Raw genomic sequence first — 72,089 nt, forward strand, 5'->3', positions numbered from 1 at the left:
GCGCTACCCGTGAATTGGGGCTCCGGTCACGACTTTGCAGAGGGCACAGAGGACATGAGAGGCTGTATTCCTGATCTAGCCAGCAAAGAAGGCGCCGGGAGCTCCACTGTCACACTGACCCCGTCCCATGTAGCCTGTATGCTCAGACCAGAGCAGCTGTAGTTAGAGCAGTGATCATAGTGGGCACGTCAGTGGAGCTCCCAGCCCTGCCCCTCTATTCTGGCTGGGGAATACAGAGGTACGGGGTGGAGACAGGGCCAGGAGCTCCACTGACGTGCCCACTCCGATCACTGGCTCCCACTACAGCTGCTTTGTTCTGAGCATACAGGCTACATGGGGTGGGGTCAGGGCATCAGTGGTGCTCCCAGCCCCGCCCCCTCTCTGCTGGCTGGTGGGTGAATACAGCCTCCTGTGTCCTCTGTGCACTCTGCAAAGCTGTCATCGGGGTCCCAATTCATGGGTAATCTCACGCAGTATGTCCGCAGTCTCTGGTAATCTCATGCAGTATGTCCGCATTCTCTGGTAATCTCATGCAGTATGTTTGCAGTCTAGTAATGGTGTGCAGTATGTCCGCAGTCTCTGGTAATCTCGTGCAGTATGTCTGCAGTCTCTGGTAATCTCGTGCAGTATGTCTGCAGTCTCTGGTAATCTTGTGCAGTATGTCCACAGTCTGGTAATCTCATGCAGTATGTCCGCAGTCTCTGGCAATCTCATGCAGTATGTCCGCAGTCTCTGGTAATCTCATGCAGTATGTTTGCAGTCTGATAATGGCGTGCAGTATGTCCGCAGTCTCTGGTAATCTCGTACAGTATGTCTGCAGTCTCTGGTAATCTCGTGCAGTATGTCTGCAGTCTTTGGTAATCTTGTGCAGTATGTCCACAGTCTGGTAATCTCATGCAGTATGTCCGCAGTCTGGTAATCTTGTGCAGTATGTCCGCATTCTCTGGTAATCTCGTGCAGTATGTCCGCAGTCTGAATGAGACTGACTGTTTCATGGTTTGGCCGATCAGCCCTAATCAAAATGATCATTCTCCCACGCATTCTCTATTTAATTCAATCTGTACTGATACATCTACCACTGAGTTTTTTTGTGATCTATCAGAAAGCCTGCTCCACTTTTATATGGAAGAGTTCCCCACCGTGTATTAAATACTCCTGCCTCACATTACACAGAACAAAAGGAGGTATTGGGCTACCAGATTTATGCAGGTATTACACAGCGTGCCATCTTGCCAGAATCACAGATTGGAATATCTACACTCTAAAAAAACAAATTGGGTACACCTTGAAAACTTCTTTATGCCCAAACCCTTACACCTACTTCCATGGCTACCTCACAAGCATTGACCACCAACCATCTCATCCCATCTGCTCATTTACCCCTCTCTCCTGGCATTCAAGAAAGCTTAACATTCTGGGTCACTTGCACCTATTGTGGGCCCCTTAACCACACTGAGAGGAAACCCTGCATTCCCTCTGGGTCAATCCCAGCACTTTCTACATCGGGAATGGCCTTTTGAAGATGTACTAGCCCTCCAGTTTTTCTTTGGTGGGACCCTTATCCCTCTAGAGAAAGTAAACACCATCACTAGGACCGCCTCTTTTCCATTTTGGATCTATAGACAAATTCGACACATTCTCACGATCCATACTCACCAAACCAAGTAGAAGAGACAACTCACACCCTTCGAATCCCTCTGCCACCGCAAAACACCACAAAGGGATCTTATATCCCTCTTATACACCCTCCTCTCGGAAGAGGACAACCATGATCAAGACCTCTCACACCTCTAACCGAACAGGAATGGAATACCGTATACGAATATGGTCACAAGTGCTCACTGAATGTTGCCATTCAAGAGAATTGCTACAAAGTAATAACTAGATGCTATAGGACTCCATCCCGCCTTCACAAATTCTCCACTACCATCTCTAATATGTGCTGGAGATGCGAGAAGATGGAGGCTACTATGCTCCACATTTGGTGGGACTGTGAAAAAATTCATCCCTTCTGGAAAGAGGTTCATAGCCTCATTACCCATGTCACTACATTCACCCTAGACTATACTCCTGCCCAGTTCCTCCTACACCACACATCATTAGCAAAAAATAATTACTACAAATCTCTAGCCATGCGCATGGTAAATGAGGCTAAACTCTGCATACCTAATCATTGGCTATCTAAAAACGCTCCGACGATCAGGGAACGGCTGGGGAGAGTCTCAAAAATAAAAAAATTGTAAGAATTGATACTTGTAATCGGAGTCTTCAAGTTGGAAATGTGATATTATATAAGAAACAAGGCCTGAGGTGTGCCATGGCCTGGCTGGTCAGTATGCCTGAAAAGAGGGCATACCCTGAATGTAAGAATGAGAAAAAGTACCATGAGTATGAGTGACAAAGCTGGGGGAACCGGGTGGGTGGGCACCTAAAACACACCAACCCTGGCCCTGATAGAGGAGGAGGGTTAAATAGTCCCTCAGACTCCTCCCACAAATACAGGCTGGCCTGCGGCCAGCCTTCCCACTTGTAATCGGAGTCTTCAAGTGGGAAATGTGATATTATATAAGAAACAAGGCCTGAGGTGTGCCATGGCCTGGCTGGTCAGTATGCCTGAAAAGAGGGCAAAAAGACACAAGTTTAGGTGGAAAAGGAAAGGTAAAATCCCATCCATAAAATGACGTATGCCCAAACACCAACTGTAAGCAACCGGTACGTATCCGCTGTAAGAGTAGAACCCACCGACTCCTGACCTGGAAATGAGAAGGAACCCCCCTTGGAGCCTGCAAGCTAAGCAAACCCCAAATGAATGTCCTGTGAAGGATAGGATGAGCCTGATGACCAAGGTAACCCAGACATGAGAAAGAACTGCTTGTGAATGAGAGGATACATGGGGAAAAGGGAACAAGGGCTGACCCGAGGATCCCCTGCAAGAAGATGGCAAAGCAGACTGAAAAATCCACAACGGACACCAGAAGAAGCACCGTGGAACACCCATACCTGGCAAGTGGAAGTGAGAGGGTAAGTGCCAAAAATACCAGAGATAGGAGAGGAAAAGCTGGCTGCCCGATTGATGTGATGGAGTAGGTGCCATGGCAATGAGCATCATCAACATGGAGACACCAAGACAGATTGGTCCCACCGAATGCGAACAGGTCATGCTACTGCCTGAGACCGAATCCTGCACCGAAGAAGGAGAAACAGACTCCAACCCAGGGAAATGAGTCCCATGGCATGATCCAGCCATGCCCAAAGTGACTAAAGCCCCCCCCCCCCTTCCCCCCTTGACCAGACCGGGAATCAGCAAAGATGACTGGACTGATGTCCCTGAGCAGTACTCAAAGAACCTCCTAGACAAAAGAACGGAGCTGAGAGTGGAATCCATAATCATGACGATGTCCCCCAACCTACCACCTAAGGACCGTGGCTTAGGACACACCCTGAGAGAGTATAAATCCCAGGGTGGTAACCAGGGCCTCAATGCAACAGGATGTCAACTGAAGAAAATTGACGTCTGCTTCCGACCCGAGGGTGAGCCCCGTGGCGAAACGACATCTGTGGGTGAGTGCAGGCATGATTGATATCGGTATGGGTGCCAAGACGGCCCAACCTGAGAACGAAACTAGAAGGAAAGACAGACAACCAGACATGAGAACAACAACGCCCCTCTGCCTACCTAAGAATGAGAACATATCAGAAAATCAAGACCACAGCGCATATGTGAGTAGTGAATTAGCCCGAGTAACCTGCAGCGCAGAGACAGGTAATTAACAGAAACTCAGGCCTAGAGTACCCACGGACCGTGGTGGGTAGACGTACAGGTGTGGTGAATGAAACATGCATAGTATGACGTATGGTATACGGGCGAGAAGATTGTGGTCAACAATCATTAATAACGAAACCTCAGCCCGTATGGATCTGTAGACGTGACAGATCCTGACGTGTGAGCCCTAGCTAACTGCCCTAGGTACAAACATGAACACAGGCACAATGACACATGCCAACCAACAAATATGAAAACAGGTACCGTAGTATGCCATGAGTGACAGAAACGCTGAGCCAGAAATGCAAGGACAGCAACCCTATGACAGAATGTTGCGACAGAAATGCTGAACTGAATGCTGAGGCAGGAATGAACAGAAACCCAGGAGCAGAGTGCAATGACAGAATGCTGAGGCAGCAATGACATGATAGAAAAACCTGGGGCAGAAAAACGCTGAGGCAGCAATGACATGACAGAAAATCCTGGGGCAGAAACGCTGAGGCAGCAATGACATGACAGAAAATCCTGGGGCAGAAACGCTGAGGCAGCAATGACATGACAGAAAATCCTGGGGCCGAAACGCTGAGCCAGAAATGCTAGACAGAACACTGACAGAAATACTGGGGCAGGAAATGCTAAGACAGAAATGCAGAAAACTGTACGTCGAGACAAAATCCAGAGGCAGGAACACTATGACAGAAATCCAGGGGCAGAACACTACGACATAAATCCAGGGGCAGAACACCACAAGCAAAATCCAGGGGCAGAACACCATGAGCAAAATCCAGGGGCAGAACACCATGAGCAAAATCCAGGGGCAGAACACCACGAGCAAAATCCAGGGGCAGAACACCTCGAGCAAAATCCAGGGGCAGAACACCACGAGCAAAATCCAGGGGCAGAACACTACGAGCAAAATCCAGGGGCAGAACACCACGAGCAAAATCCAGGGGCAGAACACCACGACCAAAATCCAGGGGCAGAACACCACGACTAAATCCAGGGGCAGAACCCCCACGACGAAATCCAGGGGCAGAAACCCAACGACCATAATCCAGGGACAGAAACGCTACGACAGAAATCCAAGGGAAAAACGCCAAGACAGAAATCCAGGGGCGGAAATGCCAAGACAGACATCCAGGGGCGGAAATGCCAAGACAGACATCCAGGGGCGGAAATGCCAAGACAGACATCCAGGGGCGGAAATGCCAAGACAGACATCCAGGGGGCGGAAATGCCAAGACAGACATCCAGGGGCGGAGATGACAAGACAGACATCCAAGGGCAGAAACGCTAAGAAAGAACTGCTGGACCGACCGCTGTGACTGAAATGCTGGACCGAACGCTATGACAGAAAAATGCTGGCCGAACACTGTGCCAGAAATGCTGGACTGAAGCTGTGACAGAAAAGCTGGACTGAGCGCAGTGACAGAAATGCTGGACTGAACGCAGTGACAGAAATGCTGGACTGAACGCCGTGACAGAAATGCTGGACTGAACGCCGTGACAGAAATGCTGGACTGAACGCTGTGACAGAAATGCTGGACTGAGCGCTGTGACAGAAATGCTGGACTGAACGATGTGACAGAAATGCTGAACTGAACGGTGTGACAGAAATGCTGGACTGAACGCTGTGACAGAAATGCTGGGCAGAACGCTGTGACAGAAATGCTGAGCAGAACGCTGCGACAGAAATGCTGGCCAGAACGCTGCGACAGAAATGCTGGCCAGAACGCTGCGACAGAAATGCTGGCCAGAACGCTGCGACAGACATGCTGGCCAGAACGCTGCGACAGACATGCTGGCCAGAACGGTGCGACAGACATGCTGGGCAGAACGGTGCGACAGACATGCTGGGCAGAACGGTGCGACAGACATGCTGGGCAGAACGGTGCGACAGAAATGCTGGACTGAACGCTGTGACAGAAATGCTGGACTGAACGCTGTGACAGAAATGCTGGGCAGAACGCTGTGACAGAAATGCTGGACTGAACGGTGCAACAGGAATGCTGGACTGAACGGTGCGACAGAAATGCCGGACTGAACGCTGTGACAGAAATGCCGGACTGAACGGTGCGACAGAAATGCCGGACTGAACGGTGCGACAGAAATGCTGGACTGAACGCTGTGACAGAAATGCCAGGCAGAAACGCTGAGACAGAAATGCCGGGTAGAACGCTGTGACAGAAATGCCGGGCAGAAACGCTGTGACAGAAATGCCGGGCAGAAACGCTGTGACAGACATGCCGGACTGAGCAGTGTGACAGAAATGCTGGACTGAACGATGCAACAGAAATGCTGGAAAGAACGGTGCGACAGAAATGCTGGACTGAACGGTGAGACAGAAATGCTGGACTGAACGGTGCGACAGAAATGCCGAGCAGAACGATGCGACAGAAATGCCGAGCAGAACGATGCGACAGAAATGCCGAGCAGAACGGTGCGACAGAAATGCAGAGCAGAACGGTGCGACAGAAATGCCGAGCAGAACGATGCGACAGAAATGCCGAGCAGACCAGTGCGACAGAAATGGCGAGCAGAACGGTGCGACAGAAATGCCGAGCAGAACGGTGCAACAGAAATGCCGAGCAGAACGGTGCGACAGAAATGCAGAGCAGAACGGTGCGACAGAAATGCAGAGCAGAACGCTATGACGGAAATGCTGGACTGAATGCTGAGACGGAAATGCTGGGCAGAACGCTATGACGGAAATACTGGGCAGAACGCTATGACGGAAATACTGGGCAGAACGCTATGACGGAAATGCTGGACAGAACGCTATGACGGAAATGCTGGACAGAACGCTATGACGGAAATGCTGGACCGAACGACAGAACGCCATAATGGAAATGCTGGACAAACGCTGCAACAGAAATGCTGCTATGACAGAAAAACACTGGACAGACCGCAAGCTGCGATAAAAACACTAATCAAAGAAAGTGAACAAGTGAAAGCAGCAACCCTGGCCTCAGGTCTGGCCGCTGCCATGGCTGCAGTGGGTGGTCTGATCCCCACTGACATTTTATTTTATTTGTTTATTTATTTATTTTTTTCTCTTGAAGGGAAGAAAGGAGTGACTGGCGGAAGACTGCCCATCCCCCCGGGAGCACCAGGAGTAACCCGACAGCCTGCCCCCCTCGTGTCCAAACATACATGAGGAGAGGAGCAGGCGGCCGATCACAACCCCCCCCCCCTCCCCGCGCGCTCTCACGGCGTGCACGCTGGCCAGGTGGAGCTGGGAACCGACTGGGGAGATAACAAGGCGGATGGATGGCCGAAGGTCCCCCCCCCCTCCCCTGGCATGAGCGCCGGGAAGAGCGGGCGGGCCGCACGCCAGCACCACGGAACTATTAGAAAGGCGGATGGATGGGCGGATGAAACCCCCCCCCCCCCGCACCCCCGGCATGAGCGCCGGGAACAACGGGCGGGCTGCGCGCCAGCCCCACGGAGCTGTGGGGAGATGGAAAGGAGGACGGATGGCCAGATGAACGCCCCCCCACCCCCCGCCGGCATGAGAGCCGGGAAAAGCGGGCAGGGAGCACGCTGGCCGCACGGCGCCTTCGGGGGGACTGAGAAGCAGGCAGGCGGGCGGGCGGACGCCCCCCCCTCTCTAGTATGAGTGCCACGGGAACCAGGAGGGCTGCACACGAAGTGGGAGAAGGGAGGAGGACTAAGCAGGCCCTGACACACCCCCCACCACCCAGCAATGGCCACCTAAAACACAACAACCCTGGCCCTGATAGAGGAGGAGGGTTAAATAGTCCCTCAGACTCCTCCCACAAATACAGGCTGGCCTGCGGCCAGCCTTCCCACATATCTCTCAAGAAAGGATGCATAAAGTCCCACTCACTTGGGCATGTTGGATTCATTTTACAACAACCAACCATTACCGTCAATACGCTCCATAGGGCTAACCTGCAAAAACGGCTTTTCGCCCCACATCCCCTCCCCTCACCCCATCAAATCCTGCTTCTACCCATCTAGACCAAGCTCATCTCTTCCCCCTCCCCCCACTACTTCCCTTATCTTCTCTCTCCTCCTTCTCATCTCTTTTTCTACTTGTTCCCTATCTTGTCCTCCTTCCCATATTATTTCAACCTATTCCCCTCCCCCTCTAGTGGTCGAAAACATTGCCTTTGACTTGAACTTCTACTGTAGCCCCCACCCTTTTCCCTCTTGTGTTTTTTTTTTGTTTTGTTTTCTGTTGTCACTAACTACACCACTTCAGGATACACTCGTAATTCTGACCAGGAGCAAATTTCTAAGCTATCTCCTATCCTTGGTTGTGTCAGAGAGGGAGGGAGGGGGAGGTGAAAATGAAAAAGAGATCCTCCACCTAATAATGCTTTGTCCTACTCACAAATGTTGTTCCTGGTCTATTCATCCCAGGCTGTTTTCATAGGTTGTATCCGATTAATGTAGACTCCATTTGAAGTTAGTAATGTGACTTCATTGAATTTGTGTACTGTTTTGTTTGTATACATTTTCTATATTGGATAAAAAAATGTTATGTGAAAAAAATAAACCATTTCCTGATTTAAAGGTAAGCTCACCTGCATCAGTAAAAATTTGGGGATGCAATAGGGTTGATTTACTAAAATAAAAGTGGAGTGTGAAAAATCTTGTGAAGCTCTGCAAATAAACCAATCAGCTTCCAGGTTTTCTGGTCAAATCTTAAAGCGGAAGTAAACCCATTGATTTAATAGTTTAAAAAAAACAGTTACAATCCCGGCATGCCGGAAATGCTAACTGTCACATTGATTGTGCTCTAGACCAAACTGTCAAACCATCCAATGGCTGATGTCATAACTGATCACATATGCAGCATCATGACAGTTGAAGATTAAACAGAGGCCAAGGTGGCAGCTTCCTTTCCTTCCATTTTAATTAAACAAACTGAAGTTAGAAGCTGATTAGTTAGCTGCACCAGATTTTGCTCTCTCCAGTTTTAGTAAATCAACCCCAATGGCTTTTGTAAATGATTCTAAAATAGACTAGATGATTTTACCATAATAGCCATAGAATAGTCCAAGTGTGGAAGACTTTTGTAGGTAGAAATAGCAAAAATATCGATAGCACCCTTGAGTGTGTGCTAGAAGTGAGAGTAGGAAAATTATAGTTTAGCTCAGGGCTAAGCCTGAGCTATGGAATCTGAGTCAGGGTTTACTAAAGTTCAGTACTTGGTGACTCAGCCTGACAACTCTCTGGTGCCTCCCTCTGGTCTAGAAGGTTGTAGAATCTTCCAGAATTAGTGGGTGGAGGTTAGGAGGAGCTGCCTTGAATATTTATGGAGCCTCAACCAATCCTCAGAGGTATTTGAAAAATGGAAAAAGGAATGGACTTTAAAGGCACATGTATAAAATGATATCAAAATTTTAATAATTCTCAATTCATAAATACACATCAAACAGTACACATTAATTAGACAATACAAAGAAAAAAAGAAAAAAAAAAGAAAAATGAAAAGAACCCATTGATCAACCCCAAAGGATTAGAACCACTTGTGTACTTCCTGTGGGGTATTAATAACCGAATCAAAGAAACCTCCACTAGGACGTGGCATATGTTGATGGGGTGTTCATAGGTCCTGAAGATTTAAAAACAACTGGGTGCTCAACATGTTTCACGATTTTCATATTATCGCTTCCTAAGGAGCTTCTGTTTAATTGAAGGAGACATTTTTGAATAGTAAAAACCAACAGTATATGTAAATATGAAATATACAATATAAATGCGTACTTTATATGCATCTAGTATCAACTCACCATACTTAGTATTTAAAAGGCTCAGACCTGCCGAGCCAACAAAGTATCACTGCTACCACACCACAAAACGCCCTCCTGATGGATAGGAGGGGACAACCTCAGGGATCTGTGGGGCCCCACAAAAAAACAACAATGAAGAATCGCAGATTGTAAAATGGGGGTGCATCGGGTACCTATAATATAAATGTAAAAAAAATACTTTAAAAAAAACGGGAAAATGGTGTATGTTGCTGAATAGAACGCTATCATATAAAGTCAATTTTTATTACTAACAGTGTGTTACTGCAGGCCACTTTTCCAGGCTATTATCATGCATTGAAGGAGAATAATTTATACTGATTATATTTGATTTCTGAATGAGCAAAAAAAGATGAGATTGAATTATAATCCCATATAATCCCAAGTATAGATTGAATTTAATAACATAATCATTATCAAATTAATGAATAATGAAACCATATTGACTCTGAAAACAGGTATAATTATTGAGGCAGGGACAAATATACCTTCATCAAGGGGGAGGTCTGCCACAAACGTGACAATTTAAAACGTTTTCCATATATGCTCAATTTACTCTCTAAAACTCTGCATATAGCCTTTTTATGTATAAGGCGCTTATAAAAAAATATATAAACATGGATAGAATGCATTGTTTTTGCACCAGTAGTCTACGCCACTGGTTGATATTAGGGATGAGCCGAACACTCCCCGGTTCGGTTGGCACCAGAACTTTCGAACGGACCCCAAATTCGTACGAATGTTAGAACCCCATTGAAGTCTATGGAACTTGAACGTTCGAAATTAAAAGTGTTAATTTTAACTGCTAATATGCAAGATACTGTCCTAAAAAGGGTTTGGGGACCTGGCTCCTGCCCCAGGGGACATGGGTCAATGCCTAAAATGTTTTTAAAAATGGCCGTTTTGGCGGGAGCACTGATTTTAATGACGATTAAAGTGAAAAAAAAGTGAAATATTCCTTTAAATATCGTGCCTGGGGGGTATCTATAGTATGCCTGTGAAGTGCCACATGTTTCCCGTGTTTAGAACAGTCCCTGCACAAAATGACATTTAACGGAAATAACGTAATTTAAAACTGCTTGCGGTTTTAATGTTATATCTGGTTCCTGCAATATGGTTGAAAATCATTGAGAAAAATGGCATGGGTAGCCCTCACTGCCTATTACCAGCCCCTTTGGGTCTTGTTACGGATATTAAGGGGAACCCTGTACACATATTAAAAAAAGGAAATGCGTGTGGCCCCCAGGCCCTATATACTCAGAACAGCAGTATACAGGTGGTGCAAACAAGACAGGGACTGTGTAGGTTTGTTGTGTTAAGTAGAATCTGTTTGTAATTGAGATATAGCTTGCTGGAAATGAAGGAGCTAAAGGTAATCTTGCAGCCTAAAATTGAACACTAAAAAACTTGGCAGGTGACTATGAAGACATTATAGTCCAATCAAAAATTGCTGACTCTTGAACATGTAACATACCTCAAAGATCTTTTATGTATTGAAAAGCACTGATCCCGAAAATCCTTATATAGTCAGAAAACGTGTGCTGGACATCGCCACACTGCAGGAAGCCTGTGGACTGTGGATTTCAGCATGCTGTATTTATGCGCCCCGTCCGAGTGATGTCAGCGCACGTCTGACGTCAACTTGGACCAGACAGAAAAATACTGCGCATGCGTCGGAAGAAGCGTGCGCATCAGACAGGATAGACGTCTGCAGCGCCCATCCCCCTATTCTACGCATGCACAACGAGGAACGCTGCATCACAGCGTTACCATAGTAGCCATGAGCTACACACCATCCACTCCACCCCCCCACAGAGAAAAACAGAGGGGGAAGACAGATGCGCAGCTGGCAGCTTGGGTGGCCGTATATTACATCTGCATAGATTCCCGTTTAATGGAAGGGCCCCCCTAGTGGTCAAGTGTGTGGCTACAGCGATACTACATGTAAGTAGCAGGGCAAGTAATGAGAAATGCATAATATAAATAAACATGAAACACATGCTTATACACAATGCATAGCTGCTAAGAGAAACTTAGCTGGGATGCTAGTTACCTCAGAGGTAGGCTGGCAGAGGGCTGGGACCACTCCATAAATAAACATAGGCCAGGCCAGCAGGGGCAGTCTGGTGGAAGATGGAGATACAGTGTTGTGGAGTTTGTTGGTGGCCATGAGGGGTGCCCGCTAGTCTGGGGGGGGGATTCCCTCCCTTGACCAGGGCTCAGGTATTGGAAGAATCCTACTAAATCACACAGGAGGAGGCTTCCCTGGAGGCACCGGAGCAAGAGAGGACAGAGTGAGTAGTCATCACTGTTGGGGACTAACAAGGGAGGAGACTACCATGTGTAGCCAGTCTCCCTGAAGACAGTGGTGCGCTTAAGTCTTCATCCTTCCCTGAGAGATCTCCTGAGAGTCAGCCGGGTGGGCTGGTAAAGAGTCAGTCAGGTGGACTGGTGTGGAGTGTAAACCAGGTCGGTTGGCAGTGCCTGAAGAGGTGGTGCTGGGATCAGTGACCACAGAGGAAGAGTTACAAGCTGTTTCACTACACTGTGCTGCGCAAAAAGGGACTACGAGTTCCTGCCTGTAAAGGGTTATTGCTAATCTGACTAAGCCTGTCAAAAAAAGTGATTCAACAGACAGAGCACTGGAAGAGGCCATGGAGGAAGAAGAAGAGGAGGGGGTGGAGGAGAGAGGTGTGTCACAACCAATAGTAGCATTTTGGAGGCGTGGTGGCGGAACAACCTCCAACACTACTACACCTTGTCCTGCATCCTTCCCAGCACAATCTTCTACAACTGACTGCAAGCTCTATTTAAAACGAGCAAGATAGCTAGCTATATAGATGGATATAGCGGTGTATACTGGGTTCAGAGCAGCAGACAGTGCGCACAATCTCCTACAACTGACTGCAAGCTCTATTTAAAATGAGCAAGATAGCTAGCTATATAGGTGGATACAGCGGTGTATACTGGGTTCAGAGCACGCAGACAGCACGCACAATCTCCTACAACTGACTGTAAGCTCTATTAAAAACTAGCAAGATAGCTAGCTATATAGGTGGATATAGCGGTGTATACTGGGTTCAGAGCACGCAGACAGCACGCACAATCTCCTACAACTGACTGCAAGCTCTATTTAAAAAGAGCAAGATAGTTAGCTATATAGGTGGATATACCAGTGTATACTGGGTTCAGAGCACGCAGACAACACGCACAATCTCCTACAACTGAATGCAAGCTCTATTAAAAAAGAGAAATATAGCTAGCTATATAGGTAGATATAGCGGTGTATACTGCGGTCAGGGCACGCAGACAACAACCACTACAGAAGAGCAAGAACGAAAAATCGTCCGATAACGATCGGTGTATACTGTGCTGAAGGTACACAGAACACCCACTAACTCCTACAGACGCCAACACACTACACAAGGCCGCCGCGCTGGCGGCCTTATATAGTGTGGGGCGTGTACTACACAGCCTGAGCTATGATTGGCCACAGGCATCCTGCCTGTGGCCAATCATGGCTCTCCTCGCTGCCGGTGCTGTGATTGGCCAAGCATGCTGGGTCACAGTGCATGCTTGGCAAATGATGAGCCAGCAATGCACTGCGATGGCGCAGTGCATTGTGGGCCGTGAGCGCCACACGAATTTGGCACGAACGGCCCACAACGTTTGGAATTCGCTGAACGGGCGAACAGCCGATGTTCGAGTCGAATGTATGTTCGACTCAAACACGAAGCTCATCCCTAGTTGATATACTTCAGCTGAATCAAACTGATATAGCTTGCTGGAAATTAAGGAGCTAAAGGTAATCTTGCAGCCTAAAACTGAACACTAAAAAACTTGGCAGGTGATTATGAAGACATTATAGTCCAATCAAAAATTGCTGACTCTTGAACATGTAACATACCTCAAAGATCTTTTATGTATTGAAAAGCACTGATCCCGAAAATCCTTATATAGTCAGAAAACGTGTGCTGGACATCGCCACACCGCAGGAAGCCTGTGGACTGTGGATTCCAGCACGCTGTATTTATGCGCCCCGTCCGAGTGATGTCAGCGCACGTCTGACGTCAACTTGGACCAGCCAGAAAAATACTGCGCATGTGTCGGAAGATGCGTGCGCATCAGACAGGATAGACGTCCGCAGCGCTCATCCCCCTATTCTACGCATGCACAATGAGGAACGCTGCATCACAGCGTTACCATAGTAGCCATGAGCTACACACCGTCCACTCCACCCCCCCACAGAGAAAAACAGAGGGGGAAGACAGATGCGCAGCTGGCAGCTTGGGTGGCCATATATTACATCTGCATAGATTCCCGTTTAATGGAAGGGCCCCCCTAGTGGTCAAGTGTGTAGCTACAGCGATACTGCATGTAAGCAGCAGGGCAAGTAATGAGACAATGCATAATATAAATAAACATGAAACACATGCTTATACACAATGCATAGCTTCTAAGAAAAACTTAGCTGGGATGCTAGTTACCTCAGAGGTAGGCTGGCAGAGGGCTGGGACCACTCCATAAATAAACATGGGCCAGGCCAGCAGGGGCATTCTGGTGGAAGATGGAGATACAGTGTTGTGGAGTTTGTTGATGGCCATGAGGGGTGCCCCCTAGTCTGGGGGGGGGGGGTTCCCTCCCTTGACCAGGGCTCGGTATTGGAAGAATCCTACTAAATCACACAGGAGGAGGCTTCCCTGGAGGCACCGGAGCAAGAGAGGACAGAGTGAGTAGTCATCACTGTTGGGGACTAACAAGGGGGGAGACTGCCATGTGTAGCCAGTCTCCCTGAAGACAGTGGTGCGCTTAAGTCTTCATCCTTCCCTGAGAGATCTCCTGAGAGTCAGTCGGATGGGCTGGTAAAGAGTCAGTCAGGTGGACTGATGTGGAGTGTAAACCAGGTGGGTTGGCAGTGCCTGAAGAGGTGGTGCTGGGATCAGTGACCACAGAGGAAGAGTTACAAGCTGTTTCACTACACTGTGCTGCGCAAAAAGGGACTACGAGTTCCTGCCTGTAAAGGGTTATTGCTAATCTGACTAAGCCTATCAGAAAAAGTGATTCAACTGGAGCAAGCAAGAGTTATGCAGGACAAAAGTAAAGGAGACTGTATATATACTGTATATAGGAAGATGTCCCTGAAGTTTTGCTGAAAGTTTTCTGAAGTCAAGTGGACATCCCATAACCTCCCATCCCTATCCAAGTTTTTAACCCCCAAATAAATAATAAAAACAAAGTCACAGACTCTTCTCTGTTTTTGGGTGCTTTTGAAAGAGTGGAGGATCCAACCCAGATAGTAAGTAATTGGGCTGCAAGTTTGAAAATTACTTGCTATGCTATTGCTAGACTTGCCAGGCTTCACAAGCTTGTTGCAAAGCAGGAAGTCTGCGTTGCATGACTCCACGTCAACTTTCTTTGCAAACATTCTGCAAGTCTACTGCAGGTTCTGTTTCAGTTATGTAGCGTAACGTTCTTTGGAAGTGTTGTAGAGAGAGGTGAGTGGTATCCATGAGATCTGATATGGAGTTCAGAGAGGTAGAAATCAAGCAGTGACTAATCCTAATATCACATTGATGTAGCAAAATTTGGAATGTCAATTTTGCTTGTTTATATGATGAGATTTTGCAGAAGCTTTGTGTATATGTGAACTTTGTTGTAGAGAGAGCCATTCACTATACTGTATACAGAGATTCATGCATAAAGTTGACATCTCACCCCTTTAAACCTGAGCATATATTAATTACACAGGTTCTGTTCTGAGGCTATTTTAAAGCAGATATTATCAATTACCATCTTAATCAGCCACAGAACCTGTGTAATTAATGTCTTTGGTTTTAAAGGGATGAAGTGGCAACCCTATTCATGCACTGTATCTTATATAGAGAAATTCTTAAACGATACTTTATACAGAGATCCATGTATTGTGTTGTATATAGAAAGCTTCATGCATTTTACTGTAATATGCAGATCAATGCATTGTATTGTACATAAAGAATCATGCATAGTGCTGTGTATATAGAGAGAACTATACATTGTACTGTATATAGTGATCTATGCATTGTGCTGTATATACAGATCAATGAATTGCACTGTATACACTGAGATCCATGCATTGTACTGTATATAGAGAGCCATGCATTGTACTGTATATTGAAAGGTTCATACATTTTACTGTAATATGCAGATCAATGCATTGTATTGAATATAGAGATCCAGACATAGTGCTGTATATAGACAGATCCATACATTGTGCTGTATACAAAGAGATCTCTTTCATGGGAAATAGGAAAAGGTGAATACTTTTGTCATCATCTTTACCGGGCTCACCTCACTCTACAGATATCTCAGGTTACTTGTTACCTTTCTGGTCTAGGCATGCCTTCTATCCCTGACAGAGTTTCACATTGGAGTGATTTGGCATTCGATTTGACATGTCAAATCGCATGCCAAATCAGAGGCAATTGCTGGCAATGGCACCATCTGAATCGGCGTTGCACCACATTTGCGGTGCCGCACTGATTTCCAAATGTAGTTTGTGTACTACTTTTTGCGACTTCGGGGTGCGATTTCCATTGACATCTGTGCATCAACCCACACAGATGTATCTGAAATTGCCCCCTGAAGGCAGGACTGACATGTGGGAATGAAATTGTGTGACTTCAGGTGAACTCGCACAAATTCATTCCCTCTGTGAGTGTGAACCTAGTCTGAAGCAGAGAGATGAGCGGAGTGTTCCCCCAGTACTGGTTCCTCTATTGTGCTTGGTCTATAAATGGCTAGATTTGCCTCCTACATTGCGTGTAAAGTCTACCATTTAATTCTTACATTCTGTTGACTTCTTCTGTATAATTCCTGGCTGAATATTATCTGCAATCTCTGTATTTATGCACCTGCTGTCCCTCAATTTGAAAACAGTGAGGCCAATCATATGTATGTAGCACAACCCCCGCAGGGTCTGCAAGTGAAAGGACTCTTCACTGCTGTACAACCAGTCACCCCGCATTTGCTTCTTTCACCCGGACACAGAAAATCAGTCTTTGGCTTGTTGTTGTTGTTTTATTATGGGATGATAACTTGGATACTTCCTCCCTATTTACAGATTCCTCTTCTCACTTCCTCCTGTACACACTTGGTTCATCTATGTACAGCTTCTGCTGGCTCATTCCTGAGTGAACTAACAGTATATCATTAGTTCAGCAAAGGCCAATTACAGGCAGGAGCTCTCAGTCTCTTTGTGAAATTAGCACAAATGAAATGAACAGCACACCACATCTCCTTCTGCTTCCCTGGGTCCACTGATCCCAGTTCCACTTGCTTGTAGAATGCTAGCCCACCTGGCTGCCACTAGCCTCCTCCTCCTGACTGACTCTCTGCTCCAGTTCTGCCTGCCTGACACACACACACAAGGATACTTCTCAGGACAAGGTTGGATGAAGACTTGGCACACCGCTGTCTTCAAGAGAGCACTGTTACAGCTGGCAGTCTCTCCCCTTCACTGTCCTTGCACTCCCTCCTTGCTCTCTCTGCTGCCTCTCCAGCTGGAATCCCTCCAACTGCCTCCTGTGGTTGGATCCTTCCAGACCAGCCTTGCAAGCTCCAGCCCGAGGTAAATTCCCCCCTACCTCCAATCCCCAGTAGGGGTTCCTCAAGAGCCACAGACAGCTTCTGCTTCTCCATATTCTACCCAACTTCCCTGCTGGCATGGCCCATGTTTCCCAGTCCCCTGTCAGGCTTACTCCCAGTGATTGGCTGAGGCCCCATAAATATTTAAGACAGCTCCTCCTAACCTACTAGTTCCAGAACATTCTCCAATATTCTAGAAACAGGGGGAGGCACCAGAGAGATTCCAGGAGGAGTCATCCAGCCCTGGCCTCTTATAACCCTGACCCAGATTTAGTGACTCAGGTTTTTCCCAGAACCAGACAAATGCTTTTACCTGCACTACACTTATAGTAGCACACACTAGAGGGTGCTGCATGTGTTTGTGTCATCTGTGGATCAGTGTGATCACATTACTCACCCCCCCCCCCCCCCACTCTTCTTTTTCTCTCTAATACCTATAGCCATCATTGTCCAAGCTGTGTCTTTCACTCCTAGATACCCTCTTTGGACCTGAGCATGGAGAGGGCCACAGTACTGTGAAAGCTTCAGAATGAGCGATCCTGCAGCACATAACTCTCTTAGAAGTCAGAAAAGCAAAGAAAACCGACTTCCAAACACAAAATGCTAAATTCGCCTTGAATCTCTAAGTGGAGAGCAGAGCATGAACCAACTGAGTTTTGCGACTTCATATTGGATATTATGAGGATCCCAACCCCTCTTACCTTGTTTAATGCTTGCTAACCATATACTGTACATATACGACAGCTCTCCTGTGCAGTATCACGTACCTGTATGTGATCTTGCACTTCCGGGTCTGGGGGGGCATGCCAGCCACTGATGACCCGATCCCACTGTGATTGGACTCAGCAGGTCTGGCATACTCTGTCCACTGGGACCCGCCGATCGTTTTGGACAGAAGCAGGTAGTCTGCCGTTCTGCCAGTATAGAAGGTAGTGATCCTGTGTTTCTGCATGCAGGGACATGGATCTCTGACTTCCGATAGTACAAGCACCTCCCCCAGTGAGTAAGCACATTTAAACACACATTTAACCCTTTGCTTACTCCTGAGGTAAACCTCTTCCCAGCCAGTGTCAATGGTACAGTGACAGTCCATATGTTTAGCACTGATCATGGTATTAGTGTCACTGGTCCCCAAAAAAGTGCCAAAAGTGTCACTTAGTGTCCAATTTGTCTGCCAAAATCGTCGGAGATTGCCGCCATTACTAGTAAAAAATAAATAAATACATAAAAATTCCATGAATACCCAAAAATATGTAGCAGAATACATATTGGGCTAAATTAATGAAGAAATTTGATTTTTTTATTTTTTTTATTGGGTATGTGTTATAGCAGAAAGTAACAAATATTGTTTTTTTTTTTATTCAAAATTTCCGGGATTTTTTCATTTATAGCGCAATAAATAAAAATCACAGAGATAATAAAATACCAAAAGAAAGCTCTATTTGTGGGAAAGGAAAAAGGACATAAATTTTATTTAGGTACAGCATCACATGACCATGCGATTAAGAAGTACCATGTCCCAATTACCAGTAACCAGCTGCAGTTAAAGTGGATGTAAACCCTCACATATACCCAGTGAAGTGAATAACCTTTAGATGATATACAGAAATGAAACAAATCTCCCTACATACGTTTTACATGTACAGTGGTGTGAAAAAGTGTTTGCCCCCTTCCTCATTTCCTGTTCCTTTGCATGTTTGTCACACTTAAGTGTTTCGGAACATAAAACCAATTTAAACAATAGTCAAGGACAACACAAGTAAACACAAAATGCAATTTGTAAATGAAGGTGTTTATTATTAAAGGTGAAAAAAAATCCAAACCATCATGGCCCTGTGTGAAAAAGTGATTGCCCCCTAAACCTAATAACTGGTTGGGCCACCCTTAGCAGCAACAACTGCAACCAAGCGTTTGCGATAACGTGCAATGAGGCTTTTACAGCGTCCTGGAGGAATTTTGGCCCACTCATCTTTGCAGAATTGTCCTAATTCAGTTACATTAGAGGGTTTTCGAGCATGAACGGCCTTTTTAAGGTCATACCACAACATCTCAATAGGATTCAGGTCAGGACTTTGGCTAGGCCACTCCAAAGTCTTCATTTTGTTTTTCTTCAGCCATTCGGTGGTGGACTTGCTGGTGTGTTTAGGATCATTGTCCTGCTGCAGAACCCAAGTTCGTTTCAGCTTGAGTACACGAACAGATGGTCGGACATTCTCCTTCAGGATCTCTTGGTAGACAGCAGAATTCATAGTTCCTTTTATCACGGCAAGTCTTCCAGGTCCTGAAGCAGCAAAACAGCCCCAGACCATCACACTACCACCACCATATTTTACTGTTGGTATAATGTTCTTTTTTATGAAATGCAGTGTTCCTTCTACGCCAGATATACTTGGACACACACCTTCCAAAGAGTTCCACTTTTGTCTCATCGGTCCACAGAATGTTGTCCCAAAAGTCTTGGGGATCATCAAGATGTGTTGTGGAGAAATTGAGACGAGCTTTGATGTTCTTTTTGCTCAGCAGTGGTTTTCTCCTTGGAACTCTGCCATGCAGGCCATTTTTGCCCAGTCTTTTCCTGATGGTGGAGGCATGAACGCTGACCTTAACTGAGGCAAGTGAGGCCTGCAGTTCCTTGGACGTTGTTGTGGGGTCTTTTGTGACCTCTTGGATGAGTCGTCGCTGCGCTCTTGGGGTAATTTTGGGCGGCCGGCCACTCCTGGGAAGGTTCACCACTGTTCCATGTCTTCGCCATTTGTGGATAATGGCTCTCACTGTGGTTCGCTGGATTCCCAAAGCTTTGGAAATGGCTTTATAACCCTTTCCAGACTGATAGATCTCAATTACTTTCTTTCTCAATTGTTCCTGAATTTCTTTGGGTCTCGGCATGATGTGTAGCTTTTAAGGATTTTCTGGTGGACCTTACTGTGTCAAGCAGCTCCTATTTAAGTGATGCCTTGATTGTGAACAGGTGTGGCAATAATCAGGCCTGGGTGTGGCTAGAGAAATTGAACTCAGGTGTGGACAACCACAGTTATAGTATGTTTTAACAAGGGGGCAATCACTTTTTCACACAGGGCCATGATGGTTTGGATTTTTTTTTCACCTTTAATAATAAACACCTTCATTTACAAATTGCATTTTGTGTTTACTTGTGTTGTCCTTGACTATTGTTTAAATTGGTTTGATGTTCCGAAACACTTAAGTGTGACAAACATGCAAAGGAACAGGAAATGAGGAAGGGGGCAAACACTTTTTCACACCACTGTATATCTGCTGTCTCCAGCTTGCTTTATTCTTTAGAATATTCACATTGTGTTGGGAGATTTTCTCTTCCTGTTCAGCACTGCAGTGAAGTCTGGCCATATAGCCAAGATAGCTGATTGGACACACCCCCCCTCCACAAAGGTAGAGACTTTCAGAGTTGATCGTTGAATAGTTCAGCTTTCTTCTAATCTATTTATAGCATCCTCCACAACACAAAAGTTCGGTTGGTTTTATCTTGTCGGAGAACTTGTCAGAAGTGATCATGCTGAAAAAATAAGAATGGAGCAGGAGAAAGCTACAGGACATAGTGCTTTGAATAGAGATAAGAAAACACTAGATATGTGCCCAGCTCAAATTTTATGAATAGAGTTTACATCCACTTTGAGTTGTCTATAGAATAAAATCCTTTATTTTGGTGCTACTATATATAATAATTGATTTTGCTCTTATTTTTAACAGGCCAGTTCCTGATCCAATCCCATAGGAAAGATAAAAATTCATATTTTTATTGTACCATTTTAGTATTGTTTTTTGTCTACTTGTACTAGAGCTGCACGATTCCGGCTAAAATGAGAATCACAATTTTTTTTCTTAGAAGATAGATCACAATTTTCTCACAATTGTCACAAATCTGTGGCAAGTTATCCTTGCTATCTGGGAAGTTCATCAGTAGTCCCTACAGGGTGCGTCACATAATCTTCTTTCAAAAAATTTTATTAGCATAAGATACATACAACGCATAGAAATCTGCAGTTCGTCTTGTACAACATCAAGAAAAATAACAACAGATGGTACCTAAGTCCGCATCAAATTGCAATAGGAGCAACATAAAAGCAATGTAATAAATAACTTCTTGGGATCGAACATTTACACGATTTGGCCATTAGAGTATATAGAAAACGTATACATCTCATGCACAGGCCAGGATGTTGACGGAAAAAAGAGTGCAAAACATCTACGTCCGTGTTAGCAAGTAAATACAAAACATTCAAACCATAACTAGTTATACCCAAGGTCACCACTAGGGTGAACTTTTATCACAATTGGGTACATCAATAGAACGGAAATTAAGGTACAAGGCAAAAAGAGTAGAAGAAGGAAAGAAGAAAGAGGAAAAAAGAGAGAAAAGAAGGGGGGGGAAATGAGAAAAGTAAAGTGAGAAAGGGGAAGAGAGATGGTGGGATGGGATTGTATAGGGAATAAGGAGAGAGAGGTCAGAAAGGTGGGTCGGTTGGCCGGCCGGTTCCCATACGACTACCAAAGGTCAGGAACAAGTTGTTGATCGGGGGGGGCTGGGTCTTATGGTACTAGTAGCCGATGGTCAAAATGTGGGGGTAAGTAATGGTCAACCCATGGTTGCCAAATTTTAGTATGTCTAGGGACAGTATCTTGAACAGTGGCTTCAATTTTGCTATGTATCATTGCCTGCGTAACTCTATTCTTAACTTCAGGCAGACGCAGGGTGGAGGTCTTCCAAGCTTTAGCTATTGTTTGTTTAGCTGCGGTGGTGATCTGCAGAGCAAGGCGCATCTGGGCCCTGGTGAAAGAATCGGGGTAAAAATTGAGTAGGGCCAATGCTGGGTCAGGATCTAGCGGTCTGGCGAACAGAGTGGATAAAATCAGAAATATTTCAGTCCAGAAGCATTGGGCCACTGGACAAGTCCACCAAATATGCAAGTGCGTGCCCCTCTCGTCACAGCCACGGAAACAGTTTGGAGAATATGAGGGTAAAAACTTTGCAATTCTATCCGGCACTAAGTACCAACGCATGAGAACTTTGTAGCTCGCCTCTAGGGCCACAATATTTAGTGAGGAAAGTCTAGTGTGTAGCCATATATCAGACCAGTCGTTTTCATCCAGATTTAAGTTCAAATCCCTGGACCAACACTGCGCATATGTCGGGAGAGTTGACGGCTGGGAGGTGAAGTGTGTGTACAGTTGTGATATCTGTCCCGGGGCATGTGGATCAGTATTGCATAATTTTTCAAATAACGTGTATGTGTTCGTATCCCTGGTCAAGCGAATAGTCTGCTGTACAAAGTGCGAAATTTGGAGATAGCGAAAGTATTCATTATTTGATAGTTGTGATTGGGCTTGCAGGGAGGAGAACGATTTGACTGTATCACTAGCGCGTCACATAATCTTAACATGAATTCAGTGAAATCCCTGAAATTCAATATCTTGATTATCTTTTTAAATATTGGGCCATTCCAAGTAGAACCAACTTGTAAGGCATTACTGAAACATATACAAGATATGGTAATTGTTTCTTGTAATAACATCAGCTCATATTGCTTATACTAATATAACATTGTTTTATTATATTATTAGCCACTAGTAAAAGTGTCACAGCTTTGAAAATATAGGTGGGTTACTGTTTTATTTTCTGTGACAAACGGATAAACTATTATCATCAAGCTAAAATCATAGGAAGTCATAACAATGTCAATATTATTAACTACACCCAGTTTAGTATAAATGGAGCCTAGAAAGTGTCAGAACATTGAACATTGCTCTGGAGAGTAGACAGCACCTTGGATTCTCTGTATATCATCTCTAAGAGGAGATCCATCATGTCTCACCACTCCATCCTGGCCTCATCTGGACACAAGCACTTCAGTTCCGGTTCTGTTTGTTTGCCCAAACCTTCCAGGTCACACAGCTTCTTATCACACTCTTCTAAAAATGTTCACCAGACCCAGCATTGTTTCAGCAGCAAGAGTGACCATTCTGTTGGGTTAAAGGGACATAAGATTTCAGTGGGAAGTTTCCATGTAGGAAAAAGTGGACAGGCACATGGATCCGGATTTGGTATTATTGGACATGGTCATGGATTTAAAGGAATGTCTGGTTCTGGAGGGATCACATCAGTTACTGTAAACCAGGGTCTTCTGGCTCCTCTTAATCTGGAAATTGACACAAACATCCAAAGAGTTAGAACAGAAGAAAAGAACCAAATTAAGGGCCTGAATAATCAATTTGCCTCCTTTATTGACAAGGTGAGAATTGTCAAGTTCATTTATAATGAAAGGAAAAGATACATACAAAGTAAATATGATTAAGTGGCCGACAATATTTATAAGGTAAAAAATAAAGGCACATCAAGGTGGAGGTGTTATGTTGTGTTTGATTAACCACCTCGCGCCCGCCCTATAGCCGAATGACGGCCATAGAGCAGGCGCGTTCGTCCGGGAGGCCGTCCCTGGACGTCCTAATGTTTACTTCCGCAATGCGCGCCGCCACGGGCGCGCATTGCATAAGTTCTGTGTTCTGTGTTCGTGGTGTCCCCCGGGGACAGGCAAACACAGGTCGCTGTAAACGCCCAATCACAGCGGCCGTTTACAGCGCGATCGGGGTGTCCAATGGGAGATGATCTCATATGTAAACATATGAGATCATCTCTCAGCGCCGCTCTCCCTCCTCACACAGACAGAGTGTGAGAGGGGACAGATGAACGGCTGCAGCTTTGTTTTAATAAAAATAAAAAAAAGTTAAAAAAAAAGTGCCATCCTCCCCCAGCAGTGCCATCCATCCTCCCCCAGCAGTGCCATCCATCCTCCCCCAGCAGTGCCATCCTGCCCCAGTGCCATCCGCCCCAGTGCCATCCACCCCAGTGCTACCTGCCCCCAGTGCCATTCACCCCAGTGCTACCTGCCCCCAGTGCCACCTGTTGTCAGTGCCACCTGTTGTCAGTGCCATTTGTCCCCAGTGCCATCTGTCATCAGTGCCATGTATAAGTGCCATCTGTCATCAGTGCCATGTGTCATCAGTGCCACATAGTGCCATCTGTCATCAGTGCCACGTATTAGTGCCAACTGTCATCAGTGCCATGTATCAGTGCCATTTGTCATCAGTGCCACCTGTCAGTGTCACGTGCCATCTGTTGTCAGTGTCACGTGTCATCAAAGCCACTTATCAGTGCCATCTGTCATCAGTGTCACGCGTCATCAGTGCCATGTATTAGTGCCATCTGTCATCGGTGGCACATATTAGTGCCACGTATTAGTGCCATTTGTCATCAGTGCCACGTATTAGTGCCACGTGTCTTCAGTGCCACGTATTAGTGCCACGTGTCATAAGTGCCACGTGTCATCAGTGCCACATATTAGTGCCATCTGTCATCAGTGCCACATATTAGTGCCATCTGTCATCAGTGCCACGTGTCATCAATGCCACGTATAAGTGTCATCATTGCCACGTATCAGTGCCATCTGTCATCAGTGTCATTGTCCTGGTGCTTCAAAAGTGTAATAAATAGTCAACAAGTTAGATGTGTAATTTATGTTCCTAGAACACATGATGGCACTACCTGCATGTTGGGCCTCTCTATGTGGCCAGGCTGTGAAAAAGTCCCACACATGTGGTATTGTAATACTCAGGAGGAGTAGCAAAAAATTTTGGGGGTGTCATTTGTCGTATACACATGCCATGTGAGAGAAATAACCTATTACAATGACAATTTTGTGGAGAAAAAAAAATGAAAAATCTTAATTTTGCAAAGAATTGTGGGAAAAAAATGACAACATCAAAAAGCTCACTATGCCTCTTACTAAATACCTTGGAATGTCTACTTTCCAAAAAGGGGTCATTTGGGGGGTATTTGTACTTTCCTGACTTGTTCGGGTCACAAGAAGCGAGATCGGCCACCAGTACATCAGATGTGATCGATTTTGTGCGATTCGCACCACAGCTTGTAGACTCTCTAACTTTCACAAAGACCAAATAATATCCACTAATTTGGGTTATTTTTACCAAAGATATGTAGCAGTATAAATTGTGGCCAAAATTTATGAAGAAAAATTAATAATTTGCATAATTCTGTCACAGAAACAAAGAAATATGTGTTTTTTTTCAAAATTTTCGGTCTTTTTTCATTTATAGCGCAAACAATAAAAACCTCAGAGGTGATAAAATACCACCAAAAGAAATCTCTATTTGTGGGAAAAAAGGACAAAAAATTCATTTGGGTACAGTGTTGCATGACTGAGTAATTGTCATTCAAAGTGTGAGAGCACCGAAAGCTGAAAATTGGTCTGGGCAGGAAGGGTGTTTAAGTGCCCAGTAATCAAGTGGTTAAAGTCCTAAAGTTGTGTCCCTAAATGTGCAATTTATTTAGCATGTACAACCAGTGCCGTTTGATGTTATCATGTATGATTGTCCCCACAATGATCTGAAAATTACTTAACATTATTTCCCAGTATATACTTTACTTAAAATGCCATACACAGGATGTCCATGGAAATATACTGCCCTTAATATAGTGAATATACATTCAATAGGGCTGATTTACTAAAGGTTTAGAGAACTGTAATAGAAAAGTTGTGATTAGCCGCTTGCCAATCAGCCGCCGTCATTATAATGCGGCAGGCTGGCACAGCTGCACGAATCACTGTAGGTGTGCATCGGCCACTGTAAGAGCGATATAGGGGGCGTACGCGCAATGACAGAGCCAGAGTTGTGATTTTCCGTGATCTGTGTATGTAAAACAGATCCCCATTCTGACAGGGGAGTAGGGAGAGATCTGCTGTTCCTAGTGATCAGGAACAGCAATCTCTCTCCTCCTTCAGTCAGTACACTTCCCCCCACAGTTATATACACCTCCCTAGGGAGAACTTAACCCTTGATCGCGCCCTAGTGTTAACCCCATTCCCTACCAATGACATTTTTACAGTAATCAGTGGCTATTTTTAGCTCTGATCGCTGTATAAATGTCACTGGTCCCAAAAACGTGTCTGATTTGTCTGCCGTAATGTCGCAGCTCCGGTAAAAATTGCAGATCACTACCACTACTAGTAAAAAATATATAAGTAATTAAAATGCCATAAATCTATCCACTATATTGTACATGTGATAACTTTTATGCAAACCAATTAATGTAAGCTTATTGAATTTTTTTTACCAACAATATGAAGAAGAATACATATTGACCTAAACTGATGAAGACTTTTTTTTTGGGATATTAATTATAGCAAAAAGTAAAAAATATTGTTATTTTTTCAAAATTGTCACTCTTTTTTTGTTTATAGCGCAAAAAATAAAAACCGCAGAGGTGATCAGTAGTGATGAGCCGAACACCCTCCTGTTCAGTTTGCAGCAGAATATGCGAACAGGCAAAAAATTTGGCAGAGCACATGAACACCATTAAAGTCTATGGGACATGAACATTAATAATCAAAAGTGCTCATTTTAAAAGCTTATATGCAAGTTATTGTCATAAAATGTGTTTGGGGGCCTCCTTCCTGCCCCAGGGGACATGTATCAATGCATTATTTTTTTTTAAACAACAGTTTTTTGGGAGCTTTGATTTTTTTAAATAAAGCAAACAAAAAATGTAATATTCCTTTAAATATAATGCATGGGGGTGTCTATTGTATGCCTGTAAAGTGGCACATTTTTCCCGTGTTTAGAACAGTACCACAGCAAAATGAAATTTCTAAAGGAAAAATTGTCATTTAAATCTGATTGCGGCTGTAATGAATTGTCGGGTCTCGGCAATATGGATAAAACTCATTGAAAAAAAGAGTATGGGATCCCCCCAGTCCATTACCAGGCCTTTTGGGTCTGGTATGAATATTAAGGGGAACCCCGTACCTAGTTTTTATTTTTTTATTTATTGCGTCAGGGTCCCCCTAAAATCCATACCAAAACACAGCTTGGGACAAGTCCTTTATTAGAAAATTATTATTATTTATATTTTTTTTTTTTATATTATCATTTATATTATTATTATTATGATTATTTTTAAAGATAAAAATGTCCCACGATGTCCATTCATCTTCTTCTATCATGCCGCCCAGACCAAAAAAGAAAAAGAAAATCCGTGACTGACCTGCCTCCAGGGGAGGCTCCCACCGTCTGACGCGTCTTCAATTGTGACAGCTTTTATATAACTGAGGGCGGGGCCACCCGGTGTCAGAGGAGGGTGGGGTCACCCATTTATGTAACCGGTTTGCCCCGCCCCCTCTGACGCCATGGGGAAGCCAGGGGCAAGTCCCCGTGGCATCAGAGAGGGGACGGGGTTACCCGTTTACATCACCGGGTGGCCCCTCCCTCAGTTATATAAGAGCTGTCACAAGCGAAGATGCATCAGATGGCGTGAGCCTCCCATGGAGGCAGGTCGGTCGTGGATTTTTTTCTGTCCGGGAGGCATGATAGAAGAAGATGAATGGTTATCGTGGGACGTTTTTATTTTTTTATTTATTTAATAAGCCCAAGATTTTTGTTGTTTTAAAAATGTTGACACTTCTTTTGTTAGATGGTAGGGATAGTTGTACCCGTTACCATTTCACACCGGGAGGAAGCCGGGATCTGGGGGTCCCCTTGTTAAAGGGGGCTTCCAGATTCTGATAAGCCCCCCTCCCGCGGACCCCCGCGACCATCGGGCAAGCATTGTGGGCATGAGGCCCTTGTCCCCATCAACATGGGGACAAGGTGCTTTGGGGGGCTACCCCAAAGAACCCACCCCATGTTGAGCGCATGTGGCCTGGTACAGTTCAGGAGGGGGGAGCTCTCTCGTCCCCCTCTTTTCCTGCAGCCTGCCAGGTTGTGTGCTCAGATAAGGGTCTGGTATGGATTTTGGGGGACCCTTATGTCATTTTTTTACATTTGGTGCAGGGTTTCCCTAAATTTCCATATCAAACCCGAAAGGCCTGGTATGGATTTTAGGGGGACCCCCACACTTTTTTTTAAAATTTTGGTTCGGGTTTCGCTTAATATTCATTCCAGACACAAAGGGCCTGGTAATGGACTGGGAGGGGGGGATCCCATGCTCTTTTTTCAGTGAGTTTTATCTTTATTGCCGAGACCTGACAATTCATTACTGCCATGATCAGTTTTAAATGACAAATTTTCATTTAGAAATGTCATTTTGCTGTGGTACTGCTATAAACATGAGAAAAATGTGCCACTTTACAGGAATACATATAAGTCCTTAAAATTAGCACTTTTGATTTTTCATGTTAGTGTCTCCTAGACTTTAACAGTGTTCCGGCGGCTTTTGAATTTGCCCTGAACACGCATATTGTTTGGTTTTCGCAGAACATCTGAATAGCCAAAGTTTGGCCTAAACTTATGCTCGGGCCATACCGTTCGCCCATCTCTAGTGATCAGATACCACCAAAAGATAGCTCTATTTGTGGGAAAAAAAGGACACAAATTTTGTTTGGGTACAACGTTGCATGATTGTCAGTTAAAGCAACACAGTGCCATATTGCAAAAAATGGCCTGGTCATTAAGGGGGCAAATCCCTCCAGGTCCTTAAGTTGTTAATATTCACCTCAATTATCCAAATACATTTAAAGCACCTGCACATGATTGTATATTTATAAATAACAGGAATTTGCTTTTCACGTTATTGAATAATTGAAGGAAATATCCACACAATTTTTTTAGTGAAGATGTTTAACTCCTTTAGTAAATCAGCCTCATTGACTTTAAATGAAAGTATGAAAAGATACTCTTCAGCCTCCTAAATGAACCAATTTCCATATGAGTGATATGCAGGTAATTCTAGTGAACTTGTAAAAAAAAAGTTAAAACTACACTAAATAATATCTATCCCTACAAACAAAAATAAGCAGCAATTTTATGTGCAACACAATCGCAAACTAAAAAGTATAAAAATAAATAAAATCAAGCTGTTTAAATAAAGTCCATGTAAACAACCAAATAGAATCATATGAATGTGAAAATAGAAAGTCCACACTTAATATGATGAAGTGAATGTTTCCATATCAGTGTCCATCATCCATCACCAAAAGCATCCAAGTGAATCCACCACCAGCTTTAGAAACTGCTTACCAGCTCCAGTGGACCATTTGTCACAGGGGGTCAAAAAATGCCTATGGTTTATAACCCAGCCGAAGCCTTTCTCCGCGTCTTCAGGTCACTCCACTAACTCAATGATGTTCAATAGATATGGTAGAGGTTGGACCCCGGAAAGAAACCAAAGGCTGCAAAACAAACAACCCATCCATAGGGACACAAAAGAGGTTGTTTGGTTGTGTGCCGGCTGACACACCAAACTTCAGGCTATTTTATCCATTCATTGTTGTGAATGAGAACTTTTACAATAAACCCAGAGATGTTTTACTCTATGTGGAGCTTTTGGTTTGTTTCTGGTGTCCAACCTCTTCCATATCTATTGAACATCATCAGGAGAGTGGAGTGACCTGGAGACGTGGAGAAAAGCCCCGGCTGGGTTATAAGCCATAGGCCTTTTCTGACCCTCTGTAACAAGGGGTCCACTGAAGCTGGAAAGCTGATTCTACAGCTGGTGGTAGATTTACATGGATGCTTTTGGTGATGGATGATGGACACTTATATGGAAACTTTCACTTTATCATATTAAGTGTGAACTTTCTATTTTCACATTCATATGATTCTATTTGGTTGTGTATATGGACTTTATTTAATTTTCGCAATTTATTTATTTTTTATAATTCGAATGAACTGTTTTATTAATGGAAAAATAGATGTACATACTCTTTACAAAATTATACTGTCCCAGTCAAAGAACATGGGAAATATTATAATAAAATGCTTTTGCCAATCTGGCTTAGGTTCAAGTGAAAGCATGTACAGTATATTATTGCATGTTATCCCATTTCTATACCCATAAGCAATTATTTTATACTCCTAATACAGGTAAGATTTTTGGAACAGCAGAACAAGATGCTGGAGACCAAATGGTCTTTTCTACAAGAGCAGAAGACAGCCAGATTTCAGATTGAACCTCTGTTTGAGGCTTTTATTGGCAACCTCAGGAGACAACTGGAGAATCTAGAATGTGAGAGAGCTCCCCTGGATGCAGAGAGGAACAGCATGGAGGGCACTGTAGTAGAACTAAGGAGAAGGTACCAATACTATTACACATTAATGCATAAATGTACGGGGTACCCTGCATGTAGTGGTTAAACTTTACCCTCTCCATGTTTTTGGGCCAGGCTCAGACTGCCAATATGGAAACTCTAGTATTAGTCCTTAAGTCCTAGCATCTAGTTCTTAAAGCAGAGCTAAGCTCACAATTAAACTGCTTCTCAAAATAAAGCTTGTTCTTTAACAATGTTCTTTATGTTATTAAATCCTTAATAAAAAATTCTTAAATAAAACACATCCAGTGTATGCTACATTTAAGGCATGCCTCTGGTGGTAACTGTCACAGGTGCCAGTGTGTTTTATATATATATATATATATATAATTTTTCTTTCTTGGAAATGTATTGATAATAAATAGTAAAAAAAAATGAGAAAAATGCATTTCCTATAATTTTTCCTAACACAACATCTACAGAATCTGAGAAACCCCAGATATTTACCACAAACTATACTAATTCAAGTCTGCTGAGTGCAACTTTCAGGTTATGTAGCAATATTGTAAAACTCAAAGTGAACATATACAATTTAGGAAATCTTTATTCTTTTTCAATGCTACAATGCATGCAGGGGAAAAAAACGTTTTTTGGAAATAATTTGCGCAATGTTACAGTAAGATTAAATCTTGCTGACGTGGGCACAAATGATTACAATGGTGACTTTTTCATATTTTCCACCATATTATAAATTAAGATGACATTGTATTCACTTACATTAGCAATGATGATCATCCCAATCATCCAATCAACATTACACTTCCGATATAAATACTAAACAATACTAAACATACGAAACTTCCGATATAAATACTAAACAGAAGCATAGGAGTTGATTTACTAAATTCAAATGGACAGTTGCCCCAGTGCTTAGTAAATGAGGTAAGGATTCACTATACAAAGGGCACCCAATGATTTGTAGAGCTTCCGTTCTTTTACTAAACTCCAGAGCAATTGCACTTGCAGAGTAAATCTGCACTTTGCAAAGTACACAGTCTTTTTGCCTTTAGCATATCTCCCAACTTTTGAAGTTGAGAATGAGGGACATTTAGGAGGAGATTGACCTGTAGCAAGCGTAGTGTGCCATGGTAAAATGTGGGTGTGCTTAAATTATGCGGGCTGGGAAGGTATAATCTGGCATCCCCTGTGTGCCTCTACTACTATCCCCTTTCGCTACAGAGGCAGCACCTGCGAGTGTATATATACTGTATCCACAATGTTTTGCTTCACAGTTGTGGCATTAATTATACCCTCTGTTGAACGTCACCAGTTCAAGTGAATGCCACTGTTCTGCAAGTACCCCACAACTACACGGTTGCAGCATGCTAATGTGGGGTTGAAGGGGTTAAATCAAGTGGTGAAGAGTCGATACAACACCTCTTTATCACCTGTCAAATGCTCTCTGAAAAGAAATCCGAATATTTTTGCCCCCATATAGCAGACGCTGGGCAGGCTGGTTTCGGGCTGGCAGTGCATGGTCAAGGTGTGCACCCCAAGCGGTTTCTTGAAATTATGCTGTTGGTGCTGGCACGCTGATCTGTGCACCAAGAGATGTGTTAGGGGTTACTACACATTACAGCTCACCATTTTGATTGCTAGAGGTCACTGCTCACTGATTGCTGCTCATTGATTGGTTGCTAGAGGTTATTACACATTACTAGAGGTTACTACAGATTACCGATCAGTGATTGTGTGCTACAGGTTACTACACATTACCACTCACCATTTGGTTACTAGAGGTTACTGCACATTACCGCTCACCATTCAATTACTAGAGGTCATTGCATATTACCACTCACTATTCAGTTACTAGAGATTACTGGCACATTACCACTCACCATTCGGTTGCTAGAGGTTACTGCACACTGATTGCCTGCAAATCAGTGTCCCCCTCTACAAATTGTTCGGTCCTGCAGCTTCTTTATTAATCTCCACCCCCGATGCTGATAGAAGGCTGCTGAAGAAGAATGCACATACAGCCCGCTCTGTGTCTCTTTGATCTCGGTGAGTGTTGACCGGAGAAGTTGAGAGGGTGGCATCACAGAGAGCTCACTCTGCCTCACTCCCCATAATATACTCACAGCCTCCCCAGTCCTGACAGAGGGAGAAGCAGGCTCTGTAGAACATGCAGCCCACAGCTGTGCCCCTGTCACAGTGTGGCCGCAATAGAACAAGTCGGAGTGATCGGCTGCACCCGCTACAGCAATACCACTGCCTCCAGGGAAACTGTCTACCATTTGTCCCGACCCCGCTCTTACCTTACTTACAGGAAAAACTTTAAGCCAGGAGTTGGGGGGGGGGGGGATCTGGGAGGGAGAGCTTCTCTGCACAAAGGTACTTTTCTCCACAGTGCGCACCCACTGCTGTAATTGGTTACCAGGACACTGGGGAAGGGGCTGGCTGCAGTGAGGACACTCCCACTGAGTGGAGCCCAGTGTCAGAACTTGATCCGGCACTGGGAGCCGGGACTCCAGCCCAGATACGTGGGACCCCGGGACTTACCGCAAATCACTGGAAAATTCAGCAGAATCCGGGACGATTGGGAGGTATGCCTTTAGTAAAACAACCCCATAATGTTTGCATTCGTTTCTGCAGTGCACCGTGACCCTTATGCTGTTTTGAAATGGAAATCAGTAGCTCCTGTGTGCCCCAGCAGGGGTTTCCGTCAAAACCCCTGCTGGGGCGCATAGGAGCTACGGATTCCCATTTCAATTGTCCCATTTCAAAATAGCACTGGGACAAATAGTCACTCTACTCACACCATTTTAAATTGGTACTGAATGAATGAATGAATGAAATACTTACATAGCGCACAATGCGAACTGAATCGCCTCTAGGCGCTGTGGCGAGCTTTGATCATCTGCTAAACTGGTACTGGTGAATAAAATGGTTTAGAATGTTAAAAACAACTAAACATGGGTTTAAGGCATAAAGATTAGCAATACAAATATTACAAAAAATGGATAAAACAGTTAATAATATACAGATTGTTTAGCATGTAATGAACATATGAGGGAAAAAAAACTTGTCTTTTTACAGATATGAAGATGAAGTCAACAGAAGAACAGGCGCCGAGAATGAATTTGTTTCTCTGAAGAGGGTACACATTTTAAAATTAGTCACAACTTTCTGTATTGTCTGTTAAAGCAACACTAATAACATGAATAACTCTGTATTTCTAACTTTAGGATGTTGATGCTGCTTTCATGAACAAAGCTGAGCTTCAGGCCAGGGCCGACTCCCTGAGCAATGAGATCAGCTTCCTTAGGACCCTGTATGATGCGGTAAATAATGCTTCTTTTGGGTCAAAAGTGCATTTCTAAATTTAATTTATACTGCTATACTGTAGTTGCTGTACATATTTTCTACATTTTCAGGAAATCAATCAACTCCAAGCTCAGATTTCCGACACTTCAGTTCTTGTGTCCATGGACAACAGCCGAGACCTAGACATCAATGGTATCATCGCCGATGTCAGAGCTCAATATGAAGAGATTGCTAACAGAAGCAGAGCAGAGGCTGAAGCCATGTACCAATCCAGGGTGAGTGTGTTATAATTGGAGCTACAAGGCAACGGATGTCATCATGCATTGTAATTCAGAATAGATATAAGCAGCTATGAATAGCTAAATAGTTTGAATAAGTGATTGAGAGGAAAGCAATATATGTTCACCACAGCTGATATTCTGCCATGATTTATTTTAAAACAATATATTAATTTAGTGAGGCTAATGCTGCCAGTACGGGTACCCAGTGTTAAAACACCATTAGTGTGCTGTCAACTGGTTAGCTTGAGGCCATCTATATAATAGATCATAATTTTACATTTTGATTTCAGCCAACCCTTTTCCTTAGAAATTACATAATATGCTATGCATAGTTCTGCCCAAAGTTAAAATGCATTTAAGAGCATCTCTTCCCTACCAAAAAAAAAAAATGCATTATAATGCATTTTATAGCTCCTTCAATGTGGTACCTGCATTTGTTTTCATTTTGGCCTTTTTTCCTTTTTTTTTTCACTTGGAAATACTACAAAAACACAATTCTTTCCCCTCACTCTACTGTATCTATGGAGGGAGCCATGCTATGACTTCAAATATGTTTTCCTCTCCATCTATTTACATGACATGTTAGTGGATGGGATTCGTAGTTTACAGAAGGAAGACAACATTGTTTGAGTCCTCAGTTCAACTCACTAGAAGTAACCAAGACACTGCATTTCTGGCAAGATCAGCACATATATTCTTTATTTGCTGAAAATGTTTTTAGCATAAAAAGGAAATTGAATGCAGCCACCACATCAAAGTCCTGGTAATCTAAAATATATTATTTTCTTTTGGGAGGTGGGAGCTAGATATCATTTAAACATATGTGTTAGTTATTTTTCTGGCAATATCTTTTACTTATGATAATTAATTTTAAAATAGTAGTTTTATATCTTAATATATTAAACATATTCAATTTTTCTATGAGATATGAGCCTTCAAATAAAATAATGCATGGAATAACAAATGGATGTAAAACATTTGGTAAATCATAAAGTGGGGGAGTTTGGGACTTTAAATGAGGCACATTATATGTACCTCCATCCCGAGTACGAATATGTAACCAAAAAGGGGTATGTGGGACTTTAAATGAGGCAATTGACTTGTGGAGGTAGAATGGTTGGTAAACATTATTTATTTGTAACAAAAATATAAAACAAATAAAAAAAGTATTTTCATATATCTTCACACGTAATAGATGCATATGTCAACTTGCCAGCACATAAGAGATAGTAGGTAATGATAGAGTATATTACAAGTTATTTCCTATTAACAGGCATTGGTAACTAGACATGTGCATTCGGATGAATTTCGTCTGAATTTACGGTATTTTCGCTATCATTTTAACAAACGATAACGAAAGTGCAGAGTCCAAAAAACAAAAGATCCAACATAAACAAATGCTTTATTTTCATTTTCATTGTGACAACAGTTCGATATAGATAGGAGATTCGACATGACGCTGACAACAACAATCTGGGTCTATCAAACCTGTGGTCGAATCTGCCTAACCTTAACTCTATTAGTCCAGGATTATTCTACATAGAGAGAAAAGATTCCACATAGAGAGAAACGATCACTGCTGGAATTGGGTGGGGGAAGTAAAATAAAAAATAATGATGATGATGAATGTTATTGGCTGATTGTAACCAAAGAGGAGGAGCAGCAAAATAGCTAGAACTAAGTACACACGTACAGCCAACTTACTTTCACTTACGATTGCTAGCAGAGAGAAACACACACTGAATAATTTCAGAAGACAGTCAATCTTAGCTGGTCCGTTTGTCAGAAAACCTGAATTATTTAGCAATTCAGCATAAGCACAGCAGCAGAACAATAGTGAAGCAAGCTATAGTTCAACTTAACTTTTTCATAATAATCTGCTGCTATTGTGTTAGTGTTGTGAACTTGATAGTGATACTAGTGTTGGTAGTGTTGTGATAGCCTCAGAGGCTGCCCGTGTTGTGGGGGGGGATTTATTATTATAGATTCTATATTATAGATTGAGATTCTATATATAGATTTTATATACCCTATCTTGTTACCTGTCTGATCAGTGATCACTATCACCAGTCCATTTTCTGTTTGAACTATATACATTCAACATGAACGACAAAGATTCAACAAAGCAGTGGAAAACATACAAACGTTGAATCTTTGGCTTATGGTGTCTGTCAAAAGTTCTAAGAAGATTCAACGGAGCAGCTAAACTATACGGAGTCATAGAGTTTAGCTGCTCCTTCGAATCTTCTTTGAACATTCGACAGACACCATAAGCCTTCAATGACAGATTCAATCTTAATTAATTTGGATTTTCTGACGAATGAAATTTTTAACGAAAAATGAAATAAATAAAAATGAATTTTGGGAGTAACTAAATAAATGTATTTTTCGGATGAAAACGAAATTCTGAAACAAAATATTTCAGTGTGCACATGTCTATTGGTAACCCATATGCAACAGAGCTGCTATAAGATAGATGCACATACACATGAGTTGTTACAAACTACTCAATGAATTTTAAATCTATAAAAGATATATATGGGCCAGTGAATAGATAGTAAACCAGGCTTGACTGAGCACCCCATGAAAACTCAACGCTATTTGCCATTCATCAGGAGTTGGGTACAGGAGTAAACTGTAATTACAAATGGATATGTAATATTAATTAATATGTCCTACCCCATGGGGAGAAAGAAATATATACTCACAGTTCAGCTATAACACTGTACTTGGCTGGCAGCGAGGAAGATGGAACCCCAAATGGTTGTCTGTTCCGGAGCTGAGGCAAGGGACCACATCCCAGCCAGGAAAATACCTACATGGCATGCTTGACTGACACAACACATTCCACATGTGTGGGAAGGATTGCAAGTATGGTGTTCTAGAAAAAAATGTATGTAACAAAATGTGAAAAACATATGTGAGAAAAATATAAAAGGTGGAGAAAATGTGAAAAGTGAAAAAACATAAGTATAAGTGAAAATAAATAAATAAATAAATAAATAAATATATATATATATATATATATATATATATATATATATATATATATATATATATATATATATATAATGATATGTGTATGTTCTAATAAATGTTATGTGTATATAAATATACATACACAATGGTACATGGGTGTATTAAATGTGTTCAAAAAAGGGAAGAAAAAAGGTCTGAAAAAAGAAAAAGAAAAAATTGTGCCTACCTTACGTGTATGTGTATCCAGTGAATGGGCTGTGTGTGTGTTGCCTCCATCGTGTCACACACATAGGTAAGGCAATCAAGCTCACCTGCTAATGTAATCCAGGTATGGGGCTGATCCCCGACCAACGTCATGCACAACGTCGAATGAGAATCAGGGTTAGCAGTGAAATCCACCACTGGCGCAAGCGCTAAAGTGGAGCCCCGCCAACCCCGTCTCCGGTGTGAGACAGACCAAGGATGTCCCTGTATTGCGGCGTCAAAGGACGTTTTTTGGCATGTGTATGTGCAGATATATGAAAATACTTTTTTTATCTGTTTTATATTATTGTTACAAATAAATAATGTTTACCAACCACTCTACCTCCACAAGTCAATTGCCTCATTTAAAGTCCCACATCCCACCTTAAAACATTTGGTTTCCACAAATATTCAGAATTTTCAATTTTTTTATTATCTACAGTTTGAAGACCTGCGAATGGCAGCTGGAAGAAATGGAAACGATCTGCAGAACAGCCAAAATGAGATTGCGGATCTCAATCGAACAATTCAGAAGCTTAAAGGTGAAATTGAATGTGCCAAATCCCAGGTATGAATCCATAGTCTTTTTTATTATTTTATGTCCAACTTTACAATATTGTTAGCACCTCTGATTTAGGGTTTTTAACAGTTTCATAGCGCTTGTTTAGATGAATGTTTAATGTTATCTTTTTCCAGATTTCCATTTAGACTTACCAGAAATATTTTTTACTTCCCATTTTACATTTTTATATTGAATATATGAAAAAAAAAATTCTTTGTAATATGTAATTTATAGATTTTTTTGTTGCTATAAATAGAACATTTTCAGCACTTGTTTCATTGAGATCCTTTTTGCTCATGTATATTTTGTCAAGCTTATTGAACTCAAATAAAACAAAGCAGGTGATACTCAATTTACCAGATTAATAAAAGAATGCATGTTATTTAATACTTTCTAGCGTGCTGCACTTGAAGCTGCCATCAGGGAAGCTGAGGAAAGTGGTGAAGCTGCTGTCAGGGATGCCAAGCAAAAATTGTCTGAATTGGAGGCTGCCCTACAGAATGCCAAACAGGACATGGCTCACCAACTAAGAGAATACCAGGAACTGATGAATGTTAAACTGGCTCTGGATATTGAAATTGCCACTTATAAGAAAATGCTGGAAGGAGAAGAGCACAGGTATATATTTCACATGTCAGGCAAGGAACGTGCTAACTGGAAGATAAAACAAAGATATTACTTCATCAGTCTTCTGCTGCTCTTTTAATATCCATTGCCAGGCTTGGGGTAGGGAGGTGGCCTAGCTGTGTTATTTAGCTGCATCAGAAAAAAGTCAGGTCACCAGGATGACTGTGCTGTGTGGCAGAGCCAGAGTGTAAATTTCAGTATGGACATCAAGAGTATTATTAGACTGGGGGTCTGCAATAGTTGTAGATTCCTACAGACAGAAATATTTTTACTAATCTGTCACAATTGAGCAGCAATATTCAAATGGACAGGTACTGTATGTAAAGGTCAGAACCAAGGAATCTGCATTTTCTTTATATGTAAGAAATACATTTTTGTTCTCAACCCAGATAGCAAATATAACTTGCCACAAATTTGTGGCAGTGTTGATTTGTAAATCTGTTAACTTGCTGCACATTTTTCGTTGGCGAGTTGTACACTTGCAGAGCAAGTCTCTAGCAAGAGTGAAGTTGCAGTGGTGAGTCTATAGCAAGAACTCTGCAAGTCTACAGCATGAAAATTCACCCACAGTGACCCCTGTGGTGGGATGACTATTGCACAACATAACTGAACCAGAACTTGCAGCAGACTTGCAGAATGTTTGCAAAGAAAGTTGATCTGAAGTCATGCAATGCAGACTTGCTGCAATTGTGCAGCAAACTTGTAAAGCCTGGTAAGTCTAGCAATAACTTAGCAAGTCATTGTCAAACTTGGAGCCCAATCGCTTGTTATCTGAGTTTCTGCCTGATAACCTGTTCATTTGTTATTTACCAGTTAATGTTGATAGCTGTAAGAAAAAAAAACTTACAAAATGGAATTCATGATAAAGTTCTGTTAATTTTTCTCTTTTTTAGGATAGGTGCAGAGGGACATGTAAACATTTGTAAGTAAAACAATGTGTTCCATATATAATAAAAACCTATGTGTAAATTCACATACAGTATTAATTTAGTGTGGAAATATTTTGAATATAGTTTATTTACATAATGAATAATTTATCATTTCTATTAGTTATTCTTACCACAGATACTATACTCTAAACTATTATGTGTTAATGTTTTGGGGAGTAATAATACTGTGCACAGATCATGATGTGCAGTTTCTAATTTCAGGCAAATATAATCCAAACTAACTACACCTATCTTTATATTCTAAAATATAGAGACAAGAGGACTAGGGAGGGTGGGTTAATTTATCTTTGATTAAAGTATACTTGCCCTTGAAGAAAATTTTAGTAGACTTGCTGGATTCATAATAGTGCACTTCATTACTTCTCTTCACTACTACTGAACTACTTTGACTGAACATGTATTTACATATTGCCTGGAATGGCAAAGCTTAGCATATTGACATAACCTATCCATTTGTTACAGCTGTCCTGCACTCCAGCACTGGAGGAAAACACCATTCATCAGGAAAGTCTCATGAATCTAGTGGCCACCACCACCAACACCACCATCATCATCATAAGGGAGGGTTCAGCTCCAGAAGCCATGTCCCCATAAGCAAGCATCACTCCAGCCATGGACATCACTGCTAAAGTGAAGACCTATATACAGAGATATGATGAAGATGCTCAATCGATGCATGGCATAAAAGCCTACATAGAAATGTAGAAATCTCCTTTTCATATTATGTCTATATATGAATTAGGGGTGCTGGCTTGCTTATTAGTGTAGTATAAATATAATGCTTGTTGTATATATTTGTGACATTGTATGCTTTAAAATGCTTCAATAAACAGTTATGTTCTGACATCTGCTGTAATTATAAAGACTAACACTAGCTGAAATTACATTTCCCACAGAACATTTACAGTAGTTGTTGATTTACTATTCTAATTTTGAGCACTGGGAGTATAAAAATGGACGAATAGACAAGCTCAGCTAATTTCCTCTTTATATCACCCTAATTTAGACAGAAAACACATATTATGCATGTCTGCTAAGCCGATTTTTACCATTGTCCCATTAAAATCTATTGAAAAAAACTTCCACTGACACACTTTAGTGCATTCCCTGGTAGATGCAGTTTAACCTACCAGCTGCACCAAATTGGACTAACGATCAGCTCTAGAACAACCTAGTTGCTAGGGGTTCAAAAAGCTTTCAGCAATTTGGAATTGATTTCCCATTTATACTGACCACCATTGTAAAAAGGATAATTTTACATTGACCATCAATGAAAGGACGCACTTTTTTCACCAACTACTGTTAGGGAACACCACATTTGTTACTGTTTGTAGTTTTTTTCTGTTACTATTATTCATTTCATTTTAAGATTTTTACTGAAAATAATGTTGAGTTATAAAACAAAGGGTATATAAAAATGATTTTCCATTGTCAAATATGATAGTTAAATTACATTGTTTAATCTTTTTTTTTTTTTGTTCTCCTTTTTGACCATAGTAATGTGCAATAGCCTACAGGTATAATTATTGTTATCAGGGGTTCCCCAGGACATAGACAATATTTGAAGGATTCCCCCAGGTCAAAAAAGTTGAAAAAGACTGCCCCAGAATAAAACAGTGATAGCAATTGGGATTCAGTTCAGTATCATTATTTTATATTAAAGAGGAGCTCCAGGCTCCTGTGTGAGAATTAAAAGTCAGCAGCTACAAAAATTGTAGCTGCTGACTTTTAATAAACAGCCACTTACCTATCCCATGATCTAACAGTATGCGCAGCCCAAGCTTTTTTATCTTGTATCCGCTGTTCCCGGGGCTGGCATTTTAACTATGGGCACCCGGCTGTGACAGCTTGCAGCTTCACAACTGGGTGCCCAATGCACAAGCATGAGCGATGCTGCGCATTGTGAATGGTACCACAGTCTTCTGGGACCTGTCATGTGTCCCAGATGACTGCAAGAGGGACTAGGTAGTCAGAGCGGAAGAGGGAATGAGTACCTGTCAAAATTAGGTACCCGCTCCCCCTACCCCCCTCTTCCCCAAGAGCTCCACTTTAAGCGGGAAACACATAGATGTACAGTGTGTCATTTATTCTGTTATTTTAGGGGTTTTTGCATGTATAGAATCTTGGGTCTGACCAGCCCAGGAATTCTTAAACATTTAAGAATTGTCAGAATGCTGATTCATGCCTGCCAGTATGTTTTTTTTTGTTTTTGTTTTTTTTTACTGTGAAAAGAAACCTGAGGAAGCCTGAAGATAATATATAAAATGACATACTGACAGAGAAAAAGTTACAAGTGAACCCAAGACTCCAAAGATGCAATATTGTAATGCATCACTGTAGTGGTGAGCAACTGCTTCTGATATGAACTGAAATGCTGAAGGGAAGTATCAATTCACCTCCCTCCAATTTCTAAATACATAAAGATTATTTCAGGAAAATAATTTTCTCTTGGTAAATGAGGTGCAGCTGTGGTCACTTCAGTCATACAATCTTGTACAAGTAAAAAAATATTTTGTTTTATTTCCTTACACACAATTAGGCCGCGTACACACGCGGGGACTGTTCGCTCAACTTTGTCCGTCAAACAGTTTCAGCAAACAGTCCGCTCAAAATTAGCATGGACGGACTTGCCCACACACGACGAACGAACAGTTTGCTGAAACCGTGCGCGATGACGTGAACGGCACGTACGACGGGACGGAAAATACAACGTCCTATACACTGCATTACAACTTTCGGCGTGTAAATCCTTTCTGAGCATGCGCGGAACTTAGTTTGACGAACAAGCCTACACACGAGGGGACTGTTCGCTGAAACTTGGTTTCAGCGGACAGTTTTTCGGAAATTCCGAAAAACCTTGTTCAGCAAACTGTTCGCTGAAACTGTCCGCTGAAAGCCCACACATGGGCGGACTGTCCGCCGAAACACTGTTCAGCGGACAAAGTTGGGCGAACAGTCCCCGCGTGTGTACGCGGCCTTAGATTCAAATTCAAATTCAAAGTGTACATAACCTTACATTTCTCACTTACCTAGGTGGATAGTTTACATTGTGGTTTACATTAAACCTCCATACCAATCCTGGACAAAGGTATATTAGATAATGGCCACCTTATAAGACTGTATAATTTTGAACTTAACTTCATGATATTCAGTTTTGTTGAAGGACTGCGTATCATAAATATTTGCTTTTTCTCTTTGGTAAATACTGTTTTCAGTTTTATCGTCTTTTACATGGTGACAATCATAATGATAATGACCATAGTCTCCACTGAAAGCTAATGACAGCTGATCACGTGATGAAGACAGAAGATCAGCAATCGATTTTTTCTCCTCACGCTGACAGCCTGGCCTGTGAAAGAGACATCAGTCCTGAAGAGGAAGGGTAACAGCCACCTCATCTGTGTCCACCAGTGCCACCTGCCAGTGCCATCTGCCAGTTCCCACAGTGTATATCAGTGCCACCGATCAGTACCCAACAGTGTATATCAGTGCCAATAAATCAGTGACATCAATGCCCATGAGTGCCACATATAAATACCTACCAGTGATGCCAATCAATGCCTCATCAGTGTCACCTACCAGTTTCCATCACTGCCACCCATCAGTGTCCATCACTGCCACCTATAAGTGCCCATCAGTGTCAGTTATCAGTGCCACCTATCAGTGCCACCTATTAGCGCCCTTCAGTGCCACCTGTCAATGCCCTTCAGTGCCACCCTTCAGTGCCGCCTGTCAGTGCCCATCTGTGCCACCCATCAGTGCATATTAGATGGGCTCCCGCGCTTTATATGGAACTGGGGGCAATACTGAGATTAGCTGGATGCCGCAAACACTTTCATGAGACACCTGCTCATGTATTTAGACAGTAGAGAAAAGAAGGGGAGTAGTGTTGCGCTTCCAAGGGAGATGGAGCACTCAGTCAGAACTCAAGGAGACTTATTTCGTCTAAGGGGAGTGTAACTAAATTGGACAGCTTAGAACCACCCCAGAAAAAGAGTGCCAGAACATATTTGAGATCTAGTTCTGTAGTTGATACCCTGTCTAGTGTATTTCCTGTTTTATCTTAAAATATTAATGTACAACTTGTCACCCTTTGGGTATATATGAAAATGAATATGGATATCGTCTAGATTGTACTAACATAGACAGGATACAAAGCAGTTCTTGATAGGTTTTTATATTTCCCCCTTTTCCTTTTTTTAAAAAAATGTTTAGTTTTTGTTTTATAAATAAATATTTTTGAATATATCTTTTTTCTTATTTTTAATTTTGCCTAAAAAGTCCAATAGAACCTACACTTTTCCTTGAGGTCTTTTGTGTGAAGGTTTTTTTGTCTCCTCCCCCTTCCCCTTTTTCCCTGCAATTTCTAATCGTTTCACAATTAGATTATTGCGTGTGTTGAAATTTTGTTTTATATATGCACTCAGCACTTTTTGATATTAAATGTGTTCTATAGGCACAAGATGCACTTAGCACTTTGATATCCAATCTTATGTTTATTGTTTATACACAGCTTGATGCTTATGAGCACTTTAATTAGAGGTTATACCATTTCCCACGCTGTGTTTGGGTATTTCCATTTTTTTATTAGTTTTATTTTTCTGGGGTGGTTCTAAGCTGTCCAAGTTAGTTACACTCCCCTTAGAAGAAATAAGTCTCCTTGAGTTCTGACTGAGTGCTCCATCTCGCTTGGAAGCGCAACACTACTCCCCTTCTTTTCTCTACCCATCAGTGCAACCTTTTAGTGCCCACCAGTGCCACCTATCAGTGCCCACCAGTGCCCCCTGTTAGTGCCCACCAGTGCCGCCTATCATTACTACCTTATCATTGAACATCAATGCAGCCTATCAGTGCCCATCAGTGCACCATATCTGTGCCCATCAGTGCAGCCTCATCAGCATACATCAAAGAAGGAGAAAAATTACCTGTTTGCAAAATATTATAACAAAATATAAAACGGTTTTGTATTTTTTTTTGTCTTTTTTCATTTTTTTTACCGAAAATTAAAAAACCCAGGAACTGGCTAGGGAATACAGAGGTCCGGGGGTGGGGACAGGGCCAGGAGCTCCACTGACGCGCCCACTCCGATCAATGGCTCTCACTACAGCTGCTTTGTTCTGAGCATATAGGCTACATGGGGTGGGGTCAGCGAGTCAGTGGTGCTCCCAGCCCTGCCCCTCTCTGATGGCTAGCGGGCGAATACAGCCTCCTGTGTCCTCTGTGCACTCTGCAAAGCTGTCATCGGGGCCCCAATTCACAGGTAATCTCATGCAATATGTCCGCAGTCTCTGGTAATCTCATGCAGTATGTCCGCATTCTCTGCTAATCTCATGCAGTATGTCCGCAGTCTCTAGTAATCTCATGCAGTATGTTTGCAGTCTGGTAATGGCGTGCAGTATGTCCTCAGGGTCTGGTAATCTCGTGCAGTATGTCTGCAGTCTCTGGTAATCTTGTGCAGTATGTCCACAGTAGGGATGAGCTTCGAGTTCGAGTCGAACTCATGTTTGACTCAAACATTACCTGTTGAGCGAACAGTGAACAATTTGGGGTGTTCGCGGCAAATTCAAAAAGCCGGAACACCCTGTACAAGTCTATGGGAGAAATCGAAAGTCCTAATTTTAAAGGCTAATATGCAAGTTACTGTCCTAAAAAGTGTTTGGGGACCTGGGTCCTGCCCCAGGGGACATGGATCAATGCAAAAAAAAAAGTTTTAAAAATGGCCGTTTTTTCAGGAGCAGTGATTTTAATAATGATTAAAGTGAAACAATAAAAGTGTAATATTCCTTTAAATTTCGTACCTGGGGGGTGTCTATAGTATGCCTGTGAAGGGGTGCATGTTTCCCGTGCTTAGAACTGTCCCTGCACAAAGTATCATTTCGCAAAGGAAAAAAAGTCTTTTAAAATCACTTTCCATTGTCGGCTCCCGTAATACAGAGAACACTCAACGAGTGTTCTCTGTATTAGCCGACAATTCATTCATTGATAAAAAAAAATAAAAAAAAGTGTGGGGGTACCCCTAAATTCATTTACCAGGCCCTTCAGGTCTGGTATGGATATTAAGGGGAACCCTGTGTCAAATTTAAAAAAAAAATTGACGTGGGGGTCCCCCTAAATATCCATACCAGACCCTTCAGGTTGACGTGGGGGTTCCCCTTAATATCCATACCAGACCTGAAGGGCCTGGTAATGGAATTTAGGGGAACATCCACGCTTTTTTTTTAATTTTTTATCAATGAATGAATTGTCAGCTAATACAGCGAACACTCATTGAGTGTCCTCTGTATTACGGGAGCCGACAATGGAAAGTGATTTTAAAAGACCTTTTTTCCTTGCGAAATGACACTTTGTGCAGGGACAGTTCTAAGCACGGGAAACATGCGCCCCTTCACAGGCATACTATAGACACCCCCCAGGTACGAAATTTAAAGGAATATTACACTTTTATTGTTTCACTTTTATCATTATTAAAATCACTGCTCCTGAAAAAACAGCCGTTTTTAAAACATTTCTTTGCATTGATTCATGTCCCCTGGGGCAGGACCCAGGTCCCCAAACACTTTTTAGGACAGTAACTTGCATATTAGCCTTTAAAATTAGCACTTTAGATTGTGAACGTTCGAGTCCCATAGACTTTAATAGGGTTCTAAAGTTCACACAAAGTTCAGGTCTGTTCACAGGTCCTGGTGCAAACCGAACAGGGGGGTGTTCGGCTCATCCTTAGTCCACAGTCTGGCAATCTCATGCAGTATGTCCGCAGTCTGGTAATCTTGTGCAGTATGTCCACATTCTATGGTAATCTCATGCAGTATGTCCGCAGTTTGAATGAGACTGAATGTTTCATGGTTTGGCCGATCAGCCCTAATCAAAATGATCATTCTCCCACGCATCCTTCATTTAATTCAATCTGTGCTGATACATCTGGCACTGAGTTTTTTTGTGATCTATCAGAAAGCCTGCTCCACTTTTATATGGAAGAGTTCCCCACCATGTATTAAATACTCCCGCCTCACATTGCACAGAACAAAAGGGGGTATTGGGCTACCAGATTTATGCAGGTATTACACAGCGTGCCTTCTTGCCAGAATCGCAGATTGCAATATCCACACTCTAAAAAAGAAATGGGTACACCTTGAAAACTCCTTTACGCCCAAACCCTTACACCTACTTCCATGGCTACCTCACAAGCACTGGCCACCAACCATCTCATCCTATCTGCTCATTTACCCCTTTCTCCTGGCATTCAAGAAAGCTTAACATTCTGGGTCACTTGCTCCTATTTCGGGCCCCTTAACCACACTGAGAGGAAACCCTGCATTCCCTCTGGGCTAATCCCAGCACTTTCTACACCAGGAATGGCCTTTTGAAGATGTACTAGCCCTCCAGTTTTTCTTTGGTGGGACCCTTATCCCTCTAGAGAAAGTAAACACCATCACTAGGGCCGCCTCTTTCCCCTTTTGGATCTATAGACAAATTCGGCACATTCTCACGACCCATACTCACCAAACCAAGTGGACCAGACAACTCACACCCTTCGAATCCCTCTGCCACCGCAAAACGCCACAAAGGCATCTTATATCCCTTTTATACACCCTCCTCTCGGAAGAGAACAACCATGATCAAGACCTCTCCCAGGTATCATGGAATAGGGACCTGCAAACACCTCTAACCAAACAGGAATGGAATACCATAGACGAATATGGTCACAAGTGCTCACTGAATGTTTCCACTCAAGAGAATTGCTACAAAGTAATAACTAGATGGTATAGGACTCCATCCCACCTTCACAAATTCTCCACTACCATCTCTAATACCTGCTGGAGATGCGAGAAGATGGAGGGTACTATGCTCCACATTTGGTGGGACAGTGAAAAAATTCATCCCTTCTGGAAAGAGGTTCATAGCCTCATTACCCATGTCACTACATTCACCCTAGACTATACTCCTGCCCAGTTCCTCCTACACCACACATCATTAGCAAAAAAGAATTACTACAAATCTCTAGCCATGCACATGGTAAACAAGGCTAAACTCTGCACACCTAAGCATTGGTGATCTAAAAACGCTCCGACGACCAGGGAATGGCTTGAAGTAGAGTCTCAAAAAAAAAAATTGAAAGAATTGATACATATCTCTCAAGAAAGGATGCATAAAGTCCCACTCACTTGGGCATGTTGGATTCATTTTACAACAACCGACCATTACCGTCAATATGCTCCATAGGGCTAACCTGCAAAAACGGCTTCAGGCCCTTTAGTAATTTAGAGTGGATGGGAGGAATTGGGGAACAGATCCACACGAGGCTGACCTGCAAACACCCCCTCTCGCCCCACATCCCCTCCCCTCGCCCCATCAAATCCTGCTTCTACCCATTGTAAGGGATCTTCCCGGGGTAGGGTGTGTTTGGACACAGTTCACAGCAGACTTGGAATATATGAAGCAGATCTTGGCGTTTATTCGTGGTACAAACAGTCCAGCAAACAAAACATACAGCAACACCGTGCTTTCTAAGTACAACAAAATAAACAAAAGACCTAGCCCGGCTGGGCGCTTACTAACAGGTTCTTCTCACCTATCTGACATTTATAAAGACAGCGTCTTTTCGTCTGGATATCGCAGGGTGGGTTTTAGCTCCAGCAGTGTCTGTGCTTGCAGCTTCCTTCAACATACAGGCTGTTCATTCCCTGGCTGGGAGCAATCACCTGCAGACCCTACAGAGCCTTTAGCTTCCCAGGCTAATTAGGATCCAAGCTCACCTGATCCCAAACCCAGAACTGGATCGGGGGATGTGGAATGACAGGTCCCTCTACCAAACCTACCTGCCATTCCATATAAACCCAGGCCCGGCAAAATTAAATAACAATTCAGCAGCATATCACTGCTGAGAAACTGAACCATCCTGGATTTACCATCTCACACTGTGTAGCAACCTAGGTGAGATGTACACCCCCTCGATCACTTCTCCAGTGACATGTCTACATATCCCCCCTCTCTTTTTCAGACCGGAGGGCTGAGCCTTTTGTCCCCACAGACAACTTACCCTCGACAATGCGTCAGCATTTGCCTGTAATTTCCCTGGCCTGTGTTCCACAGTGAAATTAAAGTTTTGTAGGGAGAGAAACCATCTAGTCACTCTTGCATTTCTCTCCTTGTTTAACTTCACCCATGTTAGGGGGGCATGGTCTGTCACCAACTTGAATTTCCTGCCTAGCAAGTAATACTTTAACGATTCTAGGGCCCACTTTACTGCCAAACACTCTCGCTCCACAATGGCATAATTTTTCTCGGCCGGGGTTAATTTTCTACTCAAGTACGTCACCGGATGCTCCTCACCATTCACTACTTGTGAGAGTACTGCACCTAAGCCTGTGTAATGCCCCGTACACACGAGCGGACTTTTCGACATCCAAACTCCGACGGACTGAGTCCGGCGGACTATCCGATCGTGTGTGGGCTGCAACGGACTTTAGCGAAGCTAAAGTCTGACGGACTTTAGAAATGAAGCATGCTTTAAATTTTCCCGACGGAACTCCGCCGGACCCGGTCCCCTTTGAAAAATCCGCTCGTGTGTGTGCTACTCCGACGGACTAAAACCGACGCTAGGGCAGCTATTGGCTACTGTCTAGGAACTTCCTACGTCGAATCCAGTCGTACGTCATCACGTTCGACTCCGTCGGAGTTTGGTGTGATGGTGTGTGGTCAAGTCCGTTCGGTCGAAAAGTCCGCCAGAACTCCGTCGGAACTCCGTCGGAACTCCGGCGGAACTCCTTTGGAGGTCTGTCAGACTTAATCCCTCTCGTGTGTACGGGGCATTAGAGGCATCTGTCTGGACCAGAAACTCTCGTTTGAAATCGGGGGTAACTAAGACAGGTGGTTGGCACAAGGCAGACTTAAGGCTTTGGAAAGCCTTCTCGGCCTCTGGGGTCCACGTGACCATTGCTGTCTTTCCGCCCTTTGTCAAGTCAGTTAGTGGAGCAGCAACTGAGGCAAAGTTCGGCACAAACCTACGGTAATACCCCGTAATACCCAGGAAAGCTCTAACCTGTTTCCTTGTCAGGGGTCTAGGCCAATTCTGTATTGCCTCAATTTTATTTAGCTGTGGCTTAATCAACCCTCTCCCAATAATGTAGCCTAGATATTTGGCCTCTTCTAGGGCTAGAGCACACTTCTCGGCATTTATGGTCAACCCCGCATCACTTATGGCATCCAACACGGCCTGTACCTTACAGAGGTGACTTTCCCAATCAGGGCTAAAAATGACCACATCATCGAGGTAGGCAGCTGAGTAATCACGATGTGGTCGCAGAATCAAGTCCATCAACCTCTGGAAAGTTGCAGGCGCTCCATGTAACCCGAATGGCATCACTACATACTGGAATAGCCCATCAGGGGTGGAGAATGCAGTTTTCTCTTTAGCCTCACCAGAAAGTGGAATCTGCCAGTAGCCCTTTGTGAGATCGAGAGTGGTTATGTACCTGGCGTTACCCAACTTCTCAATCAACTCATCTACCCTGGGCATAGGATACGCATCGAACTTGGAGATCTCATTCAACTTTCTGAAATCGTTACAGAACCTCCAAGTTCCATTGGGCTTTGGGATTAGCACAATTGGGCTGGACCATTCACTCTGTGACACCTCAATTACCCCCAGAGCAAGCATACGTTTTACCTCGGCAGATACGGCTTCCCTACGTGCCTCCGGTATCCTATAGGGCTTAAGGTTTACTCTGCTTCTAGGCTCAGTTTCAATGTGATGATGGATGAGGTGTGTACGCCCTGGGAGGTCAGAGAACTTTTTTTTGTTTTTCTGTAAAAATTCCTGAGCCTCCTGTTTCTGTGACACTGATAGAGTATCACCTACCTTGACTGGAGGGATTGGTTGTGACAAATCATTAACAGTATTTGTCGCCACCAAGGATTCCCTGTCTTTCCAGGGCTTGATCAAGTTTATGTGATAAACTTGGAAAGGCTTCCTTCTACCTGGTTGGTGCACCTTGTAGTTCACCTCACTGATCTTTTCAACAATTTCATAAGGACCTTGCCACTTCGCCAAGAATTTACTCTCAACAGTGGGGACTAGTATAAGGACCCTATCGCCTGGGTTGAATGTCCTGATTCTTGCGGACCGGTTGTAAATTCTACTTTGGGCCTCTTGAGCCCTCTGGAGGTGTTCCCTTACCAGGGGCATTACAGTGGCTATACGGTCCTGCATTTGTGCTACATGCTCAATAACACTCTTGTATGGGGTGGACTCATTCTCCCATGTCTCTTTTGCAATGTCCAGTAGACCCCTAGGGTGATGACCATAGACCAACTCGAATGGTGAGAACCCTGTGGACGCTTGGGGCACCTCCCTAATAGCAAACATGAGGTAGGGTAATAAATGATCCCAGTCACGACCATCTTTTGCCACCACTTTCTTCAACATATGTTTCAAAGTCTTATTAAATCTCTCCACCAATCCGTCCGTCTGGGGGTGGTACACAGAGGTACGGATGTGTGAGATTTTAAATAGTTTGCATAATTCCTTCATTACTTTCGACATAAATGGCGTACCTTGGTCAGTTAGGATTTCTTTGGGGATCCCAGTCCTAGAGAACATATAAAACAACTCACGTGCAATTGTTTTAGATGCAGTGTTTCTTAAGGGTACAGCCTCAGGATAGCGGGTCGCATAATCCAGGACTACCAAAATATACTGGTGTCCTCTAGCTGACTTTACAATGGGACCCACTAAATCCATGGCAATACGCTCAAAAGGCACCTCTATAATAGGGAGCGAAACCAAAGGACTGCGAAAATGTGACACTGGGGCACTAACCTGACATGTGGGGCACGACTCACAGTATTTTTTAATGTCATCATATATGGCCGGCCAAAAAAACCTCTGGAGAACCCTCTCTCGCGTTTTGTCAGTCCCCAAGTGTCCCCCAAGAACATGGTTATGTGCCATGTCAAGCACCTGACGCCGGTACGGCTTAGGTACCAGAAGCTGTTCCACAATCTCATCTTTAACCTTATTGACTCTATAGAAAAGATCATTAGTCACCGAAAAATGTGGAAATCTTTTTTCAGCATCTGGTTCCTGAGGTACCCCGTTCATAACAGCAACCTGCTCTCTCGCATTTTTGAGAGTGGGGTCCTGTAATTGTGCAGTCCCAAAATTATCGCTAGACACCTCTAAGTCTAGTATATTTTGCTCAGTGGGAGGATCCTCCTCCCCAACCAGGACCTGCAAAGGAAAACAATCATTTTCATCCTGCATACTTTTATCATTCACAGCGGACAAGGCAACCTCCTTAGAGGTATCCTCACTCCTTTTGGGGATTTCTCTTTTTTCCCAGAGAGAAATCGCGGCCCAATATTACATCATGCATGAGGTTTTTAACCACACCCACTTCATATTGTACGGTGCCTTGTTTAGTCCCGACTTTAGCCCGCACTATAGGGTACACTTTTGTATCACCATGTATGCACACAACACTCATATGCTTGTTAGGCTCTAAGTCCCCAGCCACCAGACTAGCATGCACCAAGGTTACGAGGCTTCCTGAGTCCATTAACGCTTTAACAGGAAAGTCATTGATTGTGATGTTGCAGATTTGCGGTTCAGTCTCTAGTCCAGGAACTGCAGCACAAGATGGTTCCGCAAATAGCGACTGACGCCGGCTAGCGTCACATTCCATGGGTTCAGAGGTAAGAGGGCAATGGGCAGACACGTGTCCCGCCTCATGGCATCTCCAACACTGGATAGGGCCTGGTCTCTTTGGCAAGGAGTCCTTTTCAGAGCCCCTTAGCCACCCGGGACCATCACCAGTCTTTTGTCCCTGAGACACCACTTGAGCCCTTTTCCCCCCATCAGCACCCCTCCACACTCCCCCAACAGATGGAAGTCTCTTACCAGCTGACGGCACAGATCTGGCGCTCCGGGGAGGTGAAGATGCTGCAGGAACATCGCGGAGGTAGTCCTCAGTCGCCTGGAACCTCTCCACAAGGTTGACAAGTTCGTTTGCGTCCCTAGGATCACCTTGTCCCACCCAGCGTTGCAGGTCAGTAGGAAGCGCTCGGAGGTAGCGATCCATCACGACCTTCTCTAGGATTTGTGCAGGAGTAGAAGTGTCTGGCTCCAACCACTTTCTTGCCAAATGGATTAGGTCATACATCTGGGACCTCGCTGATTTGTCCAGACTGTAGCTCCAGTTGCGTACCCTCCGGGCACGGACTGCAGTAGTAACTCCTAGTCGGGCAAGTATCTCCTCTTTTAGCCGAGTATAGTCCTTAACCTCTTGCTCACTGAGGTCATAGTAGGCCTTTTGGGGTTCACCTGTTAAATAGGGTGCAATTACCTCTGCCCACTCAGCAGCTGGTAACTTCTCTCGCTCAGCCACGCGCTCAAATACTGTTAGAAAGGCCTCAACATCGTCCTCAGCAGTCATCTTTTGCAGCGCTTTCTGCACAGTCCTTCTCCCAAAAAAAATCTCTGGAGCGGCTCCCTCCATTGTGGGTGGATTAGTAACCACAGGCGCCTCTCGATTTACTATCAGGTGCTCGATAAGTTGTTGTTGGCTTTGGCGCAAAGCTTGCAACTCTTCCTTATGCATCCGCTGTTGTGCAGCCATCATCTGCTGTTGTGCAGCCATGGACTGTTGTTGTGCAGCCATGGACTGTTCATGTCGTCTATTGGCCTCTGTCTGAGCCTGCTGTTGTGCAGCCATCATCTGCTGTTGTTCAGCCATGGACTGTTCATGTCGTCTATTGGCCTCTGTCTGAGCCTGCTGTTGTTGCAAACTCACTTGCATAAACTGCTTCAGCATCTCCTCCATGTTGCTGGACTGTTTTTGGAGTGTAGTTGCAGCTTTCACCCAGGACATCAGCAGCTGTAGCCAAGTCTGTCCACACCGTTGCCCCTAGCAACCGCGTTGCCCGCTACCTCCACCAATTGTAAGGGATCTTCCCGGGGTAGGGTGTGTTTGGACACAGTTCACAGCAGACTTGGAATATATGAAGCAGATCTTGGCGTTTATTCGTGGTACAAACAGTCCAGCAAACAAAACATACAGCAACACCGTGCTTTCTAAGTACAACAAAATAAACAAAAGACCTAGCCCGGCTGGGCGCTTACTAACAGGTTCTTCTCACCTATCTGACATTTATAAAGACAGCGTCTTTTCGTCTGGATATCGCAGGGTGGGTTTTAGCTCCAGCAGTGTCTGTGCTTGCAGCTTCCTTCAACATACAGGCTGTTCATTCCCTGGCTGGGAGCAATCACCTGCAGACCCTACAGAGCCTTTAGCTTCCCAGGCTAATTAGGATCCAAGCTCACCTGATCCCAAACCCAGAACTGGATCGGGGGATGTGGAATGACAGGTCCCTCTACCAAACCTACCTGCCATTCCATATAAACCCAGGCCCGGCAAAATTAAATAACAATTCAGCAGCATATCACTGCTGAGAAACTGAACCATCCTGGATTTACCATCTCACACTGTGTAGCAACCTAGGTGAGATGTACACCCCCTCGATCACTTCTCCAGTGACATGTCTACACCATCTAGACTAAGCTCATCTCTCCCCCCTTCCCCCCACTACTTCCCTTATCGTCTCTCTCCTCCTTCTCATCTCTTTTTCTCCTTGTTCCCTATCTTGTCCTCCTTCCCATATTATCTCAACCTATTCCCCTCCCCCTCTAGTGGTCGAAAACATTGCCTTTGACTTGAACTTCTACTGTACACCCCACCCTTTTCCCTCTTGTGTTTTTTTTTGTTTTGTTTTCTTTTGTCACTAACTACACCACTTCAGGATACACTCGTAATTCTGACCGGGAGCAAATTTCTAAGCTATCTCTTATCCTTGGTTGTATCAGAGAGGGAGGGAGGGGGAGGTGAAAATGAAAAAGAGATTCTCCACCTAATAACACTTCGTCCTACTCACAAGTTTTGTTCCTGATCTATTCATCCCAGGCTGATGTCATAACTGATCACATATGCAGCATCATGGCAGTTGAAGATTAAACAGAGGCCAAGATGGCAGTTTCCTTGGCTGAAAACGATAGGAGGATTTACTTCCACTTTAATTAAACAAACTGAAGTTAGAAGTTGATTAGTTAGCTGCACCAGATTTTGCTCTCTCCAATTTTAGTAAATCAATCTCAATGGCTTTTGTAAATGATTCTAAAACGATTATAGACGATTTTACCATAATAGCCATAGAATAGTCCAGGTGTGGAAGACTTTTGTAGGTAGAAATAGCAAAAATAACCATAGCACCCTTGAGTGTGTGCTAGAAGTGAGAGTAGGAAAATTATAGTATAGCTCAATAGCCTGAGCTATTGAATCTAAGTCAGGGTTTACTAATGTTTAGTTCTTGGTGACTCGGCCTGACAACTCTCTGGTGCCTCCCTCTGGTCTAGAAGGTTGTAGAATTTTCCAGAATTAGTGGGTGGAGGCTAGCAGGAGTTGCCTTGAATATGTATGGAGCCTCAACCAATCCTCAGAGGTATTTGAAAAATGGAAAAAGGAGTGGACTTTAAAGGCACACGTAAAAAATAATATCAAAATTTTAATAATTCTCAATTTATAAATAGACATCAAACAATACAAATTAATTAGACAATATAAAGAAAAAATAAAAATGAAAAGGACCCATTGATCGACCCCAAAGCATTAGAACCACTTATGTACTTCCTGTGGGATATTAATAACCGAATCAAAGAAACCTCCACTAGGACGTGGCATATGTTGATGGGGTGTTCATAGGTCCTGAAGATTTAAAAACAACTGGGTGCTCAACATTAGGGATGAGCCGAACACCCCCCTGTTCGGTTCGCACCAGAACCTGCGAACAGACCTAAACTTCGTGTGAACTTTAGAACCCTATTAAAGTCTATGGGACTCGAACGTTTACAATCTAAAGTGCTCATTTTAAAGGGTAATATGCAGGTTACTGTCCTAAAAAGTGTTTGGGGACCTGGGTCCTGCCCCAGGGGACATGGATCAATGCAAAAAGAAGTTTTAAAAACGGCCGTTTTTTCAGGAGCAGTGATTTTAATAATGATTAAAGTGAAACAATAAAAGTGTAATATTCCTTTAAATTTCATAGCGGGGGTATCTATAGTATGCCTGTGAAGGGGTGCATGTTTCCCGTGCTTAGAACTGTCCCTGCACAAAGTATCATTTCGCAAAGGAAAAAAAGTCTTTTAAAATCACTTTCCATTGTCGGCTCCCGTAATACAGAGAACACTCAACGAGTGTCTCTGTATTAGCCGACAATTCATTCATTGATAAAAAAATAAAAAAAAGTGTGGGGGTACCCCTAAATTCATTTACCAGGCCCTGCTGCATGAGATTACCATAGAATGTGGACATACTGCACAAGATTACCAGACTGCGGACATACTGCATGAGATTGCCAGACTGTGGACTAAGGATGAGCCGAACACCCCCCTGTTCGGTTTGCACCAGGACCTGTGAACAGACCTGAACTTTGTGTGAACTTTAGAACCCTATTAAAGTCTATGGGACTCGAACGTTCACAATCTAAAGTGCTAATTTTAAAGGCTAATATGCAAGTTACTGTCCTAAAAAGTGTTTGGGGACCTGGGTCCTGCCCCAGGGGACATGAATCAATGCAAAGAAATGTTTTAAAAACGGCTGTTTTTTCAGGAGCAGTGATTTTAATAATGATAAAAGTGAAACAATAAAAGTGTAATATTCCTTTAAATTTCGTACCTGGGGGGTGTCTATAGTATGCCTGTGAAGGGGCGCATGTTTCTGGGGCTTAGAACTGTCCCTGCACAAAGTGTCATTTGTGCAGGAAAAAAAGTCTTTTAAAATCACTTGCGGCTAAATTGTCGGCTCCCCGTAATACAGAGAACACTCAATGAGTGTTCTCTGTATTAGCCAACAATTAATTCATTCATTGATAAAAAAATAAATTAAAAAAAAGCATGGGGGTTCCCCTAAATTCAATTACCAGCCCCTTCAGGTCTGACATGGATATTAAGGGAAACCCCGTGTCAAATTTAAAAAAAAATTGACGTGGGGGGTCCCCCTAAATATACATACCAGATCCTTCAGGTCTGATATGGATATTAAGGGGAACCCCGCATCAAATTAAAAAAAAAAATTGACGTGGGGGTCCCCCTAAAAATCCATATCAGACCCTTTATCCGAGCACGCAACCTGGCAGGCCGCAGGAAAAGAGGGGGGGACGAGAGAGCGGCCCCCCCTCCCTCCTGAACCGTACCAGGCCACATACCCTCAACATTGGGAGGATGCTTTGGGGGTCTGTGACCCCTCAAAGCACCTTGTCCCCATGTTGATGAGGACAAGGGCCTCATCCTCACAACCCTGGCTGTTGGTTGTGAGGGTCTGCGGGCGGGGGGCTTATCAGAATCTGGAAGCCCCCTTTAACAAGGGGACCCCCAGATCCCACCCCCTCCTGTTTGAAATGGTAAGGGGGTACAAAAGTACCCCTACCATTTCACAAAGAAAGTGTCAAAATGGTTAAATAAGACAAACACACTTTTGAAAAATTCCTTTATTAAAAATGAAAAAAATTAAAAAAAGATTCCAGCGGTGCTAATCCACTCTTGCTATCCAGCGACGGATCTCCGGGGTCCAGCGATGAATGATCATATCCAGCGACGGGGGATCTCTCAGTCCAGCGCTGTCCATACATCCTTCTTCTGTCTCCACTCCGGAGACACTGCAGAGAGACCAGCGCTGACGTTTCTTATATTAGGAGGGCGGGGCCACCCGTCACCTGACCCCGCCCCTCTGACGCTGGAGAGGGAAGCCAGGGGTTCCCCAGTTACGTGTGGGTGACCCCGCCCCCTCTGATGTAACGGAAACCTGTGTTCACCCCCTTTTGCCAGTGTCACTAAGCGATCATTTTTCTGATCGCTGCATTAGCGTCGCTATTGTCGCTAGGTAGCTAAATTATTTTTTTAGGTTCACCGCCAGGTTTTTATAGCGCTAGGTACCCCGATATACTACCCAATAATGGTTTTAACCCCCTGATTGCCCCTAGTTAACCCTTTCAACCCGTTTTGCCAGTGTCACTAAGCGATCATTTTTCTGATCGCTGCATTAGTGTCGCTAGTGTCGCTAGGTAGCTAGTTATTTTTTTAGGTTCACGCCAGGTTTTTATAGCGCTAGGTACCCCGATATACTACCCAATAATGGTTTTAACCCCCTGATTGCCCCTAGTTAACCCTTTCACCAGCGATCACAGTATAAGTGTCACTGGTGACGCTGGTTAGCCAGTTAGTTATTTAGGTTCCCCGTCAGGTTTTTATATAGCGCCAGGGACCCCCCATATACTACCTAATAAAAATTTGAACCCCCTGATTGCCCCTAGTTAACCCTTTCACCAGTGATCACCGTATAAGTGTTACGGGTGACTCTTGTTAGTTTGCTTTTTATAGCATCAGGGCACCCACCATTTATTACCCAATAAAGGTTTAACCCCCTGATCACCCAGCAGGTGATATCAATTAGGTTTTAGGGTCAGGGTCTGCGTCGCCCCAGGCAGCGCTAGGTTAGTGCCAGTACCGCTAACACCCACGCGCAAAGCATACACCTCCCGTAGTGGTATAGAATCTGAACAGATCAATATCTGATCTGATCAGATCTATACTAGCGTCCCCAGCAGTTTAAGGTTCCAAAAAAACGCATTGTTAGCGGGATCAGCCCAGATACCTGCTGGCACCTGCGTTTTGCCCCTCCGCCCAGCCCACCCAAGTGCAGTATCGATCGATCACTGTCACTTACAAAACACTAAACACATAACTGCAGCGTTTGCAGAGTCAGGCCTGATCCCTACGATCGCTAAGTTTTTTTTGGTAGCATTTTATATTTAAATCCGGAAGGCAGTGCTTGGTTTTCGGGGTCCCGTACGTGGCTAGGCTCCCAAAAAGTCCCCCACATGTGGTATCCCCGTACTCGGGAGAAGCAGCAGAATTTATTTTGGGGTGTAATTTGACGTATTGACGTATGCCCATAGCATGTGTGAGCAATATATCATTTAGTGACAACTTTGTGCAAAAAAAAATTTTTTTTTAATTCCTGCAACTTGTGGCAAAATATTAAATATTTCATGAACTCAACATGCCTCTCAGTAAATAGCTTGGGGTGTCTACTTTCCAAAATGGGGTAATTTGGGGGGGTTTTGTGCTATTTTGGCATTTTATGGCCTTCGAAACTGTGATAGGTAGTGAGGAGTGAAATCAAAAATTTGCACCCTTAGAAACCCTGAAGGCAGTGATTGGTTTTCGGGGTGCCGTACGCAGCTAGACTCCCAAAAAGTCCCACATATGTGGTATCCTCGTACTCAGGAGAAGCAGCAGAATATATTTTGGGGTGCAATTCCACATATAACTATGGCATGTGTGAGCAATATATCATTTAGTGACAACTTTTTGTAAACTTTTTTTTTGTGTCATTATTCAATCACTTGGGACAAAAAAAAAAAATATTCAATGGGCTCAACATGCCTCTCCACAACTTCCTTGGGGTGTCTTCTTTCCAAAATGGGGTCATTTGGGGGGGTTTGTGTTATTTTGGCATTTTATGGCCTTCGAAACTGTAATAGGTAGTGAGGAGTGAAATCAAAAATTGGCACCCTTAGAAATCCTGAAGGCAGTGATTGGTTTTCGGGGTGCCGTACGCGGCTAGACTCCCAAAAAGTCCCACATATGTGGTATCCCCGTACTCAGGAGAAGCAGCAGAATATATTTTGGTGTGCAATTCCACATATAACTATGGCATGTGTGAGCAATATATCATTTAGTGACAACTCTTTGTAAACTTTTTTTTTTTTGTGTCATTATTCAATCACTTGGGACAAAAAAAAATATTCAATGGGCTCAACATCCCTCTCCACAACTTCCTTGGGGTGTCTTCTTTCCAAAATGGGGTCATTTGGGGGGGTTTTGTGTTATTTTGGCATTTTATGGCCTTCGAAACTGTGATAGGTAGTGAGGAGTGAAATCAAAAATTTGCACCCTTAGAAATCCTGAAGGCATTGATTGGTTTTCGGGGTGCCGTACGCGGCTAGACTCCCAAAAAGTCCCACATATGTGGTATCCTCGTACTCAGGAGAAGCAGCAGAATATATTTTGGGGTGCAATTCCACATATAACTATGGCATGTGTGAGCAATATATCATTTAGTGACAACTTTTTGTAAACTTTTTTTTTGTGTGTCATTATTCAATCACTTGGGACAAAAAAAAAAATATTCAATGGGCTCAATATGCCTCTCCACAACTTCCTTGGGGTGTCTACTTTCCAAAATGGGGTCATTTGGGGGGGGGGGGGGTTTGTACTGCCCTGCCATGTTAGCACCTCAAGAAATGAGATAGACAGTCGTAAATTAAAAGCTGTGTAAATTCCAGAAAATGTACTCTAGTTTGTAGACGCTATAACTTTTGCGCAAACCAATAAATATACGCTTATTGACATTTTTTTTTACTAAAGACATGTGGCTGAATAAATTTTGCCCTAAATGTATGACTAAAATTGAGTTTATTCGATTTTTCTTATAACAAAAAGTAGAAAATATCATTTTTTCTTAAAATTTTCGGTCTTTTTCCATTTATATCGCAAAAAATAAAAATCGCAGAGGCAATCAAATACCATCAAAAGAAAGCTCTATTTGTGGAAGAAAAGGACACAAATTTCGTTTGGGTGCAATATTGCATGACCGCGCAATTACCAGTTAAAGCAGCGCAGTGCAAAATTGTAAAAAGACCTCTGGTCCTTAGGGTGTGTTTGTCTTATTTAACCATTTTTTACACTTTCTTTGTGAAATGGTAGGGGTACTTTTGTACCCCCTTACCATTTCAAACAGGGGGGATCTGGGGGTCCCCTTGTTAAAGGGGGCTTCCAGATTCTGATAAGCCCCCCGCCCACAGACCCCCACAACCACCGGCCAGGGTCTTGGGGATGAGGCCCTTGTCCCCATTAACATGGGGACATGGTGCTTTAAAGGGGTCACAGACCCCCAAAGCATCCTCCCAATGTTAAGGGCATGTGGTCTGGTACGGTTCAGGAGGGGTGGGCCGCTCTCTCGTCCCCCCTTCTTTTCTTACGGCCTGCAAGGTTGCGTGCTCGGATAAAGGGTCTGGTATGGATTTTTATGGGGACCCCCACGTCAATTTTTTTTTAAATTTGATGCGAGGTTCCCCTTAATATCCATAGCAGATCTGAAGGGTCTGGTATGGATATTTAGGGGGAACACCACGTCAATTTTTTTTTTCATTTGACGCGGGGTTCCTTAATATCCATACCAGACCTGAAGGGCCTGGTAATTTAATTTAGGGGAACCCCACACTTTTTTTTAATCAATGAATGAATTGTCCGCTCCTGTAATACAGAGAAAACTCATTGAGTGTTCTCTGTATTACGGGAGCAGACAACTCATAGCCGCAAGTGATTTTAAAAGACTTTTTTTCCTGCAGAAATTGTACTTTGTGCAGGGACAGTTCTAAGCACGGGAAACATGCGCCCCTTCACAGGCATACTATAGACACCCCTCATGTACGAAATTTAAAGGAATATTACACTTTTATTGTTTCACTTTAAACATTATTAAAATCACTGCTCCTGAAAAAACGGCCGTTTTTAAAACTTTTTTTTGCATTGATCCATGTCCCCTGGGGCAGGACCCGGGTCCCCAAACACTTTTTAGGACAGTAACCTGCATATTACCCTTTAAAATTAGCACTTTAGATTTCTCCCATAGACTTGTATAGGGTGTTCCGGCTTTTCGAATTTGCTGCGAACAGCCCAAATTGTTCACTGTTCGCTGAACAGGCGAACAGGCAATGTTCGAGTCGAACATGAGTTCGACTCGAACTCGAAGCTCATCCTTACTCAACATGTTTCACGATTTTTATATTATCACTTCCTAAGGAGCTTCTGTTTAATTGAAAGAGAAATTTTTGAATAATAAAAACCAACAATATATGTAAATATGAAATATACAATATCAATGCGTACTTATATATGCATCTATTATCAACTCACCATACTTAGTATTTAAAAAGCTCAGACCTGCCTAGCCAACAAAGTATCACTGCTACCACACCACAAAACGCCCTTATGATGGATAGGAGGGGACGACCTGAGGGATCTGTGGGGCCCCCCAAAAAAACAACAATCAGGAATGCAGATTGTAAAATGGGGGTGCATCAGGTAACTATAATATAAATGTACTAAAAACGCTTTAAAAAAACCAGGACAATGGTGTATGTTGCTGAATAGAACGCTATCATATAGAGTACATTTTTATTACTTACAGTGTGTTACTGCAGGCCACTTTTCCAGGCTATTATCATGCATTGAAGGAGAATCATTTATACTGACTATATTTGATTTCTGAATGAGCAAAAAAAGATGAGATTGAATTATAATCCCATAAAGTATAGATTGAATTTAATAACATAATCATTATCAAATGAATGAATAATGAAACCATATTGACTCTGAAAACAGGTATAATTATTGAGGCAGGGACAAATATACCTTCATCAAGGGGGAGGTCTGCCACAAACATGACAATTTAAAAAGTTTTCAAAAATATGTTCAACTTAAGCCGCGTACACACGTAGCCGTCTGTCCGACGTACTTAGTCTGGCGGACGTCCGCCAAACTGTCCGTCTGAATTTTCGAACGGGCTACTTGCCCACACACGGCAGTTTTTCAGCGGACTAATACGGCGTACTAAGTCCGCCGTACTAAGTCCGCCGTACTTTCGAAATGAACGGACTCGCCCACACACGTGGAGGAAAGTCTGCTCATTTCGAGCGCGTCTCCAGGTAGGCGGGGCCCGCGAAGGAGACATCGCTGGCCCCGCCGCCTGGTATGAACTTAAAGGGGAACCCCCAACACCGAAAAAAATCGGCGTGGGGGTCCCCCCAAGTCCACAACAGACCCTTGTCCGAGCACGCTACCCGGTCGGCCAGGAAAGGGGGGCGAGCGAGCGTCCCCCCCCTCCTGAGCCGTACCAGGCCGCGTGCCCTCAAAATAGGGGGGGCGTGTGCCACATGGTGACCCCGCCCCCCTTACGATGTCACAGTCCCCATGTGACATCAACCCATGTGACCAACCCATGTGACATAAAGCCATGTGACACCGCCCCTTGTCCCTATATAAGTGGCCGCGCAGCGCGTCCCCAGCATTGTGGCCGGAGAGAGCGTCGAGTCAACATCTCCAGGAGAAGAAGAAGAAGAAGAAGAGCGGAAGGCGGCAGCGGCGACAGAAGACCGGGCCACCGCCTGTAAAAGAGCTATAAGAAGGCGCGGTGACCCGGCAGAAGAACCGAAGAAGTCGGGAGAAGAGGCCGGCGGCGAGGAAGAAAGCCGGACTCCTCCGCTAGCAAAAGAGCTCGGCGAGAAGACCCCCGAAGACGGAAGACCCCCGGAGCTGTGCAATAAAGTATTTTATCTCGTGTGTTGTGTTTTTTTTGTACTTTTATTTTACAGGTGAATGGGTAGGGGTACATTGTACCCCATACTCATTCACATTCACATAGGGTGGGGGGCCGGTATCCGGGGGCCCCCTTATTAAAGGGGGCTCCCGGATTCCGATAAGCCCCCCGCCCGCAGACCCCAACAACCAACGGCCAGGGTTGTCGGGAAGAGGCCCTTGTCCTCATCAACATGGGGACAAGGTGCTTTGGGGTGGGGGGGGCGCGCTGCCCCCCCCTTCCCCAAGGCACCCCCCATGTTGAGGGCACGCGGCCTGGTACGGCTAAGGAGGGGGGGGCGCTCGCTCGCCCCCCTTTCCTGGCCGGCCGGGTAGCGTGCTCGGACAAGGGTCTGTTGTGGACTTGGGGGGGACCCCCACGCCGATTTTTTTCGGCGTTGGGGTTCCCCTTTAAGTCCATACCAGGCGGTGGGGCCAGCAACGTCTCCTTCGCGGGCCCCGCCTACCTGGAGACCCGCTCGAAATGAGCGGAGTTTTCTCCGGGCGGGAAAAGTCCGCTCATTTCAAAAGTACGGCGGACTGGCATACACACGGATTGTCTGCCGAAATGCGAGTACGGCGGGCAGATTGTTGTGCAAATTGAAATTCTAAGTCCGCCGTACTGTCGGGTCAAAAAAGTATGCCGGAGGCTACACACGGGGGGATTGTTTGGCGGACTTGAGTTTGCCGGAACTTTTCCACCGGATTGTTTGATCGTGTGCACGCGGCATTACTCTCTAAAACTCTGCATATAGCCTTTTTACGTATAATGCGCTTATAAAAAAAATATATAAATATGGATAGAATGCATTGTTTTTGCACCAGTAGTCTAAGCCACTAGTTGATATACTTCAGCTGAATCCAACTGATATAGTTTGCTGGAAATTAAGGAGCTAGAGGTAACCTTGCAGACTAAAATTGAGCACTAAAAAATTTGACAGGTGACTGTGAAGACATTATAGTTCAATCAAAAATTGCTGACTCTTGAACATGTAACATACCTCAAAGATCTTTTATCCATTGAAAATGTGAGCTGGACATTGCCACACCGCAGGACGCTGTATTTATGCGCCCCATCCGAGTGACATCAACTTGGACCAGCCAGAAAAACACTGCGCATACGTTGGAAGATGCGTGCGCATCAGACAGCATAGACGTCCACAACACTCTACCCCCTACTCTGCACATGCACAATGAGGAATTCTGCATCACAGCGTTACCATAGTAGCCGTGAGCTACACACCGTCCACTCCAACCCCCCCCCCCCCCCACAGAGAAAAACAGAGGGGGAAGACAGATGCGCAGCTGGCAGCTTGGGTGGCCGCATATTACATCCCGTTTAATGGAAGGGCCCCCCTAGTGGTCATGTAGGTAGCTACAGCGATACTACATGTAAGCGGCAGGGCAAGTAATGAGACAATGCATAATATAAATAAACATGAAACACATGCTTATACACAACGCATAGCTGCTAAGAAAAACTTAGCTGTGATGCTACTTACCTCAGAGGTAGGCTGGCAGAGGGCTGGGACCACTCCATAAATAAACATAGGCCAGGCCAGCAGGGGCAGTCTGGTGGAAGACGGAGATACAGTGTTGTGGAGGTTGTTGTTGGCCCTCAGGGGTGCCCCCTAGGCCAGGGCTCGTGTATTGGAAGAATCCTGCTAAATCGCACAGATGGAGGCTTCTCTGGAGGAACGGGAGCAAGAGAGCACAGAGTGAGTAGTCATCACTGTTGGGGACTAACAAGGGGGGAGACTGCCACGACAGTCTCCCTGAAGACAGTGGTGCGCTTAAGTCTTCATCCTTCCCTAAAAGATCTCCTGAGAGTCAGGTGGGTGGGCTGGTGAAGAGTCAGTCAGGTGGACTGGTGTGGAGAGTAAGTCAGGTGGGTTGGCAATGCCTGAAGAGGTGGTGCTGGGATCAATGACCACAGAGGAAGAGTGACAAGCTGTTTCACTACACTGTGCCAAAAGGGACTACGAGTTCCTGCCTGTTAAGGGTTATTGCTAATCTGACTAAGCCTGTCAGAAAAAGTGATTCAACTGGAGCAAGCAAGAGTTGTGCAGGACAAAATTAAAGGAGACTGTATATATACTGTATATAGGAAGATGTCCCTGAAGTTTTGCTGAAAGTTTTCTGAAGTCAAGTGGACATCCCATAACCTCCCATCCCTATCCAAGTTTTTAACCCCCAAATAAATAATAACAACTTCTCTGTTTTTGGGTGCTTTTGAAAGAGTGGAGGATCCAACCCAGATAGTAAGTAAATGGGCTGCAAGTTTGAAAATGACTTGCTATGCTATTGCTAGACTTGACAGGCTTCACAAGTTTGTGCACAATTGCAGCAAGTCTGCGTTGCATGACTCCAGATCAACTTTCTTTGCAAACATTCTGCAAGTCTACTGCAGGTTCTGTTTCAGTTATGTAGCGTAATAGTCATCCCACCAAAGGGGTCATTGCTCCCTGCTGTGTGTAGGTTTTTTCTTTCATTGGTGCTGGCAGCCATAGACGTTCTTTGGAAGTGTTGTAGAGAGAGGTGAGTGGTATCCATGAGATCTGATATGGAGTTCAGAGAGGTAGAAATCAAGCAGTGACTAACCCTAATATCACATTGATGTAGCAAAATTTGGAATGTCAATTTTGCTTGTTTATATGCTGAGATTTTGCAGAAGCTTTGTGTATATGTGGACTGTGTTGTAGAGAGAGCCATTCACTATACTGTATACAGAGATTCATGCATAAGGTTGACATCTCATCCCTTTAAACCTGAGCATATATTATTACACAGGTTCTGTTCTGAGGCTATTTTAAAGCAGATATTACCAACTACCATCTTAATCAGCCACAGAACCTGTGTAATTAATGGCTTTGGTTTTAAAGGGATGAGGTGGCAACCCTATTCATGCACTGTATCATATATAGAGAGATTCTTAAACTGTTCTTTATACAGAGATCCATGTATTGTGTTGTATATAGAGAGTCATGCATTGTGTTGTATATAGAAAGCTTCATGTATTTTACTGTAATATGCAGATCAATGCATTGTATTGTACATAAAGAATCAGGCATAGTGCTGTGTATATATAGAGAACTATACATTGTACTGTATATAGTGATCTATGCATTGTGCTGTATATACAGATCAATGAATTGCACTGTATACACTGAGATCTGTGCATTGTACTGTATATAGAGAGCCATGCATTGTACTGTAAATAGAGAGCCATGCGTTGTACTGTATATTGAAAGGTTCATACATTTTACTGTAATATGCAGATCAGTTTATTGTATTGTATATAAAGATCCAGCCATAGTGCTGTATATAGACAGACCCATACATTGTGCTGTATACAAAGAGATCTCTTTCATGGGAAATAGGAAAAGGTGAATACTTTTGTCACCATCTTTACCGGGCTCACCTCACTCTACAGATATCTCAGGTTACATGTTACCTTTCTGGTCTAGGCATGCCTTCTATCCCTGACAGAGGTTTACATTGGAGTGATTTGGCATACGACATGTCAAATCGCATGCCAAATCAGAGGCAATTGCTGGCAATGGCACCATCTGAATCAGCGCAGCACCACATTTGCGGTGCCACACTGATTCCCAAATGTAGTTTGTGTACTACATTTTGCGACTTCGGGGTGCAATTTCCATTGACATCTGTGCATCAACCCACACAGATGTCTCTGAAATTGCCCCCCTGAAGTCATGACTGACATGTAGGAATGAACCTAGTCTGAAGCAGAGAGATGAGCGGAGTGTTCCCCAGTACTGGTTCCTCTATTGTGCTTGGTCTATAAATGGCTAGATTTGCCTCCTACATTGCGTGTAGAATCTACCATTTCATTCTTACATTCGGTTGACTCCTTCTGTATAATTCCTGGCTGAATATTATCTGCAATCTCTGTATTTATGCACCTGCTGTCCCTTAATGTGAAAACAGTGAGGCCAATCATGGGATGCCTTATATGTATGTAGCACAACCCCCGCAGGGTCTGCAAGTGAAAGGACTCTTCACTGCTGTACAACCAGTCACCCCGCATTTGCTTCTTTCATCCGGACACAGAAAATCAGTCTTTGGCTTGTTGTTGTTTTATTATGGGATGATAACTTGGATACTTCCTCCCTATTTACAGATGCCTCTTCTCACTTCCTCCTGTACACACTTGGTTCATCTATGTACAGCTTCTGCTGGCTCATTCCTGAGTGAACTAACAGTATATCATTAGTTCAGCAAAGGCCAATTACAAGCAGGAGCTCTCAGTCTCTTTGTGAAAGCAGCACACATGGAGTGAACAGCATAACACATCTCCTTCTGCTTCACTGGGTCCACTGATCCCAGGTCCACTTGCTTGTAGAATGCTAGCCCACCTGGCTGCCACCAGCCTCCTCCTCCTGACCGACTCTCTGCGCCAGTCCTGCTGGCCTGACACACACACACATGGAGACTTTTCAGGACAAGGTTGGATGAAGACTTGGCACACCGCTGTCTTCAAGAGAGCATTGTTACAGCTGGCAGTCTCTCCCCTTGTCTGTCCTTGCACCATGCTGATCTACTCACTAACTCTCCTTGCTCTCTCTGCTGCTTCTCCAGCTGGAATCGCTCCAACTTCCTCCTGTGGTTGGATCCTTCCAGGCCAGCTTGGTGAGCTCAAGCCCGAGGTAAATTCCACACCCCCACTCCCAGTAGGGGTTCCTCAAGAGCCATCGACAGCCTCTGCTTCTCCATCTTCCACCGACTCCCCTGCTGGTATGGCCCATGTTTCCCAGTCCCCTAACAGGCTCACACCTGGGGACTGGCTGAGGGCCCATAAATATTCAATACAGCCCCTCCTAAACGACACCCACTAGTTCCAGAACATTCTCCAATATTCTAGAAACAGGGGGAGGCACTAGATAGATTCCAGGTGGAGTCATCCAGCCCTGGCCTCTTATAACCCTGACTAAGATTCAGTGAGCCAGACAAATGCATTAACCTGCACTACACTTCTAGTAGCACAGACTAGAGGGTGCTGCATGTACTTGTGTCATCTGTGGATCAGTGTGATCGCATTACTCACCCCCCACTCTTCTATTTCTCTCTAATTCCTATAGCCATCCTTGTCCAAGCTGTGTCACTCACTCTGAGTCATCACCTTTTGACCTGAGCAAGGAGAGGGCCACAGTACTGTGGATGCTGCAGAATGAGTGATTCAGAGCTGCACATTGCTCTCTTAACCCCCGTACACACGGTCGGACATTCCGACCACAAAATCCGTCAGATTTCTTTTTGTTCTTTTTCATATTTTTTCTGACGGATTTTGTCCGAAACTGGTGTTGCATACACATGGTCAGACAAAGTTGTCGGAAAATCCGATTGTTCGTAACGTGATGACTTTCGTGCGTTACGATGGAACTACGTTGAGGCTAGTAGCCTATAGCTTTGGTCTCGTAATTTGATCTGACCATGCATGGAACTTTGTTCGATCGGAATTCTCTACAAACTTTGTCTGATTGGATCATGTTGTCAGAAAATGTTGTCAGAGAATTTTATATCCGGCTCTCAAATTTTGTAGTTCGGACATTCCGACAGAAAAAGTCCGATGGAGTCCACACACGGTCGGATTATCCGACAACACGGTCCAATCGGACATTTTCCGTCGGAATGTCCGACCGTGTGTACGAGTGCTTAGAAGTCAGAAATTTAGAGAAAACCGGCTCCCAATCACAAAATCCTAAATTCACCTTGGATATTATGAGGATCCCATCCCCTCTTACCTTCTGACCATATACTGTACATATACAACAGCTCTCCTCTGCAGAATCACGTACCTGTACATGATCCTGCACTTCCGGGTCTAGGGCGGGCATGCCGGCAGCCGGTGAACCGATCCCACTGTTATTGGACACAGCCGGAGCCAATCTGCAGGTCTGGCAGACTCTATGCCGCCGTGACCCGCCGATCGTTTGGGACAGAAGCAGCTAGACTGCCATTCTGCCAGTATAGAAGGTAGTGATCCTGTGTTTCTCCAAGCAGGGACATGGATCTCTGCCTTCCCATAGTACAAGCACCTCCCCCACAGTGAGTAAGCACATTTTAGGCACACATTTAACCACTTGATTACCTCTGATGTAAACCTCTTCCCAGCCAGAGTCATTAGTACAGTGACAGTGCATATTTTTAGCACTGATCACTGTATTAGTGTCACTGGTCCCCAAAAAAGTGCTAGAAGTGTCACTTAGTGTCCAATTTGTCTGCCGAAATATTGCAGTCCTGCTGTAGTTCAAAGATTGCCGCCATTACTAGCAAAAAATAAATAAATACATAAAAATTCCATAAATACCAAAAAATATGTAGCGGAATACATATTGGGCTAAATTAATGAAGACATTACATTTTTTAAATTTTTTTTTATTGGATATGTTTTATAGCAGAAGGTAACAAATATTGTTTTTTTTTCAAAATTGACGGTCTTTTTTTGTTTATAGAGGTAATCAAATACCACCAAAAGAAAGCTCTATTTGTGGGAAAGGAAAAAGGACAATTTTATTTGGGTACAGTATCACATGACCATGCGATTGTCAGTTAAATTAAGGCAGTGCCGTATCGCAAAAAATGGCCTGGTCATGCAGGGGGTAAACCTTCTGGAGCTGAAGTGGTTAAGATGTACAATGTCCTAATTACCAGTTATCAGCTGCAGTTAAAGTGGATGTAAACCCTCACATATACCCAGTGAAGTGAATAACCTTTAGATGATACACAAAGATGAATCAAATCTCCCTACATACGTTTTACATGTCTCCAGCTTGCTATATTCTTTAGAAAGTTCAAATCATGTTGGGAGATTTTCTCTTCCCGTTCAGCACTGCAGGGAAGTCTGGGCATACAGCCAAGACAGTTGATGAGGAAAGGCACACACCCCCCCTCCAAATAGGTAGAGACTTTCAGACTTGATCATGAATAGTTCAGCTTTCTCAGGGGTCAAGTCCTGGGAAAAAAAGTGTGGGAACTCCCACCCAAGATCCATTCCCCCACCAAAAAAAAAAAAAAAAAGTACGCTCATATGCATATATACTTCACAGAAAATACAGTACAACATTTATTGTAAAGTGCCAGTTTACAAAAACAAAATAATGTGTCAAACAAAACAATCAACACAATGGGTGATGATCTTTCCCTCGCAGGGAATTTCTACCACAAATACACCCTGTTCCAAATTCTGTTACACAGCCCATTAGAAAATATCCCACAAACAGGAATAAGTATTGGCAGAGTATTGAAGAGTATTGGCAGGGTATTGCAGAGTATTGATAGGGTATTGCAGAGTATTGGCAGGGTATATATTGAAGAGTATTGGCAGAGTATTGCAGAGCATCGGCAGGGTATGTATTGGCAGGGTATTGCAAAGTATTGATAGGGTATTGCAGAGTATTGGCAGGGTATTGCAGAGTATTGATAGGGTATGTATTGTAGAGTATTGATAGGGTATTGCAGAGTATTGGCAGGGTATTGCAGAGTATTGGCAGGGTATGTATTGGCAGGGTATTGCAGAGTATTGATAGGGTATTGCAGAGTATTGGCAGGGTATTGCAGAGTATTGGCAGGGTATTGCAGAGTATTGATAGGTTATTGCAGAGTATTGGCATGGTATGTATTGTAGAGTATTGGCAGAGTATTGTAGAGTATTGGCAGGGTATGTATTGGCAGGGTATTGCAGAGTATTGGCAGGGTATGTATTGCAGAGTATTGATAGGGTGTGTATTGTAGAGTATTGATAGGGTATTGCATAGTATTGGCAGGGTATTGCAGACTATTGGCAAGGTATTGCAGAGTATTGGCAGGGTATTGCAGAGTATTGGCAGGGTATTGCAGAGTATTGGCAGGGTATTGCAGAGTATTGGCAGGGTATGTATTGCAGAGTATTGGCAGGGTATTGCAGAGTATTGATAGGGTATTTATTGCAGAGTATTGGCAGGGTATTGCAGAGTATTGATAGGGTATGTATTGCAGAGTATTGGCAGGGTATTGCAGAGTATTGATAGGGTATGTATTGCAGAGTATTGGCAGGGTATTGCAGAGTATTGATAGGGTATGTATTGCAGAGTATTGGCAGGGTATTGCAGAGTATTGGCGGGGTATGTATTGCAGAGTATTGCAGAGTATTGGCAGGACATTGAAGAGTATTGGAAGAATATTGAAGAGTATTGATAGGGTATTGCAGGGTGTGTATTGGCAGAGTATTGGTAGGGTATGTATTGCAGAGTATTGGCAGAGTATTGCAGAGTATTGACAGGGTATTGCAGAGTATTGGCAGGGTGTTGCAGAGTATTGGCAGGGTATGTATTGCAGAGTATTGGCAGGATATTGAAGAGTATTGGCAGAGTATTGAAGAGTATTGGCAGAGTATTGCAGAGTATTGCAGAGTATTGGCAGGGTATGTATTGGCAGGGTATTGCAGAGTATTGGCAGGGTATTGCAGAGTATTGACAGAGTATTGCAGAGTATTGATAGGGTACTGCAGAGTATTGGCAGGGTATTGCAGAGTATTGGCAGGGTATTTATTGGCAGAGTATTGGCAGGGTATTGCAGAGTATTGGCACAGTATTGCAGAGTATTGATAGGGTACTGCAGAGTATTGGCAGGGTGTTGCAGAGTATTGGCAGGGTATGTATTGCAGAGTATTGGCAGGATATTGAAGAGTATTGGCAGAGTATTGAAGAGTATTGGCAGAGTATTGGCAGAGTATTGCAGAGTATTGCAGAGTATTGGCAGGGTATGTATTGGCAGGGTATTGCAGAGTATTGGCAGGGTATTGCAGAGTATTGACAGAGTATTGCAGAGTATTGCAGAGTATTGGCACGGTATTGCAGAGTACTGCAGAGTATTGGCAGGGTATTGCAGAGTATTGGCAGGGTATGTATTGCAGAGTATTGGCGGGGTATTGCAGAGTATTGCAGAGTATTGGCGGGGTATTGCAGAGTATTGATAGGGTAGTGCAGAGTATTGATAGGGTAGTGCAAAGTATTGATAGGGTATTGCAGAGTATTGGCAGGGTATTGCAGAGTATTGATACTGATAGGGTATTGCAGAGTATTGATGAGTATTGGCAGGGTATTGCAGAGTATTGATGAGTATTGGCAGGGTATTGCAGAGTATGGATGAGTATTGGCAGGGTATTGCAGAGTATGGATGAGTATTGGCAGGGTATTACAGAGTATGGATGAGTATAGTGCAGAGTATTGATAGGGTAGTGCAAAGTATTGATAGGGTATTGCAGAGTATTGGCAGGGTATTGCAGAGTATTGATACTGATAGGGTATTGCAGAGTATTGATGAGTATTGGCAGGGTATTGCAGAGTATTGATGAGTATTGGCAGGGTATTGCAGAGTATTGATGAGTATTGGCGGGGTATGTATTGCAGA

The 72,089-nt window shown here is 43.7% G+C and overlaps 1 protein-coding gene across 1 annotated transcript; it reads left to right on the forward strand.

Moving 5' to 3' along the window:
* The first annotated feature begins 22,956 nt into the window (after window positions 1-22,956).
* Window positions 22,957-40,055, forward strand: LOC143983833 (keratin, type II cytoskeletal cochleal-like). The gene is made up of 9 exons (XM_077483930.1): window positions 22,957-23,432; window positions 30,079-30,287; window positions 33,342-33,402; window positions 33,491-33,586; window positions 33,680-33,844; window positions 37,515-37,640; window positions 38,032-38,252; window positions 39,155-39,183; window positions 39,674-40,055. Exons 1-9 carry the CDS (start codon window positions 23,007-23,009, stop codon window positions 39,838-39,840), a joined length of 1,500 nt encoding a protein of 499 aa, XP_077340056.1. The 5' UTR covers window positions 22,957-23,006; the 3' UTR covers window positions 39,841-40,055.
* The last annotated feature ends 32,034 nt before the right edge of the window (window positions 40,056-72,089 follow it).

This window comes from Lithobates pipiens, unplaced genomic scaffold (assembly GCF_037356315.1).
Source record: "Lithobates pipiens isolate NorthernLeopardFrog02 unplaced genomic scaffold, aLitPip1_a1.2 Scaffold_16, whole genome shotgun sequence".
NCBI lineage: Eukaryota > Metazoa > Chordata > Amphibia > Anura > Ranidae > Lithobates > Lithobates pipiens.

Bases quoted from the DNA above. Each gene is read 5' to 3' on its own strand.
- LOC143983833 (XM_077483930.1), top strand. From the start codon at position 23,007: ATGTCTCACCACTCCATCCTGGCCTCATCTGGACACAAGCACTTCAGT. The intron at 23,433-30,078 runs GTGAGAATTGTC...CTCCTAATACAG, and splicing joins TTGCCTCCTTTATTGACAAG to GTAAGATTTTTGGAACAGCA. The intron at 39,184-39,673 runs GTAAGTAAAACA...CATTTGTTACAG, and splicing joins AGAGGGACATGTAAACATTT to CTGTCCTGCACTCCAGCACT.